The 72,089-nt window shown below is 37.6% G+C and overlaps 2 protein-coding genes, 1 long non-coding RNA gene and 2 other non-coding genes across 6 annotated transcripts; 3 read left to right on the forward strand and 2 right to left on the reverse strand.

Annotated features, from left to right (window-relative positions):
• The first annotated feature begins 1,410 nt into the window (after positions 1-1,410).
• LOC130967874 (uncharacterized) lies at positions 1,411-2,726 on the forward strand. 2 transcript variants are annotated; one of them, XR_009081443.1, is made up of 3 exons: positions 1,411-1,778; positions 1,891-2,003; positions 2,457-2,726. It is a non-coding gene; the product is annotated as an uncharacterized LOC130967874 (long non-coding RNA). The 2 variants fall into 2 exon arrangements; XR_009081442.1 differs by having other exon boundaries at positions 1,412-1,778; positions 1,909-2,003.
• Positions 2,727-20,112: 17,386 nt separating this feature from the next.
• Positions 20,113-20,216, forward strand: LOC130971720 (small nucleolar RNA R71). Its single transcript, XR_009082933.1, has one exon. It is a non-coding gene; the product is annotated as a small nucleolar RNA R71 (small nucleolar RNA).
• A 22,920-nt stretch (positions 20,217-43,136) lies between these two features.
• On the forward strand, positions 43,137-43,244 carry LOC130972702 (small nucleolar RNA R71). The gene has a single exon (XR_009083865.1). It is a non-coding gene; the product is annotated as a small nucleolar RNA R71 (small nucleolar RNA).
• Positions 43,245-47,033: 3,789 nt separating this feature from the next.
• Positions 47,034-48,017, reverse strand: LOC130966920 (uncharacterized). The gene has a single exon (XM_057891739.1). The coding sequence runs from the start codon at positions 48,015-48,017 to the stop codon at positions 47,034-47,036; it is 984 nt and encodes a 327-aa protein (XP_057747722.1).
• A 7,866-nt stretch (positions 48,018-55,883) lies between these two features.
• On the reverse strand, positions 55,884-58,009 carry LOC130969819 (blue copper protein-like). The gene is made up of 2 exons (XM_057895715.1): positions 57,761-58,009; positions 55,884-56,576 (listed from the first exon to the last, which is right to left on the reverse strand). The coding sequence occupies exons 1-2, from the start codon at positions 57,930-57,932 to the stop codon at positions 56,116-56,118; spliced, it is 633 nt and encodes a 210-aa protein (XP_057751698.1). The 5' UTR covers positions 57,933-58,009; the 3' UTR covers positions 55,884-56,115.
• Positions 58,010-72,089: the final 14,080 nt, after the last annotated feature.

Genomic DNA, 72,089 nt, shown 5'->3' on the forward strand with positions numbered 1-72,089 from the left:
AACTTTAATGTTGATAATATTGGTATTAGTGATGATGACGATAGAGGAGATAATGATGTTGATAAATCAATAAAAATAATAGAAGTAGGAGCGATAATAATGAGAGTAAAGAAGGTAGTGGTAGTAGTGAAAGTAATTAGCTATATTATTGAAAATAATTTTGTGAAGATTTAAAACCCCCACAAAATACAAATAAAACCCCCACAAAACTAATTTTTATTATTATTTAAATAAGTTTTTTAACAGAGGAATCGTATTGTCCCAAAATAAAAAAGTTGAGGGTCGAAGTGTCCATTTTTTTGAACAAAAATCACTTTATCCTTCATGAAAATAGACAATGACTAAATTGAGTGTTTACTCTTTAAAATTTTTTATCAAACCAAATTTTACTAGTACCATAACTCAACCAACAAGCAAGAAAAATCATTGAGAGAGGTCCAACAAGCAACTTTATGTTTGAAATTTAAAATTTGTTTGACGTCAATTTTTTTAAAACAGACTTCCACTTTATTTGGAAATAAATCCTATTAAATGTACTTTACCCATCGAAAAATTAAGCTTACATGGCAAGTTTTTTTAGTGACATTTCAAGAGTTATTTGAGCCGGCACTGTTAAAATAGTTAATTATAATATTATAGTGTATCTAAGTTGAGTCAAATTATGTTAGTCTAAATGTATTTTTGCAGAATTAATTTTACTTAAAATTAGATTGATATTAATGTAATTTATATTCGAATATTTTTTATCAAACATAATTTAAAAAAAAATAATTAAATGATATTAACCAAAATCATATTAAAAAGTATGTTACTAAAAACACATAATTTATATTGTTTGTATATCACTTTTGTAATCTATTTTTTATAAAAAAAAATATATTTCAAAAAGTATAAAAAACATAAATATTTTTTATACTTAACAGACTTACGCTTAAAAAAACATAATTTCTATTTTGTGATTTAAAAAATAACAAATTATATATGTGAAAGTTTAAGAAGGAATAAAATTAGGTGAGTTATATGGTACAGATTAATGAATACAAATTGAATGATTTGTTGACAAGTGGCAAGAAGCTTGCTTGGAGGGAACAGGCTTGGCAGAATTTTGTAAACCTGTCTCCCTTAATTGTGGAAATTGTAGCCAGCTAATGAAAACAGGGTAGAAGAAAAAAAGTTAACAGAATCCCAACTGGATTTACGGAACTGGGCTGGACCATTATTGTTTTGTTTTTTGTTTTGGGCATCATTGGTGGCAGCAGGAATGGAAAGAAGTGGCTTTGTGGTACGTCTACAATGTCCGCAAACGATGAGGTGGGATTTGGGTTGGGTTGGAAGGGAATTTGGTTCGGTTTATTTTGTTTGGGCTTAGCCCAAGACTGGTAAAACGTAATAGGTTTAAAGAGAATGTAGCAGCTGCCGTTCTATAACAAGGAGAACCCTAACCCCAGTTCATCACACCTAGAATCAGAAACGTCGACCCCTTCTAACGTATGTAACAGTCCGGGCTTTAAGGTAACTCCTCGCCCTTGTCGTTTGGTATTTCAGAAGTGTGAATTTGTGCGTTATTTATATTATAACGCCGCTGTGTGTTGCTGTGATTCATTGTTTGATTAATTGTGAGGCGGGGCTTGAGTGGAGGAGAGATCTGGATTACCTCAGAACAAAGACACCGTGGGATAATGAGGAAGAGATCCGGAGCTTTGATGAGGGCGATTACCCTTGGGATACGCACTGAAGAAGGATTTGCGTAGGTGGCGTACAGTAGAACTGAAAAAAAGGTACGTTGAACCACCAATATTTCTTCAGATATGTTAATTTTGGTAATGAAGGAGGTGAAAGTTTGGTCCAATTCATGTATTTTTTTATTTTATATACTTATTTTTATTATAGGCTGTTGTTGTTCTGTAGGCGATGAGTGATGCAGACCCTAACCGATATTGTGTTGTTGGTGCTTTGTTACTTTAATTAGATACGAACTGAGAGTTTATTGTTGAAAAATCCAGGTAAACTGACAAGTTCTATATTGTTCTGGGGACTATATTATTTATAAGTTAGAGAATCAATTCTAAACCTAAATTTATGTAAATACCTTGCTTTTAAAATACTTATAATATATTTTCGCATGTATGAATTGCAATGAGTCACCTTGATGCTTGCATGTTGTGTAATTGAGAAGGCAATAGATTAGTTTGGAAAAAAAGTAAAGTTGAATATCTACAATTAATTAATGTAAGGGTAGTCTTGGGTGATGGAATGGAACATAAAAAGAAGGTTCTGTGCCAGGGGAATTGCATTATAGAAGCAGTTTTTACGAATCATAATTTTTATTGGTTTTGGATTTTCTGTCCATGTTCATCAGCTGATTGATTATTGATAGTCCTATCTAATTGGATTTTCTATTTTTGATTGCTTTTCCGGTCCCCCTGCTTTGTAATGCTTCGCCTCTGCCCTGACAGTATCATGGAATGAGCAATTTAACACAGAAGAGCAGCTCCAAAATTGATTAGGCGGCTCGTGGTTCCCTCGTTCTATACCTCTTCACGAATCGGTTATTAATATAGTAACTTTTGTTGGGTATAAAGCTATCCTGGATTACAATAAATTTTTTCATTTCGAACTCCAATTAATAGTTTCTTGACAAAAAAAAAAATCACTCAGAACTTGGTTAAATTGCATTCATTCCAGTTCAACTTAGTACATGAATAAAAAGTCGTTAGAACAGAGAATACTGGTGTATTGTATAGTTTTCTGTGCCTGTTGTTAGTAATTAGTTGAGTACGTGCTGCCGTAAAGTCGGATAATTTTAAAGGATTGTTGGAGAGGGCTGTCTGGTCCGATATCGATGATGGTATCAGCTGGGAAAGGAATAAAAGTAAAATGGAGTAAGAAAGAAGATGTTAGTGTTTGGTTTAATGAATGTTGGTACGGAATTGTAAAGTCATTGGGTTTAAGGCGTGGGTATTTTGTGATTTTTAAGTGTAACGGATGATCTAAATTTAAGTTCCCGGTGATCCATTCGAGTGGCTCGGAGCTTGATTATTCGAGTTTCATAAGTTTCCATGATGATCACCACCTTGTGGGAAATAATTTTCCGAGTCATATGGAAAATAATTTGCATTATGGAAACGTCTTAAACTTGAGTATTCAATCTCTGAAGCACTCGAACAGATCACCACGAGATTAAATTTAGATCCACCGTTATACTTAAAAATTACAAAATATTCATGCTTTAATCTGTATAGCTCGACAACTCCGTGCCAAGCTGCATTCAACCAAACACTCTCATCTTCTTTCTTGATCCATTTTGCTTTTATTCCATCCGCGGCTGAAAAATCCAACGATATTGGATTTGATAGTCCTTTCCAGTAATTTTTTTTTGAAAAAATGACGGGGAAGATTGTAGCCGGCAACAGAAGATTAAATATTAACCGGATGGATGATGATGTTTGTTTTTTCTTTGTTGAGGGAATATTAAATTGAATTTTACTCGGAAAAAAAATTGTTACATAGAATTTTTGAAGGAAATATTTAATACGAGTGATGTTAATTTCTTACCCCGATTGTTGACGAGGGCATGGAGGAGGATGGGGGAAACAATAGGCTGTGTGCGCAAAGTTGGTGTTACAGGAAGCAGCAGAAGAACAACAAGATTTGCCGTAGACGTTGCAAACAATACGTCCATGTCCGCCTAAAAATGGTTATCATTCAATTGCTTACTTGGAGGGGAATTCCGAATCTAGCTGTATCATTAAAGTTTTATTCAAAGCAGCCTCTGAGCATGGTTTCATTTTTTTATGTGATATGTGCGGAGACTGTGTTGCGGTCATACCGGTATCTGCAACAACAACTGAAAGGCAAGATGAGTTTTGGAGTAAAGCCTGTTCTGTTCAAATAGATAAATATCCCAGGCCTCTGTGCTGAGGACAGTTACCCCCTCAGTTTGTAATTTTTGGTGGTGCTGTTTGTTTGTAATTTACATCCTCGCACATTCTTCAGCAGCTCATCATTGTTGCCTTTGAGGTGGAATGACATTCATACCTGCGACGAGGACCAAACCAGAACAACAGCAACTTCTGAATGCGCCTGCAGCGGAAGCGTCAACTGCCAGACGAAGTCAACGCGGGCTACGAGATGAATCCGTTCAACAATTTCACCGGCTTATATTTCAATCAATAGGGACGGGGAGGAGGGACCAAGAAAGAAGTCGCCAATAGCTTCAATGCATGTGGGGAGGCAAGATGGGAGGTGAGGTTCAAAATCACCACGAAGCAGGAGAAGGAGCTTCTTCAAGGCATTGGCAAGCGCAGTCCAAGGAGAATGAAATGACATGCGTGTTAGAGAGAGGTCGCAGTCATTGCGAAGAGGCACAAACGGTCACCACTGAACACGAGCAACAGACTGATCGACTCAGGGTAGGCGCGGCATGGGCGACCTCAAGAAGGCAGTACCTGAGGATTCCGATTGTGGCCACGGTTGACGATCCAAGTGCCTGATTTTGCCATGCAGCAAACGATGTAAAGCTTCAGAAGACCGAGGAAGGGAGGTTTGGGGCTGTTAGGGAAGGGCAGGTCTCTGCGCGGGTACTGGGTAGTGCTTCGGGTCGGGCTGGGTTCTATTTGTGTGGGCTGGGTCAATTCTTTGGTCTAAGGCCATGTCCAAAAACACAAACAAACAAAAAAACCTTGGTTTACTGGCTCAGCCACCCGTAACATAAAGCAGGAAACAAGCCCTGCAACAAATCAGCCAGGTGTCCATCTCATACTCATTAAAAGAAAATATCTGTAAATTTGTATCAAATAGTATCTGTACTATAGATTGACCCATAAAATTAATAATATTATTTATTTACATTAAAATTATAGCATTTATGTGGCTTATTCAAAACAATATAAATATTATTTAAAAATAAGTTAAATTTTGTGAGTTATAGCTAATTGACATCTACTTTAGCGTTCATTTTAAAAAAGAATTACAATAAAAGATAGAATATACTTGATTGAAGAGTATTTAAATATAAATTTAAATTATAAGATTTTTAAATATGTTTTAATAATAATTTTATTTAATATTAATTATAATTTATTTTATAATTTATTTGAGAAATAATTTTGTATTATAAAATTTTAAAATTATTACGAAAACATTTGAAATCATTTCTTTAATAATCATTATGTAGGGTGTTTTTTTTCTTTTTTATTCACTTCTTGTTAAACATTTTGTTAAAATCCTTTTTTATTACGACATAGTTTGGGTCGGACTAATCAGAATCCATTACACAATCCGAATCCATAACTTGCACATAAGCGCAGATAAAAGCATCATCTTCTTCGTGTGTGTTTGGATTGTGGTTGGTTAAACTGAAGTTTGAATAAAAGTGATTTTATAAAATTGATTTTAGATAAAAATAAATTTGTGTCAATATGATTTATGTTTGGCAATTCTATACTAAAATTGATTTTGATAAAATAAATATTGTTTGAATAATATTACTCAAAATCACTTTTAGATAAATAATTACTAAAAAGAGCATGACATTAAATTATAATATTATTTTATATATATATTTAATTTTTTTATATTTTTTTCTTATATATTTTTATATAATATATTTTTAGTATTTTTATTACTTTTTTTTAGTACGCTATGATTTTTTTACTATGATTATTATTTATGGTTAATTTTTTGTTTAATTTTTTTACTTAATGGAAATAATAAATTATATTATAAAAAAATAATAATAAATATAATGCACAAAAATTACCATTATAAAAATATATAATGTCAAATAAAAATTAGTAAAAAATATAAATAATAAATAATAAAAAAACTCATGTAAAGAAAAATAATAAGAATTTTATAAATAATATAATAATATATATATAGAGGATAAAGTTGGTAATAAAAAATAAAGGTTAAATGTTAATGGCTAAAAGCCAGTTAGTACAACGTAAAAACTAGAAATTTTTGCTTCTTGTAAACGTGGTTTTGTAACCAGAATCACTTATACGTTTATAGATAGAAAAATTAGTCAAACAAAAAATAAAAGCGTTCAAGAAGTTGTAACGTATTTTTCCTCGTTCATCGACGATTCATGGTATCCATTGCTGTCTTCGATGTCTGCTGCGTAGACCGCCTTTAATAACCGCCACGAAGACAGATGGAATACCCTAGCAAGATGTCATGCCTCCCGAGTCATCGCTCCTGATCCTTGAACTGTAGATCTTCAACGCTGAAACACTGTCACACTCTAACTCTTCGCAATTCCTTGAAAGCTCATTTTGAGAATCTGCCCTAAGTTGCCGCTTGGACTATATTCTCCACTGCGAGTGCCGCTTCCCTGCAGAATTTCGATGACTGCAAAGCTTGGACTATATTCACGTTAAAACCCTTTTTTTTCTGGTTTCTCTCATTTGTTGGGGCTAGTAATATTTCATTTTTCATGTTTTTGTTGTCCTACTCAACAGCCCTCACTACAAGACTCAATTTTTAGCATTTACTTTTCAATCTCGCCCTTACAGTAACAATGGATGAGTTACCGTACCAATGTGATTCTCCCTGCTAATTAAACAAACTTCCTTTCAAAATTCATTTTTCACATGTCACACATTTACTAGTGGGTCAAGAGCATTGTATTTTTATGAAGAAAATTCTTTTTTTATTATTATAGGCATGGCTATAATTCTATAAATATTTTTTCGGTTTCTTTTATTACTGTATGCATTATTCTTATTATTTCTCATAATTTTTCATTAATAATTTCAGTACGTTTTTCAACTTTTTTTTGTTAGTTCTTTTATTTTGGAATCCTGGTCATTTTTTATTTTTGGTTTAGATAAATTGAAAGGACTATTAATTTTAGATTCTTTAATTCAAAATTTTGTTGAAAAAGAATTTTTTTGAATCTCTTATCAAAAGAAGGTATATTTTGGTATTTTTATTTTGATAATTTTTTAAAATAATTCATCAACATAAATTTTTTTATCAAAGTTAGAGAGATTCGAATCCACAACCTCTTATATGAGTATAAAAAAAATTATGTCATTTGAGTTAAAATTCATTGACAATACAAATTTTTTTTATTATGTGGTCTATTGGATTTATAATTCTTTTATCACAAATTGCTGTGCTTATAGATAAATTAATACCTTTTATATATGTTGATTTTTGTATCGTACTAATATGAATCCATCCAATTTTAGATTTTTCTAAAACTCTTTAATTTTTCAATTTATTTATTAATAAGTGTAATATCAACTTTGGATAGAATTTTTCATAACCTTATCATTCTTGCCTTTATTTTTTAAACTTTTTCATCACATAACCTTATATTAGATATGAAAAATAAAAAATAGAATTAAAATATATCTGAATTATGAATTTTCTAAATGATAAACATGAAAAAATTTATTATTATTCATTATATATATATATATATATATATATGCTAAGTATATACTTTACTATTTTTTTATAGAGATACTTGTCATAATTACGTCAAAATTATGTCATTATATTTTATTATTAATTTTTATGATTAATTTAATGTTGATACTTGCTCAATATATATATTATATACATTAATTATATGATTATTATTCATTATTTGCTTCTCTTATTTTGCCAACTTCTCCCATTTAGCTCTTTTGAAATAATATATTATTATTAATTATAGTTACTTGCTACAATTATAATAAATTTAATTAGAACTGTAAATAAATAAAGAATAATAATGATTGAAAAAGATATTTTTAATAAATTAAATGTGAGAAATAGAAAATAAAAAATTTGATAAAGAATAATAATTATAGGTAAAAATAATGTTTTCATTTTAGAAGAAAAAAAACATATGAGGAATTGTTTAATAACGTGTACCATACACGTGATAATAAATTGTTCAATAACTCGTACTATGTACGTGATAAGGTTGTGATTATAATTTTAAATTATTTTATTGAAATTAATTTGAATTATAATAATTTGATTAATAAAAAAAAGTAACATATTATGCGTTCGTTTTTTCTTAATCTGGTGTTAAGTGTATCAATTTTAATGTAGTTATTAATCATTTTTGTTAATTTACTTTCTTTTTCTAAATTTATTATTGAAATAACAATTATAAATATTCATAATTAAACAAATCACTATATTATAATAATTTACGTTTTATTGCACAATACATGATATTAAGTTTGGCTGGCTTAATACTAGCGAATTATGTATATGAGAGCACTAATGGGTTATCATAGATGATATACGAGTTTTGAGTGAAGCGAATTGTGGGTTTTGGGAACGTTAGAAACTATTTCTCGAGGCTATTCAGTGGTGTGTCTTGAATTCTATACGAGTCGACCTGTTCTTTCATATCCTAACTTGAAGTTCTTGTTTGCTAATCCTTTTGAAAAGTAGTTTGATTTTTTCAACTCTATTCCTTGATTCATATGCATTCTTGCTTGATCTTAATTGCATATGCTTGTTTGAAATCCTTGTGCATCTATCTTTCTCTGTTTGAGTTTTTCTTGATTCACGTATTCTTTGATATAGCTTTGAACTTGTCTTAATGTGTTGTACCTTTTAACTCCAGATTCCGAGTCCATTCTTAGAGAAAGTGTTGATTCAGTTTTTCTCTTATTTAATAGTGATTATAGCTAATTTTGAGATTTTTATAAAAATTGCTGTTGATTAGATATATTTTTATCTATATATGAAACTTTGAAGATTACTTATACGGTTTAACAACTATTTATTCCTAATACCTCGCCTATACTTTTATTGGTTTATGGAACTGCACTTACTTTATATGTAAATTGACTTTCTAATAATTTTACTATAGTTCTAATACACATCTTTATTTGATTATGTATTTTGGTATTCTTCGAAATTCTGGAAAGAAGCCGACTTCTGATACTGCCGGGCCGAGGAAGATCATCCCAACACCACAAGTTTGGGCGATTCCATCTGATCCTGTTCAGCCGACCTCTGGTGCTACCTCCTCTCCTACCATTGTTGGTCCTCTCCCAAAGAGGCAAAAAACTATTGGTACTTATGACTTGAATAGCAAAGATTTTGATGGCGTGGGTTTTGCTACCGAGATGATAGCTCCTCTCGGCAGAATTCCGTTGGACGACGTGTCAATCCTTCATCATCTGGATTTTATTATTAGGAATAGTGTTCGGATGGCCAACATGGGTGCGGCTTTTTCTCGAGTTGTTAGGGAATCCCCTGTCCGTGCTACGAAGGCTTTTCTGGAGGATGCTCGAGATGATTTTGATAGGGTAAGGGAGCTAAAGAATGAATTGGATGCCAAGGTCACAAAGTTGGAAATTGATGTTGAGAAGGAGAAGAGCTGTGCTACAAGGGCGGAGGCGGCTGCTAACTTGGCTGAGGAGGCCGCTAAGAAGTATAAGGAGAGCTATACCCGGACTTACGGTGAGTTGATAGAAACTAAGGAGAGGCTTCAATCTGCCCAAGATGATTATGCCAAGCTTCAGGTACACATGGTGAATAGTATGACTGATATGTTTGAGATCCTGAAGGCTCGGGTCCGAGTTATAGCTCCCGAGGCCGATCTCTCCTTGTTCAGCATGGATAATGTGGTGGAGGATGACAAGATTGTGCCTGGCCCTGATGCTGATGAGGGTCATCCTCTTGTGTCTCCAGGGAAAGCCTCGGCAACTTTAGCTTTTTTCATTCCTTCAGAGGTCGACCCCTCTGAACTTGAGCCCGAGGTGGTGATTCTTAACCGGCCGGATGGAACTGTTGATGTTGTCCTGATCTCGACCATTCCTCCTCCTTCAGCCAAGGATGCTTCTATTGGGGAGAATTTGAATCCTTTATAACTTTTCTGTGTTTGTATTATAGTCCAACTTGTGGAATTTTGAACTTGTTTTTTGTAAATCTTTCTGTGGTTAACTTCTTTGACATTTGGTTGCTTCCTAGCAACTTTATTTTGCAAAAACAAAACACTTTAAACTCTGAGGCTGCCTTTTAGGTGGCCTTTTGAGTCTTTAATGTTTTATTATGATAGCTACATTTTGCTAAATGTTTGGGGTTTTGCTTTTTTGCAACCCTTCGATTTTTGTTTAAGTATTTCCCAGTCTGACCTCCTTTGAGTGAGTTTTCTACCCTTGCCTTTGGGGGTCTTGCCCTGCTTTGACTTGGTGCTGATTAACCTTGTATCAAGTCGGGCAATCTTTGCGGCTTGGTGGATGGGCTTTTAGTGATTTATCTGACAACTTTTTAGTGTTCCTTAAATAGAACTTTTTTAGTTTCGGATGACTTTTCTGTAGCCCTGTTCTGAAGTCGTGCTTTCTTTTGAGCGGAGTTGCATCCCTTTTAAACACTTTTTGAGCCATAAGTTGTTTCTCAACCTTTTTGGCTTTCTCTTTTCTTGAGGTCGTACCTGCGCTCCTCTGACGTCAACCCGTGCGACCCCCTTACCTGAGCTTTTTAGTCATATTCCAACAACTTTTTAGGTAGTGTTCCAAGGGGAACCTTTTCTTTAGTTTGTTTGGATGACTTTTTAGCTCTTGTTTGTGCTCTTGCTTTTTAAGTAGTGTCTTTTTTTTGCAAGACTTGTACTATTATAGCTAGGCACTTTTGTTTCGACTTTTTAGCCTTTCTTTGGCCTTAGCGAGGTGTCTTCATCCCTTTTCAGTGGTCCTTTTCGTTGGTCCGACTTCTCTGTCAGACCTTGTTAAGTTATTTTTAGTAATCTATTTTTAGTCAAACCTCATCAGGTCATTTTCTATGGGTTACTTTTTATAACTTCTTGCATTAATCTGCTTCTATCGCTTTCACCTTGCCGACCTCTTTGTAATCGGGCAATGAATTTGGTGTTCACCTTACAGACCTCTTTGTAATCAGGCGATGAATTTTTGTGTTTTATGAGCTTAGATTAATGCGTCTTGGTAGAAAACTTTTTAGAGAATTGATAACTTTTATTTGAATAATAAATGAAATAAAAACATAAATAAAAATATGAACATACAAGTGCTTACTCTTCTAGGTCGGGTAATTTGGTAGATCTTGCCCTGGCACCTCGTTAAAAAACCTTTGCAGGAAAAAGAGTGCATGTTGACCTAAGATCTTTATTACTTTCTAACTATAGTACCTTCTTAGGTTACAGGCATGCCATGGCCTTGGCAGCTCTCGCCCCTCGAGGTCGGACACCTTGTAGTAACCTTTTCTTAGTACTTCTACTACTCGGTAAGGTCCTTTCCAGTTAGCTGCTAACTTTCCTTCTTCTGATCGACCTGCTCCGATCTCGTTTCGGATTAAGATGAGTTCATTGATGGCGAAGCTTCGTTGGACTACCTTCTGATTATATCTTAAGGCCATTCGTCGCTTTAGTGCTTCCTCTCTAATCCGAGCTTTTTCTCGGACTTCTGGAAGTAGGTCGAGTTCCTCCCTTTGAATTTGGGAGTTGGCCTCTTCATTATAAAGGATCATTCTGGGAGATCCTTCTTTTATTTTCACTGGAATCATTTTCTCCATTCCATAAGCTAGCCGGAAGGGTGATTCTCCTGTGGTTGAATGTGGGGTTGTCCGATATGCCCATAGGACTTGTGGGAGCTCTTCAGCCCAAGCTCCCTTTACGACCTATAGCCTTTGTTTTAACCCGGCCAATATGACTTTATTGGCAGCTTCTGCCTGTCCGTTGGCTTGTGGGTGTTCCATATATGTGAATTGGTGCTTTATTTTCAAGTCAGCTACCAAGTTCCTAAAACCTGTATCGGTAAATTGAGTGCCATTATCAGTGGTAATGGAGTAAGAAATTCCAAACCTTGTGATAATATTTCTATATAGGAATTTCCGACTTCTTTGGGCGGTAGCAGTAGCTAGTGGCTCTGCTTCAATCCACTTTGTGAAGTAGTCTATGGCTATAATGAGAAACTTGACTTGCCCTGAACCTTGGGGAAAGGGTTCGAGGAGGTCAAGTCCCCATTTTGCGAATGACCAAGGTGATGTAACACAGATGAGTTCTTCAGGTGGAGCTATGTGGAAGTTGGCATGCTTCTGGCATGGTGGGCATTTCTTGACGAACTCTGTTGCTTCCTTTTGTAAGGTCGGCCAGTAGAAATCAGCTTGAAGTACCTTTTTTGAAAGCGCTCGTGCTCCCAAGTGGTTGCCGCACATGCCACTATGTACTTCTTCCAAGACTTTCCTTGTATCGAAGGCAGGCACGCATTTTAGGAGGGGTGTTGAAATTCCTCTCCTGTATAGGATGTTTCCCACTATGGTGTAGTACTGTGCTTCTCGTACTAGCCTTTTCACCTCCTTTTTATCTGTGGGAAGTATCTCAGACTTGAGGTAGTTGATTATGGGGGTCATCCATCCTTGATCCTGACCTGATATAGTTAGGACCTTTTCTTCCTCCGAGATTGATGGACTTTGCAATGTTTCTTGGATGAGACTTCTATTATTGTCCCCTGGTTTGGTGTTGGCTAGTTTTGAAAGTGCATCAACTTGGGCATTCTGTTTTTAAGGTATATGTCAGACCTCATATCCTCTGAATTATCTGAGCTGTTCTCTGGGTTTGTCTAGGTATTTTCATGGTGGGATCCTTAACTTGGTAGTTTCCTTCTATTTGTGAAGTGACTACTTGTGAATCATTGAAGATGGTAAGCTTCTGGACTCCTACCTCCCTGGCTAGCCTTAAACCAGCCAGTAGTGCCTCATATTCAGCCTGATTATTTGAGGCAAGGAATTCAAACTTTAGTGATAGCTCGATTTGGGTTCTCTGATCACTTTCGATAATTACACATGCGCCACTCTTGGGTTTGTTCGAGGAGCCGTCTACGTAGAAATTCCATTTTGTAGGAGTTCCTGGGGTGTCAGTGTACTCGGCAATAAAGTCGGCCAGATATTGTGATTTGATAGCTGTCCGAGCTTCATATTTGAGGTCGAATTCAGATAACTCGACTGCCCATTGTAGTATTCTTCCAGCCAGGTCAGTTTTCTATAGGATGCCTTTTATGGGCTGGTTGGTCCGAACTCTGATAGTGTGAGCTTGAATGTATGGTCGGAGACGTCAGGAAGTGAGTATGAGGGCGTAAGCGAACTTTTCTATCTTTTGATAGTTTAATTCAGCCCCTTTTAAAGCGTTGCTAATGAAGTAGATGCATTGTTTCCCACTTTTGTCTTCTCTGACTAGTACTGAGGCTATTGCCCGACTTTTCACTGCGAGGTATAATAGGAGTTCTTCACTTTCCCGTAGTCGGGTGAGAATGGGTGGTTGCCCCAAGAATTTTTTGAAATCTTGGAAAGCTTGTTCGCACTCCTTTGTCCATTGGTGGACGAAATTGTGATTCATATGTTATTGTATTTTGTAAAATTCATTGCTCTTTCTTTCCCTGGCAATGGCGCCAAAAACTTGGTGCCAAAACCATGGTTCACAACTATGTGTGGGCACAACTCCGTTCAACTAACCAGCAAGTGTACTGGGTCATCCAAGTAATACCTTACGTGAGTAAGGGTCGATCCCACAGAGATTGTTGGTATGAAGCAAGCTATGGTCACCTTGTAAATCTCAGTCAGGCGGATTATAATTTATTATTGGGTTTTCAAAAATAATAAATAATAAGCAGGAAATAAAGATAAAGTTACTCATGTAATTCCATGGTGGGAATTTCAGATAGGTGTATGGAGATGCTGTGCTCCTCCTGAATCTCTGCTTTCCTACTTCTTCCTTCTTCCTTCTCATCACTCCTTTCTATGGCAAGCTGTATGTAGGGCATCACTGTTGTCAATGGCTACTTCCCATCCTCTCAGTGAAAATGGTCCAAATGCTCTGTCACAGCACGGCTAATCATCTGTCGGTTCTCAATCAGGTTGGAATAGAATCCCTTGGTTCTTTTGCGTCTGTCACTAACGCCCAGCCTTCAGGAGTTTGAAGCTCGTCACAGTCATTCAATCCCGGAATCCTACTGGTGCACGAAATTGTGATCACTACAACTTCGCACAACTAACCAGCAAGTGCACTGGGTCGTCCAAGTAATACCTTACGCGAGTAAGGGTCGATCCCACGGAGATTGTTAGTATTGAAGCAAGCTATGGTCATCTTGTAAATCTTAGTCAGGCAAACTCAGATGTATATGATGATGATGAACGAAAATAACATAAAAGATAAAGATAGTGATACTTATGTATATCATTGGTGTAAGAGCTTCAGACAAGTGTATGAAGATGCCTTCCCTTCCGTCTCTCTGCTTTCCTACAGCCTTCATCCAATCCTTCTTACTCCTTTCCATGGCAAGCTCGTGTAGGGTCTCACTGTTGTCAGCAGCTACCTCCCATCCTCTCAGTGAAAGCGATTGCATATGTCCTGTCACGGCATAGCGGAATTCATCTGTCGGTTCTCAATCAGGCGCGGAATAGAATCCAGTGATTCTTTTGCGTTATCACTAACGCCCCCGCCCTCAGGGTTTGAAGCACGTCACAGTCATTCAGTCATTGAATCCTACTCAGAACACCACAGACAAGGTTAGACCTTCCGGATTCTCTTGAATGCTGCCATCAGGTCCTGCCTATACCACGAAGACTCCGAAGAATCCAAGAGATATTCACTAAGCCTCGAATGCTTGTAGAACAAGAATGGTTGTCAGTCACCTTGTTCATAGGTGAGAGTGGTGATGGGCGTCAATCATCACCATCATCATGTTGAAGAACAAGTGATATCTTGGTAAAAGAACAAGCGGAATTGAATGGAAGAACAATAGTAATTGCATTAATACTCGAGGTACAGCAGAGCTCCACACCCTTAATCTATGGTGTGTAGAAACTCCACCGTTGAAAATACATAAGAACAGGGTCTAGGCATGGCCGAATGGCCAGCCTCCCAAAGATCTAAGATAGCATAAAAGTGAAGATAGCTACCAAAGTCTACTAATACAATAGTAAAAGGTCCTATTAATAGTAAACTAGTAACCTAAGGTGTACAGAAATGAGTAAATGACATAAAAATCCACTTCCGGGCCCACTTGGTGTGTGCTTGGGCTGAGCAATCAAGGAAATTCGTGTAGAGACCTTTTCTGGAGTTAAACGCCAGCTCCCATGCCAGTTTGGGCGTTTAACTCCAACTTTTATTCCTGTTCCGGCGTTTAACGCTGGAATTCCTGAGGCCGGATTGCTTCGCGGGTTTGGGCCATCAAATCTTGGACAAAGTATGGACTATTATATATTGCTGGAAAGCCCTGGATGTCTACTTTCCAACGCCGTTGAGAGCGCGCCAATTGGGCTTCTGTAGCTCCAGAGAATCCACTTTGAGTGCAGGGAGGTCAGAATCCAACAGCATCTGCAGTCCTTTTTGGTCTCTGAATCAGATTTTTGCTCAGGTCCCTCAATTTCAGCCAGAAAATACCTGAAATCACAGAAAAACACACAAACTCATAGTAAAGTCCAGAAAAGTGAATTTTAAATAAAAACTAATAAAAATGTACTAAAATCTAACTAAAAGATATCAAAAACATACTAAAAACAATGCCAAAAAGTATACAAATTATCCGCTCATCACAACACCAAACTTAAATTGTTGCTTGTCCTCAAGCAACTGAAAATCAAATAAGATCAAAAGAAGAGAATATGCAATGAATTCCAAAAACATCTGTGAAGATCAGTATTAATTAGATGAGCGGGGCTTTTAACCTTCTGTCTCTGAACAGTTTTGGCATCTCAATCTATCCCTTGAAATTCAGAATGGTTGGCTTCTTTAGGAACTCAGAGTCCAGATAGTGTTAATGATTCTCCTAGTAAAGTATGATGATTCTTGAACATAGCTATTTATTGAGTCTTGGCTGTGGCCCAAAGCACTCTGTCTTCCAGTATTACCACCGGATACATACATGCCACAGACACATAATTGGGTGAACCTTTTCAGATTGTGACTCAGCTTTGCTAAAGTCCCCAATTAGAGGTGTCCAGGGTTCTTAAGCACACTCTTATTTGCCTTGGATCACAACTTTATTTCTTTTCTTTTTCTTTCTTTTCTTTCTTTTTTTTTTCGATTTTTTTTCTCTTTTTCTTTTTTTTTTTTTTTTTTTTGAATAGCTTTTTCTTGCTTCAAGAATCATTTTATTGATTTTTCAGATCCTCAGTAACATGTCTCCTTTTTCATCATTCTTTCAAGAGCCAACATTCATGAACCACAAATTCAAGATACATATGCACTGTTTACACATACATTCAGAGAACAAAAATATGCCACCACATCAAAATAATTAAACTATTATAAAATTCAAATTCATGCAATTCTTCCTTTTTCAATTAAGCACATTTTTATTCAAGAAAGGTGATGGATTCATAGGACATTCATAACTTTAAGGCATAGACACTAAGACACTAATGATCATAAGACACAAACATGGATAACATAAAGCATAAAATTCGAAAAACAAAGGAATAAAGAACAAGGAAATCAAGGAATGGGTCCACCTTAGTGATGGCGGCTCTTCCTTGCTTTTGAAGGTCCTATGGAGTGCTTGAGCTCCTCAATGTCTCTTCCTTGTCTTTGTTGCTCCTCTCTCATGATTCTTTGATCTTCTCTAATTTCATGGAGGAGAATGGAGTGTTCTTGATGCTCCACCCTTAGTTGTCCCATGTTGGAACTTAATTTTCCTAGGGAGGTGTTTAGTTGCTCCCAATAGTTTTGTGGAGGAAAGTTCATCCCTTGAGGAATCTCAGGGATTTCTTGATGAGAGGGGTCTCTTGTGTATTCCATCCTTTTCTTGGTGATGGGCTTGTCCTCATCAATGGAGATGTCACCCTCTATGTCAACTCCAACTGAATAACAGAGGTGACAAATGAGGTGAGGAAAGGCTAACCTTGCCACAGTGGAGGTCTTGTCTGCCACTTTATAGAGTTCTTGAGCTATAACCTCATGAACCTCTATTTCCTCTCCAATCATGATACTATGGATCATGATGGCCCGGTCTATGGTAACTTCGGACCGGTTGCTAGTGGGAATGATTGAGCGTTGTATGAACTCTAACCATCCTCTAGCCACGGGCTTGAGGTCATGCCTTCTCAATTGAACCGGCTTTCCTCTTGAGTCTTGCCTCCATTGTGCGCCCTCTTCACATATGACTGTGAGGACTTGGTCCAACCTTTGATCAAAGTTGACCCTTCTAGTGAAAGGATGCTCATCTCCTTGCATCATAGGCAAGTTGAACGCCACCCTCACACTCTCCGGACTAAAATCCAAGTATTTCCCCCGAACCATAGTAAGATAATTCTTTGGATTCGGGTTCACACTTTGGTCATGGTTCTTTGTGATCCATGCATTGGCATAGAACTCTTGAACCATCAAGATTCCAACTTGTTGAATGGGGTTGGTGAGAACTTCCCAACCTCTTCTTTGGATCTCATGGCGGATCTCCGGATATTCACCCTTTTTGAGTAAAAAGGGGACTTCGGGGATCACCTTCTTCAAGGCCACAACTTCATAGAAGTGGTCTTGATGCACCTTTGAGAGGAATCTATCCATCTCCCATGACTCGGAGGTGGAAGCTTTTTGCTTTCCCTTTCCTCTTTTTAGAGGTTTCTCCGGCCTTTGGTGCCATAATGGTTATGGAAAACGAAAAAGCAACGCTTTTACCACACCAAACTTAAAATGTTTGCTCGTCCTCGAGCAAAAGAAGAAAGAAAGGAGTAGAAGAAGAAGAAATGAGGAAGAGGGGGAGGGTAGTGTGTTCGGCCAAAGGGGGAAGAAGTGGTCTTTAGGTTGTGTGAAAATGAAGGGTTGAAGAAGGGTATTTATAGGAGAGAGGGGGGTAAAGGTTCGGCCATTTGAGGGTGGGTTTGGGAGGTAAAGTGGTTTGAATTTGAAGGGTGAGGTTGGTGGGGTTTTATGAAGGATGGATGTGAGTGGTGAAGAGAAAGATGGGATTTGATAGGTGAGGGGTTTTTGGGGAAGAGGTGTTGAGGTGATTGGTGAATGGGGGAAGAAGAGAGAGAGTGATGGTAGGGTCCTGTGGGGTCCACAGATCCTGTAGTGTCAAGGAAAAGTCATCCTTGCACCAAATGGCATCAAAATCCACGTTTTGACCCATTTCTGGCGTTAAACGCCGGGCTGGTGCCCATTCCTGGCGTTTAACGCCAGGTTGTTGCCCTTTACTGGCGTTTAACGCCAGTCTGGTGCCCTTTTCTGGCGTTAAACGCCCAGAAAGGTGCCAGACTGGGCGTTAAACGCCCAACTGCTAGGCTGACTGGCGTTTGAACGCCAGCAGCATCTTCCTCCAGGGTGTGCTGTTTTTCTTCCTGTTTTTCATTTGTTTTTGCTTTTTTCATTGTTTTGTGACTTCTTATGATCATCAACCTACAAAAAAGATAAAATAACAAAAGAAAATAATTAATTATAAAACATTGGGTTGCCTCCCAACAAGCGCTTCTTTAGTGTCATTAGCTTGACAGAGGACTCCCATGGAGCCTCAGAAACACTCAGAACCTTGTTGAAACCTCCCAACACCAAACTTAGAGTTTGAATGTGGGGTTTCAACACCAAACTTAGATTTTGGTTGTGGCCTCCCAACACCAAACTTAGAGTTTGACTGTGGGGGCTCTGCTTGGCTCTGTTTTGAGAGAAGCTCTTCATGCTTCTTCTCCATGATGATAGAGGGATATCCTTGGGCCTTAAACACCATGGATTCTTCATTCACTTGAATGATCAACTCTCCTCTATCAACATCAATCACAGCCTTTGCTGTGGCTAGGAAGGGTCTGCCAAGGATGATGGATTCATCCATGCACTTCCCAGTCTCTAGGACTATGAAATCAGTAGGAATGTAATGGCCTTCAATCTTAACCAGAACATCCTCTACAAGTCCATGGGCTTGTTTTCTTGAGTTGTCTGCCATTTCTAGTGAGATTTTTGCAGCTTGCACCTCAAAGATCCCTAATTTCTCCATTACAGAGAGGGGCATGAGGTTTACACTTGACCCTAAGTCACACAAGGCCTTCTTGAAGGTCATGGTGCCTATGGTACAAGGTATAGAAAACTTCCCAGGATCCTGCCTCTTTTGAGGCAGTTTCTGCCTAGACAGGTCATCCAGTTCTTTGGTGAGCAAGGGAGGTTCATCTTCCCAAGTCTCATTTCCAAATAACTTGTCATTTAGCTTCATGATTGCTCCAAGGTATTTAGCAACTTGCTCTTCAGTGACATACTCATCCTCTTCAGAGGAAGAATACTCATCAGAGCTCATGAAAGGCAGTAGCAAGTCCAAGGGAATCTCTATGGTCTCAGTCTGAGCCTCAGATTCCCAAGGTTCCTCATTGGGGAACTCATTAGAGGCCAGTGGACGTCCAGTGAGGCCTTCCTCAGTGGCGTTCACTGCCTCTTCTTCCTCCCAGAAATCGGCCATGTTTATGGCTTTGCACTCTCCTTTTGGATTTTCTTCAGTGTTACTTGGGAGAGTGCTTGGAGGAAGTTCAGTAATTTTCTTGCTCAGCTGACCCACTTGTCCTTCCAAATTCCTAATGGAAGATCTAGTTTCAGTCATGAAACTTTGAGTGGTTTTGATCAGATCAGAGACCATGGTTGCTAAGTCAGAATTATTCTGCTTAGAGCTCTCTGTCTGTTGCTGAGAAGATGATGGAAAAGGCTTGCCATTGTTAAACCTGTTTCTTCCACCATTGTTATTGAAACCTTGTTGAGGTCTCTCGTGATTCTTCCATGAAAGATTTGGGTGATTTCTCCATGAAGAATTATAGGTGTTACCATAGGGTTCTCCTAGGTAATTTACCTCTTCCATGGAAGGGTTCTCAGGATCATAAGCTTCTTCCTCAGATGAAGCTTCCTTAGTACTGTTTGGTGCATTCTGCATTCCAGACAGACTTTGAGAAATCAAATTGACTTGTTGAGTCAATATTTTATTCTGAGCCAATATGGCATTCAGAGTGTCAATCTCAAGAACTCCTTTCTTCTGACTAGTCCCATTGTTCACAGGATTTCTTTCAGAAGTATACATGAATTGGTTATTTGCAACCATTTCAATCAGTTCTTGAGCTTCAGTAGGCGTCTTCTTCAGATGAAGAGATCCTCCTGCAGAGCTATCCAAGGACATCTTAGATAGTTCAGAGAGACCATCATAGAAAATACCTATGATGCTCCATTCAGAAAGCATGTCAGATGGACATCTTCTGATTAATTGTTTGTATCTTTCCCAAGCTTCATAGAGGGATTCTCCATCCTTCTGTCTGAAGGTTTGGACTTCCACTCTAAGCTTACTCCATCTTTGTGGTGGAAAGAATTTTGCCAAGAAGGCATTGACTAGCTTTTCCCATGAGTCCAGGCTTTCTTTAGGTTGAGAGTCCAACCATATTCTAGCTCTGTCTCTTACAGCAAAAGGGAATAGCATCAGTCTATAGACTTCAGGGTCAACCCCATTAGTCTTGACTGTGTCACAGATTTGCAAGAATTCAGCTAAAAACTGATGAGGATCTTCCATTGGAAGTCCATGGAACTTGCAATTCTGTTGCATTAGAGAAACTAATTGAGGCTTAAGCTCAAAGTTGTTTGCTCCAATGGCAGGGATAGAGATGCTTCTCCCATAAAAATCAGGAGTAGGTGCAGTAAAGTCACCCAGCACCTTCCTTGCATTGTTTGCATTGTTGTTGTTTTCTGCTGCCATGTTTTCTTCCTTGAAGAATTCGGTCAGGTCCTCTAAAGAGAGTTGTGCTTTGGCTTCTCTTAGCTTTCTCTTCAAAGTCCTTTCAGGTTCAGGATCAGCTTCAACAAGAATGCCTTTGTCCTTGCTCCTGCTCATATGAAAGAGAAGGGAACAAGAAAATGTGGAATCCTCTATGTCACAGTATAGAGATTCCTTTAAGTGTCAGAGGAAAAGAGAAATAGAAAGAAGAAGGAGAAGATAAATTCGAACTTTAGTTAGATAAGGTTTGAATTGTGCATTTAGAAGGAGTAGTACTCCATAATTAGAAGGATGTGGGAAGGAGGGAAGAGAATTTTCGAAAATTCATTTAAAAGATTTTGAAAACATTTTGAAAATTTGATTGATAATTTTCGAAAATTAAAAGTGAAAAAGAAATCAAGTGATTTTTGAAAAAGATTTTGAAATTAGAAATTAAAAAGATTTGATTGAAAACTATTTTGAAAAAGATGTGGTTAAAAAGATTTAATTGAAAAGTTATGGTTTTAAAAAGATGTGATTGAGAAGATATGATTTGAAAACAATTTTAAAAGATATAATTTGAAAACCATTTGAAAAGATATGATTTTAAAAAAAGAATGACTTGCCTAACAAGGAAAGATATGATTTGAAACATTCAAACCTTTCTCAACAGAAAAGGTAACAATCTTGTGATGTTCAATCAAATCATTAATTGTTAGTAAGTATCTTTTAAAAAGGAAAGAAATTGATTTTGAAAACATTTGATTGAAAAGATTTGATTTGAAAAAGATTTGATTTTGAAAAACTAAAAAAAATTTGATTTTGAAAACAAAATCTTCCCCCTGCACCATCCTGGCGTTAAACGCCCAGAATGGTATACATTCTGGCGTTTAACGCCCAAAATGCACCCTTTTTGGGCGTTAAACGCCCAACCAGGTACCCTGGCTGGCGTTTAAACGCCAGTCTGCCTTCTTCACTGGGCATTTTTGAATGCTCAGCTTTTTCTGTATAATTCCTCTGCAGCATGTTTTGAATCTTCAATTCTTTGTATCATTGACTTGAAAGGACACAAATTAAAAATATTTTTGGATTTTTAATAATCAAAATGCAAAAGGAATCAATTAACAATGCATGCAAGACACCAAACTTAGCAGTTTGTGTACTACTGACACTAACAACATGAAAATGCATATGAGACACACAAAATACTTCAAGTCAATAGAATTCAAAGATCAAAACAAAGAAATATATGCATGGATTCGAAAAATATAACAAAAACATGCATTTGACACTAAACTTAAGATGAGACTCTAGACTCAAACAAGAAATATTTTTGGGATTTTATGGTTTTGCAAATTTTTTTGTATTTTTCGAAAATTAAGTGAAAAAAAGTATCAAAATTCTTAATGAGAATTCCAGGAATCAGTGCAGTGCTAGTCTAAGACTCCGGTCCAGGAATTAGACATGGCTTCACAGCCAGCCAAGCTTTCAAAGAAAGCTTCGGTCCAAAACACTAGACATGACCAAAGGTCAGCCAAATCTTAGCAGATCACTGCTCCAAGAGCAAAATTGATGAGAGTCAACAAGCTCTTGTGGTGATAAGTTGAAACCTCGGTCCAATCAGATTAGACATGGCTTCTCAGCCAGCCAGATTTCAACAAATCATCATGAAACTCTAGAATTCACCTTCAAGAATTTCGAAAAAAAATAAACACCTAATCTAAGCAACAAGATGAACCGTCAGTTGTCCAGCCTAAACAATCCCGGGCAATAACACCAAAAATTTGATGTTGTTGCCGGATCTTGGCACTGATGTTACCAAAAGCTTGCTCAAAACTTGAACAATCCCCGGCAACGGCGCCAAAAACTTGGTCGGGCGAAATTGTGAACAATACTTTTTCACAACTCAAATAATCCCCGGTAATGGCTCCAAGAACTTGGTGGCTCAATACCATGGCATTACACAACTTCGCACAACTAACCAGCAAGTGCACTGGGTCGTCCAAGTAATACCTTACGCGAGTAAGGGTCGATCCCACGGAGATTGTTAGTATTGAAGCAAGCTATGGTCATCTTGTAAATCTTAGTCAGGCAAACTCAGATGTATATGATGATGATGAACGAAAATAACATAAAAGATAAAGATAGTGATACTTATGTATATCATTGGTGTAAGAGCTTCAGACAAGTGTATGAAGATGCCTTCCCTTCCGTCTCTCTGCTTTCCTACAGCCTTCATCCAATCCTTCTTACTCCTTTCCATGGCAAGCTCGTGTAGGGTCTCACTGTTGTCAGCAGCTACCTCCCATCCTCTCAGTGAAAGCGATTGCATATGTCCTGTCACGGCATAGCGGAATTCATCTGTCGGTTCTCAATCAGGCGCGGAATAGAATCCAGTGATTCTTTTGCGTTATCACTAACGCCCCCGCCCTCAGGGTTTGAAGCACGTCACAGTCATTCAGTCATTGAATCCTACTCAGAACACCACAGACAAGGTTAGACCTTCCGGATTCTCTTGAATGCTGCCATCAGGTCCTGCCTATACCACGAAGACTCCGAAGAATCCAAGAGATATTCACTAAGCCTCGAATGCTTGTAGAACAAGAATGGTTGTCAGTCACCTTGTTCATAGGTGAGAGTGGTGATGGGCGTCAATCATCACCATCATCATGTTGAAGAACAAGTGATATCTTGGTAAAAGAACAAGCGGAATTGAATGGAAGAACAATAGTAATTGCATTAATACTCGAGGTACAGCAGAGCTCCACACCCTTAATCTATGGTGTGTAGAAACTCCACCGTTGAAAATACATAAGAACAGGGTCTAGGCATGGCCGAATGGCCAGCCTCCCAAAGATCTAAGATAGCATAAAAGTGAAGATAGCTACCAAAGTCTACTAATACAATAGTAAAAGGTCCTATTAATAGTAAACTAGTAACCTAAGGTGTACAGAAATGAGTAAATGACATAAAAATCCACTTCCGGGCCCACTTGGTGTGTGCTTGGGCTGAGCAATCAAGGAAATTCGTGTAGAGACCTTTTCTGGAGTTAAACGCCAGCTCCCATGCCAGTTTGGGCGTTTAACTCCAACTTTTATTCCTGTTCCGGTGTTTAACGCTGGAATTCCTGAGGCCGGATTGCTTCGCGGGTTTGGGCCATCAAATCTTGGACAAAGTATGGACTATTATATATTGCTGGAAAGCCCTGAATGTCTACTTTCCAACGCCGTTGAGAGCGCGCCAATTGGGCTTCTGTAGCTCCAGAGAATCCACTTCGAGTGCAGGGAGGTCAGAATCCAACAGCATCTGCAGTCCTTTTTGGTCTCTGAATCAGATTTTTGCTCAGGTCCCTCAATTTCAGCCAGAAAATACCTGAAATCACAGAAAAACACACAAACTCATAGTAAAGTCCAGAAAAGTGAATTTTAAATAAAAACTAATAAAAATGTACTAAAATCTAACTAAAAGATATCAAAAACATACTAAAAACAATGCCAAAAAGTATACAAATTATCCGCTCATCACCTACTCAGAATACCACAGACAAGGTTAGACTTTCCGGATTCCCATGAATGCTGCCATCAATTCTAACTTATACCACGAAGATTCTGATTAAGGAATCCAAGAGATACGCGTCCGGTCTAAGGTAGAATGGAAGTGGTTGTCAGTCACGCGCGTTCATAGGTGAGAATGATGATGAGTGTCACGGATCATCACATTCATCAAGTTGAAGTGCAACGAATATCTTAGAATAGGAATAAAGAGAATTGAATAGGAAATAATAGTAATTGCATTAAAACTTGAGGTGCAGCAGAGCTCCACACCCTTAATCTATGGTGTGTAAAAACTCCACAGTTGAAAATATATAAGTGATGAAGGTTCAGGCATGGCCGAATGGCCAGCCCACATGAAGGTCTAAGGACTAGGCGTCCAGAGATGTCTAATACACTAGTAAAAAGTCCTATTTATACTAAACTAGCTACTAGGGTTTACAGGAGTAAGTAATTGATGCATAAATCCACTTCCGGGGCCCACTTGGTGTATGTTTGGGCTGAGCTTGATCTATCCACGAGCTGAGGCTTCTTTTGGAGTTGAACGCCAAGTTGTAACGTGTTTTGGGCGTTCAACTCCGGGTCGTAACGTGTTTCTGGCGTTTTACTCCAGACAGCAGCATGGAACTGGTGTTGAGCGCCAGTTTACGTCGTCAATTACCGAATAAAGTATAGACTATTATATATTTCTGGAAAGCTCTGGATGTCTACTTTCTAACAGCATTGAGAGCGCGCCATTTGGAGTTATGTAGCTCAAGAAAATCTATTTTGAGTGCATGGAGGTCAGATTCCAACAGCATCAGCAGTCCTTTGTTAGCCTCCTTTTCAGAGTTTTGCTCAGGTCCCTCAATTTCAGCCAGAAATTACCTGAAATCATAGAAAAACACACAAACTCATAGTAAAGTCCAGAAATGTGAATTTAGCATAAAAACTAATGAAAATATCCCTAAAAGTAACTAGATCATACTAAAAACTACCTAAAAACAATGCCAAAAAGCGTATAAATTATCCGCTCATCATCCATTCAAACCTCTTTCCCTTCCTTAATGTTGCGTAAAAGGGGAGAGATCTTATGGCTGATCCGGTTAGAAATCTGGACAGGGCTCCTAGTCTTCCGTTGAGCTGTTGAACCTCTTTGACGCAGGTCGGACTTTTCATGTGGAGTATAGCCTGCCATTTATCTGGGTTTGCCTCGATTCCTCTTTGGGTGAGCATGAAGCCCAAGAATTTGCCAGCTTCTACCGCGAAGGTGCACTTTGCGGGGTTAAGTTGCATACCATGCTTTCTTATGGTGTCGAACACTTTGGTGAGGTCGGATAACAACGATTCCTCACTTTGTGTTTTTACCAGCATGTCATCTATATAGACCTCCATTAGCTTTCCGATGTGGTCGGCGAAGACTTTGTTCATCAGTCTTTGGTAGGTAGCCCCTGCGTTCTTGAGTCCGAAGGGCATAACTATATAGCAATAGTTAGCCTTTGGGGTTAGGAACGAGGTCTTCCCTTGGTCGGGTGGGTGATAAACTGCTATTTTACGGTTTATCTTGTGCTCAATTGAGTGGATTTTATCAATCTTTCATACACTTGTTCATACAAAAATGCATGGCTTTACATTTTCCCTTCCTAACTTTGTGCTATGATTGAGAACATGCTTCTTTCGCCTTAAATTTGCTTTGTTTAAATCCCCTCTTATTACCATTCGATGCCGTAATATGTGTGTTAAGTGATTTCAGAGTTTACAAGGCAGGAATGGCTTAGAGAATGGAAAGGAAGTATGCAAAAGTGGAAGGAATACAAGAAACTGAAGGAACTGCTAAATTTGTCTAGCCTGACCTCTTGATACTAAATCGATCATAACTTGAGCTACAAAGGTCCAAATGACGCGGTTCCAGTTGCATTGGAAAGCTAACATTCGGGGCTTCACAACAATATATAATTTTCTATAGCTTCCCTGAAGATAGGTGACGCGCACGCATGGATCACGTGCACGCGTGACTTGGAGAAAACTCAATCCACGCGTACGCGTGAACGACGCGTACGCGTGACTTTGCCGCGTGCTGAACGTATCAGAAATCATTTGGAGCAATTTTTGGGATATTTTTGACCTAGTTTTCATCCTAGAAAATACAGATTAGAGGCTATAAAGTGGAGGAATGCATCCATTCATAGAGACAACATTCATATTCATAATTTTAGGTTTTAGATGTAGTTTTTAGAGAGAGAGGCTCTCTCCTCTCTCTTAGGTTTTAGGATTAGGATTTCTCTTAGGTTAGGTTTATCTCTTCTTCATTCCAGGTTCAATGTTCCTTTACTTTAATTTCTCTTCTACTTTTATTTATTCTATTATTTTAGTTTGTTAATATTAGTTAATGAACTCCATGTTAGGATTGATTTTCTTATTTAATACACATTGATGTATTTCAAATTTAAGATTGCTTTCTTTAAATTCATGTTATTGATGCTTCCAATTTAATTTTGATTTTTCCCCCTTTGCTTTGGTTGAGTAATTGGTGACACTTGAGTTATCAAACTCAGTTGTTGATTGAAAATTGGAATTTGCTTATTGATTTAGATCCCTCTAAAGCTAGTCTTTCCATAGGAGTTGACTAAGACTTGAGGAATCAAATTGATTAGTCCACTTGACTTTCCTTTATTTAGTAAGGGTTAACTAAGTGGGAGCAATAAACAATTCTCATCACACCTGATAAGGATAACTAGGATGGGATTTCCAGTTCTTATACCGTGCAAAGGTGTTCATGATAATTAATTTACTTTATTGCTAATTTATTTCCTTGTTCCCTATTTCAAAAACCCAAAAAGATACTTTTCCATAACCAATAATAAATCATACTTCCCTGCAATTCTTTGAGAGATGACCCGAGGTTTAAATACTTCGGTTATTACTTTTTGAGGGTTTTGTTACTTGTGACAACTAAACTTTTGTACGAAAGGATTTTTTGCTGGTTTAGAAGCTATACTTTCAACGAGAGCTTATTTTTATGAAATTCTTTACTAGCAAAAGTTAGTTCGTCAGTGGGTACATTGGGATTTGGTTGTATCCCGAATAGGCATCCATGAAGGAGAGGTACTTGTATCCGGAAGAGGCGTCCACTAGAGTGTCTATATTCGGGAGTGGGTAGGGATCTTTTGGACAGGCCTTATTGAGGTCAGTGTAGTCGGTACACATTTTCCACTTGCCATTTGACTTCTTCACCAAGACAATGTTGGCTAGCCATAATGGGTACTTGACCTCCCTTATGAACCCTGCCTCCAGTAAGGCTTGTACCTGCTCTTCCACAACTTGGGACCTTTCTGGGCCAAGCTTCCTGCGCTTCTGTTGCACTGGCTGAGATCTGGGATATACTGCCAGCTTATGGCACATTAACTTGGGATCTATGCCGGGCATGTCCGCGGCCTTCCACGTAAAGAGGTCAGCATTATTCTTTAGAAACTGTATCAGTGTCTCCTTTAAGTCTCCCTTTAAGGTTGCCCTTATATTTGTTGTTTTATCTTGAGCATTCGCAATCTAGACTTCTTCGGTCTCACCTTCAGGTTGTGGACGAAGTTCTTCGCGAACCCAAACTCCCCCGAGTTCAATGGTGTTGATTTCCTCTCCTCTGGGGTTGCCTTTAAGGTTTAGACTTTCGTTGTAACAGCGTCGCATAAGCTTTTGGTCTCTGGTGTGCGAAATTGTGATCACTACTTTTCACAAATCAAATAATCCCTAGTAATGGCCCCAAAAACTTGGTGCTCAATACCATGGCATAAACACAACTTTGCACAACTAACCAGCAAGTGCACTGGGTCGTCCAAGTAATAAACCTTACGCGAGTAAGGGTCGATCCCACGGAGATTGTTGGTATGAAGCAAGCTATGGTCACCTTGTAAATCTTAGTCAGGCAGACTCAAATGGGTGTAGATGATATATGAATAAAACATAAAGATAAAGATAGAGATACTTATGTATATCATTGATGAGAGCTTCAGATAAGCGTATGAAGATGCTTTCCCTTCCGTCTCTCTGCTTTCCTACTGTCTTCATCCAATCCTTCTTACTCCTTTCCATGGCAAGCTTATGCAAGGGTTTCACCGTTGTCAATGGCTACCTCCCATCCTCTCAGTGGAAATGTTCAACGCACCCTGTCACGGCACGGCTATCCATCTGTCAGTTCTCGATCAGGCCGGAATAGAATCCATTGATTCTTTTGCGTCTGTCACTAACGCCCCGCCCTCAGGAGTTTGAAGCACGTCACAGTCATTCAATCATTGAATCCTACTCAGAATACCACAGACAAGGTTAGACCTTCCGGATTCTCTTGAATGCCGCCATCAGTTCTTGCCTATACCACGAAGACTCTGATCTCACGGAATGGCTGGCTCGTTTGTCAGGCGAGCACTCGGTTGTCAGGCGATCAACCATGCATCGTGTGTCAGGAATCCAAGAGATATTCACCCAATCTAAGGTAGAACGGAGGTGGTTGTCAGTCACACGTTCATAGGTGAGAATGATGATGAGTGTCACGGATCATCACATTCATCAAGTTGAAGAACAAGTGATATCTTGGAACAAGAACAAGCGGAATTGAATAGAAGAACAATAGTAATTGCATTAATACTCGAGGTACAGCAGAGCTCCACACCTTAATCTATGGTGTGTAGAAACTCCACCGTTGAAAATACATAAGAACAAGGTCTAGGCATGGCCGAATGGCCAGCCTCCCAAAGTGAGTTCAATCATAAAAACATGATCAAAAGCTCCCTAATACAATAGTAAAAGGTCCTATATATAGAGAACTAGTAGCCTAGGGTGTACAGAGATGAGTAAATGACATAAAAATCCACTTCTGGGCCCACTTGGTGTGTGCTTGGGCTGAGCATTGAAGCATTTTCGTGTAGAGACTCTTGTTGGAGTTAAACGCCAGCTTTTATGCCAGTTTGGGTGTTTAACTCCCATTTTGGTGCCAGTTCCGGCGTTTAACGCTGGGATTTCTGAGGGTGACTTTGAACGCCAGTTTGGGCCATCAAATCTTGGGCAAAGTATGGACTATCATATATTGCTGGAAAGCCCAGGATGTCTACTTTCTAACCCCGTTAAGAGCGCGCCAATTAGGCTTGGGTAGCTCCAGAAAATCCACTTCGAGTGCAGGGAGGTCAGAATCCAACAGCATCTGCAGTCCTTTTCAGTCTCTGAATCAGATTTTTGCTCAGGTCCCTTAATTTCAGCCAGAAAATACCTGAAATCACAGAAAAACACACAAACTCATAGTAAAGTCCAGAAAAGTGAATTTTAACTAAAAAATAATAAAAATATACTAAAAACTCAACTAAAACTACTAAAAACATACTAAAAACAATGCCAAAAAGCGTACAAATTATCCGCTCATCACAACACCAAACTTAAATTGTTGCTTGTCCTCAAGCAACTGAAAATCAAATAAGATAAAAAGAAGACAAATATACTATAGATTCCAAATTATCAATGAAACTTAGCTCCAAATTAGATGAGCGGGACTAGTAGCTTTTTGCCTCCGAACAGTTTTGGCATCTCACTTTATCCTTTGAAATTCAGAATGATTGGCTTCTTTAGGAACTCAGAATCCAGATAGTGTTATTGATTCTCCTAGATAAGTATGATGATTCTTGAACACAGCTACTTATTGAGTCTTGGCCGTGGCCCAAAGCACTCTGTCTTCCAGTATTACCACCGGATACATACATGCCACAGACACATAATTGGGTGAACCTTTTCAGATTGTGACTCAGCTTTGCTAGAGTCCCCAATTAGAGGTGTCCAGGGTTCTTAAGCACACTCTTTTTGCCTTGGATCACAACTTTATTTCTTTTTCTTTCTTTTTTTTTTCGCTTCTCTTTTCTTTTTTTTTTGTATTCACTGCTTTTTCTTGCTTCAAGAATCATTTTTATGATTTTTCAGATCCTCAGTAACATGTCTCCTTTTTCATCATTCTTTCAAGAGCCAATATTCATGAACCACAAATTCAAAAGATATATGCACTGTTTAAGCATACATTCAGAAAACAAAAGTGTTGCCACCACATCAAAATAATTAAACTGTTATAAAATTCAAAATTCATGCAATTCTTTTCTTTTTCAATTAAGAACATTGTTTATTTAAGAAAGGTGATGGATTCATAGGACATTCATAACTTTAAGGCATAGACACTAATGATCATAAGACACAAACATAGATAACATAAGCACTAAAATTCGAAAAACAAGAAAATAAAGAACAAGGAGATTAAAGAACGGGTCCACCTTAGTGATGGCGGCTTGTTCTCCTCTTGAAGGTCTTATGGAGTGCTTGAGCTCCTCAATATCTCTTCCTTGTCTTTGTTGCTCCTCTCTCATGATTCTTTGATCTTCTCTAATTTCATGGAGGAGGATGGAATGTTCTTGGTGCTCCACCCTTAGTTGTCCCATGTTGGAACTCAATTCTCCTAGGGAGGTGTTCAGTTGCTCCCAATAGTCTTGTGGAGGGAAGTGCATCCCTTGAGGCATCTCAGGGATTTAATAAGGAGGAATTTCCTCATGCTTGCTGGTGGACGAAATTGTGATCCATGTTCTAACTATTTTGTATGAAATCATTATTATGGCACTGGTTGAATTCACAACTCCGTTCAACTAACCAGCAAGTGTACTGGGTCGTCCAAGTAATAAACCTTACGTGAGTAAGGGTCGATCCCACAGAGATTGTTGGTATGAAGCAAGCTATGGTCACCTTGTAAATCTCAGTTAGGCAGATTAAATTGGTTTATGGGTTCGAAAATAGAAATAAGAAAATAGATGAAATAATAAAAGGGATAGAATACTTATGCAGATTCATTGGTGGGAATTTCAGATAAGCATATGGAGATACTGCATGGCTCAAGGACGCCTGCTTTCCTACTGCTTCAACTCAATCCTTCTTACTCCTTTCCATGGCAAGCTGTGTATAGGGGTTCACCGTTCGACGATGGCTACTTTCAATCCTCTCGGGAAAATGGTCCTCTGCGGCTGTCACTCGCATGGCTAATCGTCTGGAGGCATCACCTGGCCGAAGGCTACATCCCATCCTCGCAGTGAAAACTACGCTCACGCGCTCTGTCACAGCACGGCTAATCACTGGTTGGTTCCCGCGCCTACTGGAATAGAATCCCTTGATTCTTTTGCGTCTGTCACTAACGCCCAGCACTTGCGAGTCTGAAGCACGTCACAGTCATTCATTACCGGAATCCTACTCTGAATACCACAGACAAGGTTAGACTTTCCGGATTCCCAGGATCCTACTCGGAATACCACAGACAAGGTGAGACTTTCCGGATCCTCATAAATGCCGCCATCTATCTGGCTTATACCACGAAGATTCTGTTGGGGAATCTAAGAGATACACATTCAAGCTCTGTTGCATGTAGAACGGAAGTGGTTGTCAATCACGTGCGTTCATAAGTGAGAATGATAATGAGGGTCATCTAATCATCACATTCATCATGTTCTTGGGTGTGAATGAATATCTTGGAATAAGAATAAGAGAGATTTGAATAAAAGAAAATAGAATTGCATTAATACTTGAGGTACAGCAGAGCTCCACACCCTTAATCTATGGTGTGCAGAAACTCCACCGTTGAAAATACATAAGTAGAAGGTTCAGGCATGGCCGAATGGCCAGCCCCCATGTGGTCACAAGACCGAATGATCAAAAGACCTCCAATACAATAGTTAAATGTTCTATTTATAATAAACTAGCTCCTAGGATTTACATGAGTAAGTAATTGATGCATAAATCCACTTCCGGGGCCCACTTGGTGTATGTTTGGGCTGAGCTTGATCAATCCACGAGTTGAGGCTTCTCTTGGAGTTGAACTCCGAGTTATGACGTGTTTTGGGCGTTCAATTCCGGATCATGACGTTTTTCTGGCGTTTAACTCCAGACAGCAGCATGTACTTGGCGTTCAACGCCAAGTTACGTCGTCAATTTCCGAATAAAGTATGGACTATTATATATTGCTGGAAAGCCCTGGATGTCTACTTTCCAACGCCGTTGAGAGCGCGCCAATTGGAGTTTTGTAGCTCCAGAAAATCCATTTCGAGTTCAGGGAGGTCAGATTCCAACAGCATCAGCAGTCCTTTTGTCAGCCTTTTTCAGAGTTTTGCTCAAATCCCTCAATTTCAGTCAGAATTTACCTGAAATCACAGAAAAAATACAAAACTCATAGTAAAGTCCAGAAATGTGAATTAACATAAAAACTAATGAAAAAATCCTAAAAGTAACTTGAACTTACTAAAAACTACCTAAAAAACAATGCCAAAAAGCGTATAAATTATCCGCTCATCACAACACCAAACTTAAATTGTTGCTTGTCCCCAGAAACTGAAAATCAATTAGGATAAAAAGAAGAGAATATACTATAAATTCCAAAATATCTATGAATATTAATTATAATTAGATGAGCGGGACTTGTAGCTTTTGCTTCTGAACAGTTTTGGCATCTCATTTTCTTTGTAGTCTGAATGATTGGCTTCTTTAGGAAACTTAGAATTTGGATAGTGTTATTGACTTTCCTAGTTAGCATGTTGATTCTTTGAACAAGCTTTTATGAGTCTTGGCGTGGCCTAAGCACTTTGTTTTCCAGTATTACCATCGGATACATAAATGCCACAGACACATAACTGGGTGAACCTTTTCAGATTGTGACTTAGCTTTGCTAAAGTCCCAGTTAGTGGTGTCCAGAGCTTAAGCACACTCTTTGCCTTGGATCACGACTTTAACCACTTAGTCTCAAGCTTTTTACTTGGACCTTCATGACACAAGCACATGGTTAGGGACAGCTTGATTTAGCCGCTTAGGCCTGGATTTAATTTTCTTGGGCCCTCCTATCCATTGATGCTCAAAGCCTTGGATCCTTTTTACCTTGCCTTTTGGTTTAAGGGCTATGGCTTTTCTACTGCTCCTTCTTTTTCTATATTCTCTTTTTTTTGCTTTTCTTGCTTCAAGAATCAATTTCCTGATTTTTCAGATCATCAATAAATTTCTCTTTGTTCATCTTTCAAGAGCCAACAATTTTAACATTCATAAACAACAAGATCAAAAGACATATGCACTGTTCAAGCATCATTCAGAAAACAAAAAGTATTGTCACCACATCAATATAATAAATTAAATTCAAAAGCTATTTCGAAATTTATGTACTTCTTGTTCTTTGAATTAAAACATTTTTCTTTTAAGAGAAGTGAAGGATTAATGGAATTTATTCATAGCTTTAAGGCATGGTTACATACTAATGATCATGAAATAAAAGACACAAAACATAGATAAACACAATACTAAAAACCGAAAACAGAAAGAATAAAGGGCAAGGAATGAATCCACCTAGTGGCGTCTTCTTGAAGGACCAATTATGTTCTTTAGCTTTCTATGTCCCTTCCTTGCCTTGTGCTCCTCCCTCATTGCTCTTTGATCTTCTCTTATTTCTTGGAGAATGATGGAGTGCTCATGATGTTCCACCCTTAATTGTTCCACATTGTGACTCAATCCTTCTAAAGAAGTGTTGAGTTGTTCCCAATAGTTGTTTGGAGGAAAGTGCATCCCTGAGGTATCTCAGGGATTTCTTGATGATGAGCTCCTCATGCACCTCTGAGGACCGTGAGGGGCTTCTCTAGCTTGCTCCATCCTTTTCTTGGTGATGGGCTTGTCTTCTTCAATGGAGACATCTCCTTCTATGATAACTCCAGCTGAGTAACATAGATGGCAAATAAGGTGAGGAAAAGCTAGCCGTGCCATAGGTGAGGGCTTGTCGGCTATTTTGTAGATTTCATGGAGAGACCTCATGAACTTCTACTTCCTCCCAATCATAATGCCATGAATCATGATGGCCCGATCCACAGTAACTTCAGATCGGTTGCTAGTAGGAATGATGGAGCGTTGAATGAACTCCAACCATCCTCTAGCTATAGGCTTGAGGTCCAGTCTTCTTAGTTAGACTGGCTTGCCTTTGGAGTCTCTCTTCCATTGAGCTCCTTCCACACAAATGTCCATAAGGACTTGGTCCAACCTTGATCAAAGTGACCTTCTAGTGTAGGGGCGTTCATCACCTGCATCATAGGCAAGTGGAATGCCAACCTTACATTTTCCGGACTGAAATCCAAGTATTTCCCCCTAACCATTGTGAGGTAATTCTTTGGACTTGGGTTCATACCTTGGTCATGGTCCTAGTGATCCATGCATTGGCATAGAACTCTTGAACCATTAAGATTCCGACTTGTTGCATGGGGTTGGTTAAGACTTCCCAACCTCTTCTTTGGACTTCATGTCGGATCTCCGGATACTCATTTTTCTTGAGCTTGAAAGGGACCTCAGGGATCACCTTCTTCTTGCCACAACATCATAGAAGTGGTCTTGATGGCTCTTGGAGATGAATCTTTCCATCTCCCATGACTCGGAGGTGGAAGCTTTTGTCTTCCCTTTTCCTTTTCTTGAGGATTACTCGGCCTTAGGTGCCATTGGTAATGGAAAAACAAAAAAAGCTTATGCTTTTACCACACCAAACTTTAAAATATTGCTTGCCCTCGAGCAATAAAAGAAAGAAGAGAAGAAGAAGAAGAAAAATGGTAGAGAGGAGAGAAGTAGGTTCGGTTTAGGTGAGGAAGGAGAGGTTGTGTTGTGTGAAAATGAAGTAGAAGGAAGGGTATTATAGGGAAAGGGGGGAGGTATGTTCGGCCATTTGGGTGGGAATGGGAGGGAATTGGTTTGAATTTTTGAAGGTAGGTGGGGTTATGGGGAAGAGTGGGTGGATGTGAGTGGTGAATGGGGTAATTGGGAGGAGGTATTGAGGTGATTGGTGAAAGGTGTTGGGAAGTGTGACATGGGGAAGAGTGGATTGGATTAGGAGGAGTGTTAATTAGGATTAAAAGGTAAGGTGGGAATATGTTAGGTGGGGATCCTGTGGGGTCCAGATCTGAGGTGTCAAGGAATTCTATCCCTGCACCAAATAGGCATGTAAATGCCTTCGTGCATCATTCTGGCGTTTAAACGCCCATTGGTGCACATTCTGGGCGTTCAACGCCATGTAAAGCATGTTTCTGGCGTTGAACGCCAGTTTCATGTTTGTTGCTGGCGTTCAGCGCCAGTTTTTCCTTTCTGGGCACATTCCTGGCGTTCAGCGCCAGAATGTTGCTTGTTTCTGGCGTTCAGCGCCAGAATGGTGCTCTGTTCTGGCGTTGAACGCCAGCCAGATGCACCTTACTGGCGTTGAACGCCAGCCTGTGCGTCCTCCAGGGTGAAAATTTTTTTCTTCTGTTTTTGACTCTGTTTTTAATTTTTTTTTTGATTTTTTCCGTGACTCCTCATGATCATGTACCTAATAAAACACAAAATAACAATAAAATAGAATAAAATAAAATTAGATAAATAAAATTAGGTTGCCTCCCAACAAGCGCTTCTTTAGAGTCAATAGATTGACAGTGGCTCTCATGGAGCCACAAGGTGATCAGGTCAATATTGTATGGTTGTCCACACCAAACTTAGAGTTTGGATATGGGATCTTAACACCAAACTTAGAGTTTGATTGTGGCCTCACAACACCAAACTTAGAGTTTGACTGTGTGGGCTCTTCTTGACTCTGAACTGAGAGAAGCTCTTCATGCTTACTCTCTTCTGTCACAGAGGGATGGCCATGTGCCTTAAACACAAGGTAGTCCCTATTCAATTGAAGGACTAATTCACCTCTATTGACATCTATCACAGCTCCTGCTGTGGCTAGGAAAGGTCTTCCAAGGATGATGCAATCATCCTCTTCCTTCCTAGTGTCTAAGATTATGAAATCAGCAGGGATGTAAAGGCCTTCAACCTTTACTAACACGTCCTCTACTATTCCATAAGCTTGTCTCAATGACTTGTCTGCCAGTTGTAATGAGAACAAGGCAGGTTGTACCTCAATGATCCCCAACTTCTCCATTACAGAGAGTGGCATTAGATTTACCCCTGACCCCAGATCACACAGAGCTTTTTCAAAGATCATGGTGCCTATGGTACAGGGTATTAAGAACTTGCCAGGATCTTGTTTCTTTTGAGGTAGAATTTTTTGAATCCAAGTATCCAGTTCATTAATGAGCAAGGGAGGTTCACTTTCCCAAGTCTTATTACCAAACAACTTGGCATTCAGCTTCATGATAGCTCCTAAATATTGAGCAACTTGCTCTCCAGTTACATCTTCATCCTCTTCAGAGGATGAATAGTCTTCAGAGCTCATGAATGGCAGAAGGAGATTCAATGGAATCTCTATGGTCTCTGTATGAGCCTCAGATTCCTTTGGATCCTTAATAGGAAACTCCTTCTTGCTTGAGGGACGTCCCAGGAGGTCTTCCTCACTAGGATTTTCGTCCTCCTCCTCCCTTGTGCATTCGGCCATATTGACTATGTCAATGGCCTTGCACTCTCCTTTTGGATTTTCTTCTGTATTGCTTGGGAGAATACTGGGAGGAGTTTCAATGACTTTCTTACTCAGCTGGCCCACTTGTGCCTCCATATTTCTAATGGAGGATCTTGTTTCACTCATGAAACTGAAAGTGGCCTTTGACAGATCAGAGACTACATTGGCTAGATTAGAAGTATTTTGTTCAGAATTCTCTGTCTGTTGCTGAGAAGATGATGGATATGGCTTACTATTGTTCAGCCTGTTGCGTCCACCATTGTTAAAACCTTGTTGAGGTTTTTGTTGATCCTTCCATGAGAAATTTGGATGATTTCTCCATGATGAGTTATAGGTGTTTCCATAAGGTTCACCCATGTAATTAACCTCTGCCATGGTAGGGTTCTCAGGATCATAAGCTTCTTCAGAAGCTGCCTCTCTAGTACTGTTGGATGCATGTTGCCATCCATTCAGATTTTGAGAGATCATGTTGACCTGTTGAGTCAACACTTTGTTCTGAGCCAATATGGCATTCAGAGCATCAATTTCAAGAACTCCTTTCTTCTGAGGTATCCAATTATTCACGGAATTCCTCTCAGAAGTGTACATGAACTGGTTATTTGCAACCATGTCAATGAGTTCTTGAGCCTCTTCAGGCGTTTTCTTCAGGTGAATAGATCCACCTGCAGAATGGTCCAATGATATTTTCGAAAATTCAGAGAGACCATAATAGAATATATCTAATATGGTCCATTCTGAAAACATGTCAGATGGACATCTTTTGGTCAGCTGCTTGTATCTTTCCCAAGCTTCATAGAGGAATTCACCATCTTTTTGTTTGAAGGTTTGAACATCCACTCTCAGCTTGCTCAGCTTTTGAGGAGGAAAGAATTTATCCAAGAAAGCAGTGACCAGCTTATCCCATGAGTCCAGGCTATCCTTAGGTTATGAATCCAACCATATTCTAGCTCTGTCTCTTACAGCAAAAGGGAAAAACATGAGTCTGTAGACTTCAGGATCAACTCCATTCGTCTTTACAGTCTCACAGATCTGCAAGAACTCAGTTAAAAACTGATAAGGATCTTCAGATGGAAGTCCATAAAACTTGCAGTTTTGTTGCATTAAGGCAACTAGCTGAGGTTTCAGCTCAAAGTTGTTGGCTCCAATGGCAGGAATGGAGATGCTTCTTCCATCAAACTTGGACGTTGGCTTTGTGAAGTCACCAAGCATTCTCCTTGCATTATTATTATTTTCGGCTGCCATCTCCTTCTCTTGTTCTAATGTTTCTGAAAGGTTACCTTTAGAATAATTTAATTTAGCTTCTCTTAATTTTCTCTTCAGAGTCCTTTCAGGTTCTGGATCAATTTCAACAAGAGTGCCTTTTTCCTTGTTCCTGCTCATATGAAAGAGAAGAAAACAAGAAAAGAAAGAGGAATCCTCTATGTCACAGTATAGAGATTCCTTTATGTTAGTAGAAAAAGAAGGGGTAGAAGAATGAAGAGGGAGATTCGGTTTTATGGATGAAGAAAGGTGAAGAGAAGTGTTAGTAATTAAATAATTAAATAGAAGAAGAAAAGAGGAGGGAGATTTCGAAAATAATTTTGAAAAAGGGTTAGTGATTTCGAAAATTAGAGATAAATTGTAATTAAAATTAAAATTTAAAACATGAAACAATTAATTAATTAAAAAGAATTTTTGAAAGAGAGAGAGATATTTTCGAAAATAGAAGAGGGAGAAGTAGTTAGGTGGTTTTGAAAAAGATAAGAAACAAACAAAAAGTTAGTTAGTTGATTGAAAAAGATTTGAAATCAAAATTTTAAAAAGATAAGAAGATCAGATATTTTGAAATCAAATTTTGAAAAATATAAAATTTTTAAAAGGATAAGATAAGATAAAAGTTTTAAAAAAAATATTTTGAAAAAGATTTAATTTTTAAAATGACTTAACTAACAAGAAACTGCAAGATAAGATTCTAGAATTTAAAGATTGAACCTTTCTTAACAAGAAAGTAACAAACTTCAAATTTTTGAACCAATCACATTAATTGTTAGCTAATTTTCGAAAATATGATATAAAGATAAGAAAAGATTTTGAAAATAATTTGAAAAAAATATTTTTGAAATTTTCGAAAAATTAAAAAAAAATGGAAAAGATATGATTTTTGAAAAAGATTTTGAAAAGATAAGATTTTTGAAATTGAAATTTTGACTTGACTTGTAAGAAACAACTAATTTTGAAAATTTTTGACCAAGTCAATCCCAAAATTTCGAAAATTTGGAGGGAAATAAGGAAAGATATTTTTTTTATTTTTGAATTTTTAATTATGTGAGAGAAAAACAACAAAAATACTCAATGCATGAAATTTTTAGATCAAAACAATGAATGCATGCAAGAATGCTATGAATGTCAAGATGAACACCAAGAACACTTTGAAGATCATGATGAACATCAAGAACATAATTTTGAAAAATTTTTGATGCAAAGAAAACATGCAGGACACCAAACTTAGAAATTTTTTAATGCTTGGACAATATGAATGCAAGGATGCACATGAAAAACAAGAAAAGACACAAAACAAGAAAACATCAAGATCAAACAAGAAGACTTATCAAGAACAACTTGAAGATCATGAAGAACACTATGAATGCATGGGATTTTCGAAAAATGCAAGAAAGTAAAAAAAATTTTTTAAAGCATGCAATTGACACCAAACTTAAAAATTGACTCAAGACTCAAACAAGAAACACAAAATATTTTTTATTTTTATGATTTTCTAATTTTTTTTGGATTTTTATTAAATTTTTCGAAAATAATGTTAGGAAAATCGAAAAATAAAAGAAGAATTTTGAAAAAGATTTTTGAAAAGAAAATTACCTAATCTGAGCAACAAGTTGAAAAGAAAATTACCTTAATCTATGGTGTGCAGAAACTCCACCGTTGAAAATACATAAGTAGAAGGTTCAGGCATGGCCGAATGGCCAGCCCCCATGTGGTCACAAGACCGAATGATCAAAAGACCTCCAATACAATAGTTAAATGTTCTATTTATAATAAACTAGCTCCTAGGGTTTACATGAGTAAGTAATTGATGCATAAATCCACTTCCGGGGCCCACTTGGTGTATGTTTGGGCTGAGCTTGATCAATCCACGAGCTGAGGCTTCTCTTGGAGTTGAACTCCGAGTTATGACGTGTTTTGGGCGTTCAACTCCGGATCATGACGTTTTTCTAGCGTTTAACTCCAGACAGCAGCATGTACTTGGCGTTCAACGCCAAGTTATGTCGTTAATTTCCGAATAAAGTATGGACTATTATATATTGCTGGAAAGCCCTGGATGTCTACTTTCCAATGCCGTTGAGAGCGCGCCAATTGGAGTTCTGTAGCTCCAGAAAATCCATTTCGAGTGCAGGGAGGTCAGATTCCAACAGCATCAGCAGTCCTTTTGTCAGCCTTTTTCAGAGTTTTGCTCAAATCCCTCAATTTCAATCAGAATTTACCTGAAATCAAATATAAACATACAAACTCATAGTAAAGTCCAGAAATGTGAATTTAACATAAAAACTAATGAAAACATCCCTAAAAGTAACTTGAACTTACTAAAAACTACCTAAAAATAATGCCAAAAAGCGTATAAATTATCCGCTCATCACTTGCTCCGTCCTTTTCTTAGTGATGGGCTTGTCCTCATCAATGGGGATGTCTCCCTCTATGTCAAATCCAACTGAATAACAGAGGTGACAAATGAGGACTTGAGGTCATGCCTTCTCAGTTGAACTAGCTTCCCTTTTGAATCTCTCTTCCATTGAGCGCCCTCTTCACAAATGTCTATGAGGACTTGGTCCAACTTTTGATCAAAGTTGACCCTTCTTCATGGCCACAACTTCATAGAAGTGGTCTTGATGCACCCTTGAGATGAATCTCTCCATCTCCCATGACTCGGAGGTGAAAGCTTTTGCCTTCCCTTTCCTCTTTCTAGAGGTTTCTCCGGCCTTGGATGCCATAAATGGTTATGGAAAAACAAAAAGCGATGCTTTTACCACACCGAACTTAAAAGGTTTGCTCGTCCTCGAGCAAAAGAAGAAAGAAGAGAGTAGAAGAAGAAGAAATGAGGAAGAAGGGAATGGCTTTGTGTTCGGCCAAAGAGGGGGAGAAGTGGTGTTTAGGTTGTGTGAAAATGAAGGAGTGAAGAGGGGTTTATATAGGAGAGGGGGGCTTATGGTTCGGTCATGTAAGGGTGGGTTTGGGTGGGAAAGTGGTTTGAATTTGAAGGGTGAGGTAGGTGGGGTTTTATGAAGGATGGATGTGAGTGGTGAAGAGAAAGATGGGATTTGATAGGTGAAGGGTTTTTGGGGAAGAGGTATTGAGGTGATTGGTGAATGGGTGAAGAAGAGAGAGGGTAGTGGGGTTGGTGGGGATCCTGTGGGGTCCACAGATCCTGAGGTGTCAAGGAAAAGTCATCCCTGCACCAAATAGCATGCAAAATCACGTTTTGAGCCAATTCTGGCGTTAAACGCCGGGCTGGTGCCCATTTCTGGTGTTTAACGCCAGGTTCTTGCCCTTTCCTGGCGTTTAACGCCAGTCTGGTGCCCCTTTCTGGCGTTAAACGCCCAGAATGGTGCCAGAATGGGCGTTAAACGCCCACCTGCTAGCCTTACTGGCGTTTAAACGCCAGTAGGTTCTTCCTCCAGGGTGTGCTGTTTTTCTTCCTATTTTTCATTCTGTTTTTGCTTTTTCAATTGATTTTATGACTTCTTATGATCATCAACCTACAAAAAACATAAAATAACAAAGGAAAATAGATAAAATATAATCATTGGGTTGCCTCCCAACAAGCGCTTCTTTAATGTCAGTAGCTTGACAGAGGGCTCTCATGGAGCCTCACAGATACTCAGAGCAATGTTGGAACCTCCCAACACCAAACTTAGAGTTTGAACGTGGGGGTTCAACACCAAACTTAGAGTTTGGTTGTGGCCTCCCAACACCAAACTTAGAGTTTGACTGTGGGGGCTCTGTTTGACTCTGATTTGAGAGAAGCTCTTCATGCTTCCTCTCCATGATGATAGAGGGATATCCTTGAGCCTTAAACACATAGGATTTTTCATTCACTTGAATGATCAGTTCACCTCCATCAACATCAATCACAGCCTTTGCTGTGGCTAGGAAGGGTCTGCCAAGGATGATAGATTCATCCATGCACTTCCCAGTCTCTAGGACTATGAAATCAGCAGGGATGCAATGGTCTTCAATCTTCACCAGAACATCCTCTACAAGTCCATAAGCTTGTTTCTTTGTATTGTCTGCCATCTCTAGTGAGATTCTTGCAGCTTGTACCTCAAAAATCCCTAGCTTCTCTATTACAGAGAGAGGCATGAGGTTTACACTTGACCCTAAGTCACACAGAGCCTTCTTGAAGGTCATGGTGCCTATGGTACAAGGTATTAAAAACTTCCCAGGATCTTGTCTCTTTTGAGGTAATTTCTGCCTAGACAAGTCATCCAGTTCTTTGGTGAGCAAAGGGGGTTCATCCTCCCAAGTCTCATTTCCAAATAACTTGTCATTTAGCTTCATGATTGCTCCAAGGTATTTAGCAACTTGCTCTTCAGTGACATACTCATCCTCTTCAGAGGAAGAATACTCATCAGAGCTCATGAAAGGCAGAAGTAAGTCCAATGGAATCTCTATGGTCTCATTTTGAGCCTCAGATTCCCATGTTTCCTCATTGGGGAACTCAGTGGAGGCCAGTGGACGTCCATTGAGGTCTCCCTCAGTGGCGTTCACTGCCTCTCCTTCCTCTCCAAATTCGGCCATGTTGATGGCATTGCACTCTCCTTTTGGATTTTCTTCTGTATTACTTGGAAGAGTACTAGGAGGGAGTTCAGTAATTTTCTTGCTCAGCTGTCCCACTTGTGCCTCCAAATTCCTAATGGAGGACCTTGTTTCAGTCATGAAACTTTGAGTGGTTTTGATTAGATCAGAGACTATGGTTGCTAAGTCAGAGGGGTTCTGCTTAGAATTCTCTGTCTGTTGCTGAGAAGATGATGGAAAAGGCTTGCCATTGCTAAACCTGTTTCTTCCACCATTATTGTTGTTGAAACCTTGTTGAGGTCTCTGTTGATCCTTCCATGAGAAATTTGGGTGATTTCTCCATGAATAATTATAGGTGTTTCCATAGGGTTCTCCTAGGTAATTCACCTCTTCCATTGAAGGGTTCTCAGGATCATAAGCTTCTTCTTCAGATGAAGCATCCTTAGTACTGCTTGGTGCATTTTACATTCCAGACAGACTTTGAGAAATCAAATTGACTTGTTGAGTCAATATCTTGTTCTGAGCCAGAATGGCATTCAGAGCATCAATCTCAAGAACTCCTTTCTTCTGATTTGTCCCATTGTTCACAGGATTCCTTTCAGAAGTGTACAAGAATTGGTTATTTGCAACCATTTTAATTAGTTCTTGAGCTTCTGTAGGCGTCTTCTTCAGATGAAGAGATCCTCCAGCAGAGCTATCCAAAGACATCTTGGATAGTTCAGAGAGACCATCATAGAAAATACCTATGATGCTCCATTCAGAAAGCATGTCAGAAGGACATTTTCTGATCAATTGTTTGTATCTTTCCCAAGCTTCATAGAGGGATTCTCCATCCTTCTGTCTGAAGGTTTGGACTTCCACTCTAAGCTTACTCAATTTTTGAGGTGGAAAGAACTTTGCCAAGAAGGCATTGACTAGCTTTTCCCATGAGTCCAGGCTTTCTTTAGGTTGTGAGTCCAACCATGTCCTAGCTCTGTCTCTTACAGCAAAAGGGAATAGCATAAGTCTGTAGACCTCAGGGTCAACCCCGTTAGTCTTGACAGTGTCACAGATTTGCAAGAACTCAGCTAAAAACTGATGAGGATCTTCCAATGGAAGTCCATGGAACTTGCAATTCTGTTGCATTAGAGAAACTAATTGAGGCTTAAGCTCAAAGTTGTTTGCTCCAATGGCAGGGATAGAGATGCTTCTCCCATAGAAGTCGGGAGTAGGTGCAGTAAAGTCACCCAGCACCTTCCTTGCATTGTTGGCATTGTTGTTGTTTTCGGCTGCCATGGGTTCTTCTTCTTTGAAGAATTCGGTTAGGTTCTCTACAGAGAGTTGTGCCTTAGCTTCTCTTAGCTTTCGCTTCAAGGTCTTTTCAGGTTCAGGGTCAGCTTCAACAAGAATGCCTTTGTCTTTGTTCCTGCTCATATGAAAGAGAAGAGAACAAGAAGATGTGGAATCCTCTATATCACAGTATAGAGATTCCTTGAGGTGTCAGAGAAAAAGAAAAATAGAAGGCAGAAGTAGAAAATTCGAACTTATCAAAGAAGATGGAGTTCGAATTTTGCATTAAGGAATAGTGTTAGTCCATAAATAGAAGGATGTGAGAAGAAGGGAAGTAATTTTCGAAAATTTGAGTAAGAGATTTTGAAAACATTTTGAAAAACACTTAATTGATTTTCGAAAATAAAAGTGGGAAAGAAATCAAGTGATTTTTGAAAAAGATTTTGAAATTAGAAATAAAAAAGATATGATTGAAAACTATTTTAAAAAAAGATGTGATTAAAAAGATTTGATTGAAAAGTTATGCTTTTAAAAAGATATGATTGAAATGATATGATTTGAAAACAATTTTAAAAAGATTTGATTTTAAAAATTAATGACTTACCTAACAAGAAAAGATATGATTCAAACATTAAACCTTTCTCAACAGAAAAGGCAACATACTTGAAATGTTCAATCAAATCATTAATTGTTAACAAGTATCTTTGAAAAAGGAAAGAAATTGATTTTGAAAACATTTGATTGAAAAGATTTGATTTGAAAAAGATTTGATTTTGAAAAACTTTGAAAACTTGAAAAAATATCTGAATTAAAAACAGAATCTTCCCTCTTGTGCCATCCTGGCGTTAAACGCCGAGAATGGTGCACATTCTGGCGTTTAACGCCCAAAACTCTACCCTTTTGGGCATTAAACGCCCAACCAGGCACCCTGGCTGGCGTTTAAACGCCAGTCTGTCCTTCTTCACTGGGCGTTTTGAACGCCCAGCTTTTTCTGTATAATTCCTCTGCTGTATGTTCTGAATCTTTAATTCTCTGTATTATTGACTTGAAAAGACACAAATTAAAAATATTTTTGAATTTTTAATAATGAGGAATAATCAAAATGCAACTAAAATCAAATAACAATGCATGCAAGACACCAAACTAAGCAGTTTGTATACTATTGACACTAACAATATGAGAATGCATATGAGAAATAACAAAACACTCAAGTCAATAGAATTCAAAGATCAAAACAAGGAAATCATCAAGAACAACTTGAAGATTAAATGAAGACAAATGCATGAATGCAAAAAAAAACATGCAATTGACACCAAACTTAAAATGAGACACTAGACTCAACAAGAAACATGCAATATTTTTGGTTTTTTATGATTTTGTAATTTTTTTTGTATTTTTCGAAAATTAAGTGGAAAAGGAAATAAAGGTATCAAAATTCTTAATGAGAATTCCAGGAATCATGCAATGTTAGTCTAAAGCTTTAGTCTAAAGGAATTAGACATAGCTAGCCAAGCTTCAGCAGGACATTGCATTCAAGAGCTAAATTGATGAGGATCAATCAGCTTTGGTGATGATAAGAACATCACCTTGAAACACTAGAATTCATTCTTAAGAACTCTGAAAAAAATAAATACCTAATCTAAGCAACAAGATGAACCGTCAGTTGTCCATACACGAAACAATCCCCGGCAACGGCGCCAAAAACTTGGTGTGCGAAATTGTGATCACTACTTTTCACAAATCAAATAATCCCTAGTAATGGCCCCAAAAACTTGGTGCTCAATACCATGGCATAAACACAACTTTGCACAACTAACCAGCAAGTGCACTGGGTCGTCCAAGTAATAAACCTTACGCGAGTAAGGGTCGATCCCACGGAGATTGTTGGTATGAAGCAAGCTATGGTCACCTTGTAAATCTTAGTCAGGCAGACTCAAATGGGTGTAGATGATATATGAATAAAACATAAAGATAAAGATAGAGATACTTATGTATATCATTGATGAGAGCTTCAGATAAGCGTATGAAGATGCTTTCCCTTCCGTCTCTCTGCTTTCCTACTGTCTTCATCCAATCCTTCTTACTCCTTTCCATGGCAAGCTTATGCAAGGGTTTCACCGTTGTCAGTGGCTACCTCCCATCCTCTCAGTGGAAATGTTCAACGCACCCTGTCACGGCACGGCTATCCATCTGTCGGTTCTCGATCAGGCCGGAATAGAATATTGATTCTTTTGCGTCTGTCACTAACGCCCCGCCCTCAGGAGTTTGAAGCACGTCACAGTCATTCAATCATTGAATCCTACTCAGAATACCACAGACAAGGTTAGACCTTCCGGATTCTCTTGAATGCCGCCATCAGTTCTTGCCTATACCACGAAGACTCTGATCTCACGGAATGGCTGGCTCGTTTGTCAGGCGATCAACCATGCATCGTGTGTCAGGAATCCAAGAGATATTCACCCAATCTAAGGTAGAACGGAGGTGGTTGTCAGTCACACGTTCATAGGTGAGAATGATGATGAGTGTCACAGATCATCACATTCATCAAGTTGAAGAACAAGTGATATCTTGGAACAAGAACAAGCGGAATTGAATAAAAGAACAATAGTAATTGCATTAATACTCGAGGTACAGCAGAGCTCCACACCTTAATCTATGGTGTGTAGAAACTCCACCGTTGAAAATACATAAGAACAAGGTCTAGGCATGGCCGAATGGCCAGCCTCCCAAAGTGAGTTCAATCATAAAAACATGATCAAAAGCTCCCTAATACAATAGTAAAAGGTCCTATATATAGAGAACTAGTAGCCTAGGGTGTACAGAGATGAGTAAATGACATAAAAATCCACTTCTGGGCCCACTTGGTGTGTGCTTGGGCTGAGCATTGAAGCATTTTCGTGTAGAGACTCTTGTTGGAGTTAAACGCCAGCTTTTATGCCAGTTTGGGCGTTTAACTCCCATTTTGGTGCCAGTTCCGGCGTTTAACGCTGGGATTTCTGAGGGTAACTTTGAACGCCGGTTTGGGCCATCAAATCTTGGGCAAAGTATGGACTATCATATATTGCTGGAAAGCCCAGGATGTCTACTTTCTAACGCCGTTAAGAGCGCGCCAATTGGGCTTCGGTAGCTCCAGAAAATCCACTTCGAGTGCAGGGAGGTCAGAATCCAACAGCATCTGCAGTCCTTTTCAGTCTCTGAATCAGATTTTTGCTCAGGTCCCTTAATTTCAGCCACAAAATACCTGAAATCACAGAAAAACACACAAACTCATAGTAAAGTCCAGAAAAGTGAATTTTAACTAAACACTAATAAAAATATACTAAAAACTCAACTAAAACTACTAAAAACATACTAAAAACAATGCCAAAAAGCGTACAAATTATCCGCTCATCAGTCTCCTTTTATCGTGGCGATCCCTTCTGGAGTTGGAAACTTCATGCACAGATGTAGAGTGGAGACTACTACGGCGAGATGGTTCAGCGTTGTCCGACCTATAAGGGCGTTATAAGCTGAGCTCACGTTGACTACGATGTAGTCTATGTTTAGTATCCTTGACCGAGTTCCTTTTCCAAAGGTTGTATGCAGTGAGATGTATCCTAATGGTTGAATTGGGGTGTTTCTGAGTCCGAACAAGCTATTCGGATACGCTCTGAGCTCTTTATCCTGCAGACCGAGTTTGTCAAAGGCAGATTTAAACAAGATATCTGCAGAGCTCCCTTGGTCTACCAACGTTCGGTGGAGATTAGCGTTGGCGAGTATGACGGTAATGACCACGGGATCATCATGCCCCGGGATGATGCCTATTGCGTCTTCTTGTGTAAAGGTAATAGTGGGGAGGTCGGGTGACCTGTCCCCCTCTCCGACATGATATACCTCTTTAAGGGGTCTTTTGCGAGATAATTTAGAGATCCCTCCCCCTGCGAATCTTCCATTTATCATATGAATATGTCTCTCAGAGGTGTGAGGTGGATGTTCAACTCGTCCGACCTTTTCATCCCTTCTTCTCTTTCTCGGTTCTTCCACTTTATTAGCTAAGAACCGATCTAGTAGCCCTTCTCTCGCCAATTTCTCTATGACATTTTCTAGGTCAAAGCACTCATTGGTAGAATGTCCGTAGATTCGGTGGTATTCGCAGTGCTCTATTCGACTTCCTCCCCATTTGTGTTTTATCGGGCGAGGCGGTGGGATCTTCTCAGTGTTACATATTTCTCGGTAGACATGCACAAGAGACACCCGAAGAGGGGTGTAGTTGTGGTATTTTCTAGGTTTCTCAGTGGTTTGGTCTTCTTTCTTCCTGGATTCTTTATCCTTGTCCCGAGGTGGGTAAGAGAATCCGACTTTTGAGCTGTCTCCCAATTGGGAGTTCTCCTCCATGTTAATGTATTTTTCTGCCCTTTCTTGGACCTTGTTTAGAGATTTTGGGTGTTTTTTGGATATTGAGTGGCTAAAAGGTTCTTCTCGCAGGCCATTGATGAAACCTATGATGGCTGCTTCTATTGGCAGACTTTGTATATCCAGACATGCCTTGTTGAATCTTTCCATGTAGTTGTAGAGGCTTTTCCGATCTCCTTGCTTAATCCCTAACAAGGTAGGGGGTGCTTGGCTTTGTCTTTCTGGATGGAGAATCTAGCTAGGAACTTCTTGGCGAGGTCATCGAAGCTTGCTACGGACCTTGGCAGCAAACTGTCGAACCATTTTATTGCCGTCTTGGTCAGAGTAGTTGGGAAAGCTTTGCATCGAATGGTGTCCGATGCGTCAGTGAGATACATCCTGCTTCTGAAATTACTAAGATGGTGGCTTGGATTAGATGTACCGTTGTACGGGATCATGTCAGGAGTTTGAAGTCCTTTGGGACTTTAGCTTTCATTATTTCTTTGGTGAATGGATCTTGGTCCTTGTGGGGGCTATCTTCGTGACCAGATCGTGCGATTTTAGCTTTGAGATCGGCGTCAAGCTTGAGAAGCTTGTCCTCCAACTCTCGGCACTGCCTTGTTTCTCTTAGGAGGTCTCTCTCGGCATCCTAATGATGCTCGGCCTCTTGTTCAAGTTGTTTGAGGCGATCCTGCTATGCTCGCAGAGCATCTAGAATTTATGCACTCGGAGACTGTTTGTCTCCCTTGGGTTGACGTGTATCCTTAGATGTGGTATCCGTGTTTTTAAGCGGCGTTCTATTTTCTAAGTCAGAGTTGTGATCGTTGTCAAGGTTGTCCACCATGATGATGGAATGACTTCCAGGTTCCCCGGCAACGGCGTCAATGTTCCGAGGGTTACCTGAAACTGAAGGTCGATCTCGGACGAGATCTTTTGTGTTGGTCGGTGCTGCTGTGTCTAACTTGATAGAGTTGGGGATGCTGCTGATCCTTTCGTCACTAGAGCGTGGTGGTACCTGTATGAGACTCTGATGCTTAAGTTAGCCCGTGCTTTAAGCAAGATTTTGTGTAGAATCAGAGTATGGGTTATACCTGGGTGCTCCAGTTTATTTATAGTAGTGTGGAGTGACCTTCCTTGGAGATAAGTTAGTTATCTTATCTTATCTTTTGTGGGTAGGTCCCCTTATCTTTGGCCAATCGCCTTTAGGTGCGCTGTGATCTTCTGCTTTGGGCCTTCCTGGGCCCTTATAGCGATTTGGCCGAGCCCTTTGGAGAGAGGTCGGTATCGACCAATCTTTATAAGAGGTCGGTCATTTTTGTCTTTATCCAAAATGGCTCACCTAGCTCGACCCACGGTATGAACACTAATTTTCTTGAATATCCTTCTGAGATGGTGGTTTCAAGTATACTTTTGGAGTCTTGTTCCGAACTTTTTGAAGTTTTGAATTCTCTTGAAGAAGTTCTAAACTAAATTTATTTTTCTGTTGCATGATTGTAATTGAAACCATTGTTCAATTTTGACAAAGTTAATTTAAAGTTGGCATGCGCTATTTTAAATGAAGTATTGAAAAGCTTTCTTGTTTAGTGGGAACCTGTTCATTTGTAACGCACGACTTATTTCCTTTACCAATTTATAAGTAAATTTCTACCTCGGATTTTCTTTTCTAAATAGAGTTTAACTTTCTCTTTCATCCTTGCTATAATTTTATACACGCTTGTTTGAATATAAACTTTGAGAATTTTTGAACAAGCATTTGATTTTCTTCCAAGTTTTATGAATTACTTTTGGTTAAGTTGTGCACCTAATTATCTTTCTAAAATATTTGAGGAAATATGTTAGCCCTTAGCTAAACTCGTGTGCACTTTCTTTTTAAAATTCTACATAATCTACTTCGACATGAAATTGTATTAAAGCAAGCCACATTTATGCTTTTGTTACTCTCTTGAAGAATGTTTATTGTTTAACTTTTCTTTTAGACTGCAAAGTAATTTTGCCGCAAGTTTTTGACTCTTTTGTGAACAATGTATTCAGAAGTATTTTAATCGTACTCTTAAATTCTGTGAGCTTTGTCTTGGGTTTGAGATATTCCTTTCTGTAAACCTCATACTTTGATTCAGCTTGAATTTGTTCAAACTAACGCGCTGATTTTCTTCTTATGGATCCTATTGAATTTCTTTGATCCAAGGGTTATCTTTGAAATTGTCAATTGAATTGTTTCTAGCAAACTTCATTGCTTGAGCATCCTTGTTTGTCTGAAATTGGATACATTCTCTTAAATCTACGAGTATTAGCCTTGACAATTGTCTCTCCGTTCTAAATCTTGTATCCTTCTGAGTAGACTCGAGAATTATTTTGATGTCACGTGCGATCTATAGACGTAGTAAGTCGATGCATTAGTTCTTTAAGAAGTGATAGGTGTGTATGGAAGGCGAAGCGATAAGTGTGTAATGTTATGAGGAGTTGTGGTAGCTTTGTTCCTTGTGAAAGAGTTGCAGGTGTTAGACTTGTGGCCGGTTGTGGGGTTGTTACGTGATTGATGGAGTTGAAAAGTTGAAGCTTTGAGGTTGGTACGAGATTAGGGCGCGGATAATAAGCACGTCGTTTTAACCCCATCCTGTTTTATAGCCTTCGATGCCTTGCTTTACTATCACATGTTTGAACCATGTCATGTTTTACATTGAGCTTATCTTGTAATGTTTGCTTTGCAATCACACTCCTACCTTTGTATCTTTATGCATACGACAATCTAAGTATTTGAAAACCGTATATATGTATATATGTTGAGATATTTTTGCTTCTTTCTTAAATGTGTTCAAGAGTGAACTGTTATGAAATTTCTTTTATTTTGTATCAATTTTCGAGGACAAAAATTTTTATAAAGTGGGTAGAATGTAAGACCCAAAACTTTTAAAAAAGGGCTTTCATGAGCTAATTTCAAATTCAATATTTTTGTAACTTTAAATTCAGAAATTTTTTTATTAAAGAAAAATTAAAGCTAGTTTTGATTAATTGAATTTGAAATAAAATTAAGATTATTTTCCAATTTTATAATTATTGGATTATTTTCTATATTTAAATTATAAAGTTTAGTAATGGTAAAATAATAAGGGTTCTATGATTTACTTTAAATAATTGAGATTTTAGAAATTAATGCTTTAATTCTTATGAATAAAGAAAATTAATTATATTATCTCTAATTATTGGATTTGAACATTTTATTGAAAATAATTTGTGAAATTGATGAACAAATAGTATTTTATAAATTATTATTGTTGGATTATAATTTATTTCTAATTAATATATTATCCTTATTTTCATTTGAAATTACAAAACTACCCTTAAACCTAATTTTATCACAACCCTAATTCCCAAATTGGGAAAACCCTAACCCAGTTTCCTGTTTCCCCCCAAGACGCAGTCGTAGCACGCACAATGTTTTCCTCACCCAGCCGCAGTAACACACATAGCTTTTCCTTCTTCTTGTACGAAGGAAAAACGAAGCAGAAAGGGGAAAGGAAAACTGAGTTACGGCAGGGAGGAAAAGAGAGGAGGGAGGGGCGCCGGCACAGGTGGGAGAGGGAGATCGTGCCTCATCACCGTCGCCCATGGAGCCACGAGCTGTGCCCATTCGCCACCGCGTTGCATCGAGGAGGAAAGCCGAGACTGAGCGACGCTGGGAGAGAAGAAGACGCAAGCTGGAGGAGCTACGTCCAGTCGCCGCTGTCGCGCCACTGACTGCCACCGTTCCGCCGTCGCCGTCAATGGGGTTCTGCCAGGAGAGAGGAGACGCACAAGGAGGAGCCCGGCGTGTGTGAAAGAGAAGGGGAGAGGTCTGAGGCTCGGATGGTTCCATCACTGCCGTCTGCCTCCGTCACTGCCGATCTGCTGCTCTACGGTGCTTAGCTGGAGCTTCTGCTACTATTGCCAGAAATCTGTGGTTGCCGGAAAACACCGCTATTATTACTGTCGAAGGAGGAGAAACCCTTGCCGCTATTCGGGCCGCCAAGAAAAGTACTGTGGCCACCGGAACCATCGCCGAAGCTTCTGGCTGCTTCTGCCACCGGCACCACTGCCGTTGCTGAAAAATTATGTCGGTAAGGGTTTTAAGTTGGTTCTCCTTTCCGTTGAGTTTCTGGGAACCTCATTGTCGTTACATGTTGTTCAGGTCACTGCTGCCGCTTGAGGTTGCTGCCGGGCTTCTGGCGAACTGGTTTGGAGATCGCCACTATTCAGTTCAGCCGTTTCTTCTTCGTTTCGGTAAGCATTTTTTATTTGAAAGCCCTTTAGTTACTACTTTGTTATCATACGCTGAGGTTTTCTGAAAACTATGTTTTATATATTGGAATTATTACATATGGATACTGATGTGAGACAATGTATATTTCGTGATTGTATCAGTCTTATGTATTGTTTGGTTGTCTTGAATGATTATGAATGTTTGTTTGACTGGATTGTTGTGCGACTTTGTGAAACGAAATATTTTTGAAGTTGATTCTTTTAAAGATTTGAGATCGAGTTTAATCCGTTGGGAATTGATTTGAGTTGAGTTGATTTTCTTGATAATGTGAAAAAAAGAATACTCTTTTGGATTCAGCCTGTTTTGCTTTAATTGATTTGGTTTTGATAAAGGAATTGTTGCTGAAATGTTTCTTTAAAGTTTTGGAAATGAGTTTAATCAGTTGATAATGATTTGATTTTGAAACGGTTTCCTTGAAATATGAAAATGAGATGACTGTTGGATTTAGCTTGCTCTTGAACTGATTTTGGATTTGGACCGTTGAAAAGGATTGTGGAACGGTTTAGTTGGGACCTGAACCGGGTGGCAAAGTCCAAGTTTTAGGGGAGGTGCTGTCGAAATTTCTATAAAAATTCTAGACTTTGTTTGAAAAGTTATTTAAAAAGGTTTAGATTTGAGAAATTATATTATTTGATTTATTAAGAGAATTTTTATGTTTTTGAGCTTAATTTATTTAAGTGAACTATATGTCTTGAGTTCAACTTATTTAGAAATGAATTATTTTACTATTTGAATAACTGAAGAGAAGTATTATGTTCTAATATTGATTTTAATATAAAAAGGACTTTTGCTCTTGGTTAGACTTAAAGATTTCGTTCAGAGGAACTTTTAGTGATTTTAAAGAAAATTGGACTTTTGATTGAATAATTACGTTTGAAACATTTTGGAAGAGGTTAGAGAATTGGTTTCAAGAAGAAATTCGAAAGTGGTTTGATTCAAATGGACTGGTTCCGTTTCAAGTGAAGTGATTTTGCATTGGATTGGAGCTTGTGATTTTATATGACTCGGGTTCATAATAAATTCAGTTTTTATTTACTTGAACCAAGAATCTATGGTTTTAAGAGTTTCAATGAATTTTAAGGAATTGATATAGGTTGTCCTTTCCTAAAGACTTGAGACTCTGCCGAGGGACTTTTGTTATAAAATTCCGTTGTTGGATGGATGATTTTGAATATTTCAAAATAAATCTTTAACTTTTCATGGTTTTGGAAGTTTTGGAAAGAGGATGCCGAGGGTGACTTTGTTTTTAAAAAGGGAACTTACTTTGAGTAAAAGTGGCTTATGAGCCTGGGATGCTTTGAGAAATGAGATCTTTAAAGCCAAGGCTAAAAAGAGCTAAAATTTGATTTCAAAGTGAAGTGAATTGAGAAAAACTGAGTTATGGCTTAAATGATGATTTTGTGGATTTGATGATGTTGGATGATGGAAGTGGTATTTTGTTATGAGCCGGAATGGCTGTGTATGTTAATGAATTATGGCTGATTGCGGAATATGTTATGAGCCGGATGGCAGACTATGAATCATGAATTTAAGCCGGATGGCTGAGATGAATATTGATTTATGGCTGAGAATAAATGCATATATGCAGAGTTATTGATATTGTGATTGTTGCACTTCCAATTATCTGAGATACGAGTTTTCCTGTGTAGAAGTAGTGGCTAGCCACCACGTGCTCCAAGTTGAGACCTGATACTCTACTGACCCTATGTCGTAAGTGTGGCCGGACACTGTGAAAGATGATTTATGATTTATGATTATGAATAACTCGAGTTGGGGATGCACGACAGAGGGACAGTCCAATGGTTAGCTACCAGGACTTGTCAGGTTGGCTATATAATCGACAGATGATAATCAGTCACTAGGACATGCATGCATCATATGCATCTATGTGACATTGTTTGGGTGTGCATATTGTATTTGGTTTGCCTTTGTGATTACTTGTGATTAACTGCTAATTGTTCTACTTGTTGTAACTATTTGTTTTTGCTTGAATTTTCCTAATTGTGTTTGCGACTGAGACTCTGTTGGACCGTGGTGATTGGTCGTTGTTTGGGTTGTTTGGGTTGTTTGAGTCTAGAGCCGTGGTTGGTCATGAGGTGGGCCGAAGGCCATGTATGGTTGATGTTTCTGGTTTGGAAATGTATGAAAGACTAATTTGGTTTAGCATAGATAAACCTTTTGAAAGGCTTTCGAATTTTTAATAAAATAAACAGTTTCCTCTTTTAGAAAAGGTTTCAGATTTTTCTTGATAGTAAACCTTTGCTTTTGAAAAGATGCATAAGGCAGTTATTAATCACTGAAATGATTTTATCTCGCGTATCCTATTATAGTAATTCCAAAAAAAAAGAACCTCTATTGAGAACCCTTTCGAGGATGATGTTCTCACCCCCTACAATTTTCCCCTTTCAGGATATGGACGCAGAAGTCACGAAGAGCTTATCTAGTTGTTGTCGTGATGTTTTGTATTGCTTTAGTTATTGTTTATTGTTCCCTCGCCTTTATCTTTATACATTCTGTAAGAGGAATAGGAATTGTATTGGTTGATGCTTGTAAAACTATTTAATATATATATAGGTATGTACTCTTTGAGAGTTTTTGTAAGTTGTATTGTATGTATGGATGTACGTTGCATAGCAAAAGTATTTTGGAGCGGTATTGCGGTTTAAAGTTTTAAACAGGCTCATATTTTAGTATTAAATAGTATAAGAGTCGTCGTAATGTCCGAGCTATCAGAGTAGCGCAGCCAGAAGCGTGAGCTTTGGTAGTTAGGGTGTTACAATTTCTTGATGCAACAAGAAAATGACTCATCAACCTATCTTGTCAATGCTATAATTTGAGAATTGAATCGAAGAGACTCCTTAAACTTCTACCCGGCCAATTTTCCGATGCAACAAAAGAGAGATTCTTCAACCTCAATTGTTCACATCATAGTTTCATCACAAAACCAAAAGAGTTTTCAAACCTCTAAATCATTCTGTACTACCACTATCCTAGTTTATGAAGTATTTATAACTTTTTATTAAATTAAAATATAGAAAATTCTAAGCCCACAAATATAAAGACCTAATTTAATAATTAAATAAATAAAATTAAAATATATTAAATTAAATTAAAATATTCTAAAAATATAAACTAATATTTTTTAAATAACATTTGAACTCTTTATATCACGAATATTTGAAGCACGTATCGTATAGATCCACTTTGCCAAAGTGTGTTTAAATTAATTACTTGATGGAATGAAATTTTGGGTACCGTTTTGGAAGACGTGACCACTATGAAAGAATAGGAAGGAATGGAAACTATTACAGGGAGGCTTAATTAGAGTACCTGATTTGAAAAAAGAAAATTTTTTTTGAAAAGAATGATTTAGAGAAAATAGAATTTAGTTATTAATATTTTAAAAATTATATAATTATTTATTTTAAATAATAATTTAATTATAAAATAGTTTTATTATAGTTGAGATATTAATTCTAATTTAATTTAAGTAATTTAAGTCACAAATATAATTAGATATAAAATTAAAATAACATTCAATTGAAAATTGATATATTATAAAAAATAAATTATATGTTATTTTAAAAAGAATTGGCCAGAATTTACTAACAAATATTTGTTTCTAACATTTCTCTACATTATAACTAATGCTATAAGACACATCTACAAGGGTACATATTGATCAGTAATCACATCAAAATCTGAGTTTGAACAAAAGTGGAAAACAAATTTAAAAGAACAAAGAAAACGAACAAGAAACCAATTGCCTCAATCCTGACCAATTGTCCAATCCTATAATCAAACTCATACCATAGGCAGCATAACATAGTAGGAGATCCAGGAAACAATCAACACTAGCGCAAAAGTCGGTGAGAATAAACTAGGAGCCATTGAACTATCCCCTTTTGAACTGCCGGATTTGGTTGGTGTGCTGGTTGTGCTTCTTGTTGGAGCAGTTGCAGGGGTGGTAGATGCCTTAGGTGTGCCTTTGGTATCAGAAGATGAATCCTTTGCCTTTGATGGCGCTGGGGCTGGAGCCGGTGTCGGAGAGGCAGCCTTTTTAGCTGCCTTCACCGTGACAGCAAGTTGCATGCCGCCCATGCAGTGCGCCGGCGCAGCGCATATGAAGTAATGTGTGCCGGCAGTCTTGAGAATAATTGTGGTGGCACCACTGCTGTCTGAAGTAAGTGAATTGCCTGTTGTGCAGCTTTTGTAGTCATTTTCTTTAACTTCGTCTACTGTGTGCCCAGCTCCATAGTTGAAAACTGTGGCACATCAAATAAAGAGAAATATTAAAAGACAAACACTTATTTTTAAAATTAGTCAATAATATTTTGAGTTAACATTTTATTTTAAAAAAGTTTAAAGGATAATATTTTTATTAAAATTTGATCAGTACTTAATTAGTAAAAGAAAAGTGAATAATCCTATATTATTAAATATAATTTTATATCATTAAAAATATTAATAATAATTAATTGATGGCTATAAATTATAAAATTTATTGACTTCCTAACACTTTTCTTTAATTTTTATACTACTAAAATCTAGCATCTCAAATTTAGAATTTAAAATTTAATATAAAAAATCTTTATTACTTAAATGCTGTAAGAAAAAAAAATAAATTTTGTTGATATACGAGATGTTTGTGTTTTGCAATGTGAACTTTAATTTGGAGAGGTTAACATTTACTGTCAAGAAAGTGATAGAGGAATAGACAGAAAATAAGTATACCAATGAACAGATCATTGTACACATTTTACAGATATTTTATTGGCTTCTTAACAGAATTTCTTTTGTAATCATGCATTTCGGCCTTGCCAACGTCCAAATTTTATCTTCCAATTGCAATTTCCCTTTCCTAAAACACGTGAAAAACACTTGTGCTTGTGCATTACCTAGATCTAGAAAAAGGATCCACCATCTTGGCTTTTATATCACTTATTAGATGGAGCGCTAATATTATATAAAGAATAATTATAATTATTAATTACGATGCAATTTTTTATTCAAATTCACTAGTGTATTATCAAAATCGATTTGACTTCTACCTCATTTGAGTCTTTTAGAACAAAATAAAGTGAATGCTGACATAGTAAAAAATAGCTAACTTTAATATCTAAACAAGTAAATGATCATGGAAAACTTTGAATGAATTATGAAAAAATTTCCTAAGTATGCACTATAGAACAAACATATTTTGGTTAAAGGTTTGACATAATGGTATTTTTCATAATTTAATATTAGAAAAAATTCAAAGAGCAGTATTTTTATACCAATTTTAGCCGTCATTTGGCTAATACAGAAAAGAAAGCGTGTATACACGCCAGTGCATTTGGACTTTTTTTTTTGACATATATATAAAAATATTTTTCTTAGTCGAAAATAATAAAATTTGTTGCGACCCTCTGACACTAATGTGCATGAAACCAAAAGGATCTCAACTCACCAAGTTTATCACCAACATGAAAGGTCTTGTCACTAGCCCAAGTACTATAATCAGCTCCGATTGCCCAACCTATGGACTCTCCAACGGTGTATACTTTTGCCAATGTAGGGAGAACCGTGTTCATAGCTAGAAATAGAGATAGATACAAAACAACCACAATTGAGGATTCCATTTTGAATGAAAAAAAAAAATATGTGGGAGAAAAGGGAAACAGTGTTATAAATAAAGGAAACTACAGAGGAGGCTCTGAGGAAGATGATGTGAAATGAATTTGGTTTATATAATAATATTCATCTTTTGCATATTTGCATGAAATGGGTTGGAGTTGGTGGGTCGGAATGTTAAACCCGGTTGGACTGAGTTTCCATGATGGTGACTTGAGTTAAACATCGAACCTAATGGTTAGAAAAAAGTGGGGTCATCTTTTCTTACCAATTTCTTATGATACCAAAGAGTGGTTGCATAGAATTATTCTTCTGTGTTGGTTAAGAAACTGACATCAACATTTCTTCCAAAATCTAAAGTTTTTAATCGGTTATGTACAAAATCATTTTAAGGAAAAGCTCTTTTTTTTTTTTTTCTTTTTTTGGGAGGGGAACGGGGTTTCTTTGGGAGAGGGGAGTAGGTGACTTGAAACATTGATAATATACGAGAAAATACTCAATTTGGTCTCTGACGTTACACTCAAGCTTTAATTTAGTCTTTAAAATTTTAATTGCCTCAATTTAGTTTTTAAATTTTTCAAATTTTAATCACGTTAGTTCTTGCGGTGATATCCGTAAGAGTAAATTTAAAAAGTGTAATTTTAAAAACCAAACTGATAAGTATTTTTTTATAATATACACATATTTATTTTATATTGTGTTGAAATTTAAATTCGATGAATTCTAGCCTATTCTCTCATACATAAGAGATTAGTTATTCTCTATGGCATGTTAAATGGTTATTGGAAGAATTCAATTGTGTCATCATTATTAACATTAACCATATTTTCTTAACTTGAATTTTAAAAATAAAATCACACCATTATAGTAAAACTATTTTTTATAAATTATAAAATTTTATAAATAAGTCCTAATTTATAATTTTTAACATTTTTTTAACTACTCTTTTTATTAACTAGTTCTAGAAAAAAAAAAATTCAAAAGATGAAAACAGATATAAACCAAATCACGCACTAACTATACCAGTTCTCTTTAATCTCGAGCTTCCGGTATAGCAGTCACGTGTTATTGTAGTATATGCATACTCATTAATCATTACAAATTTGAATTATTTGCATTGTTGTTTTATTTGGTGAAAGAAATCATATTAAATTAGTTTTAGCATGCACATATCCCAATTGTTGTGGCCACAGTGCTATTTACCTTCGTGGAAACTCATGTACAGTCGACTTTATGTGAAGTTGATTCTTAAGAGTCGTTAGATAATTTGACATTTGACTAAATTTTTATCTAACAATTCTTAGATATTAACTTCACGTAAAGTCGACTTCACCTGCACCCTTTACCTTTGGCATATGTTCTATCATAAGAAAGCAAGTAACAGATGTGAAGAATTCAAGCTCTTTGACAGGCACGTCTTTTTTATTTTTTATTTTTTATTTTTTTTAGTTAGAACTAAATAATTAATTGGATGGATTGAAAAAAGAAGTTAAAAATTATAAATTAAAATTTTTTAAAAACTTTTGTAATTTATAGAAAAAGTTTTATTATAGTTTTATAATTTGATTTTTAAAACTCAGGTTAAATAAATTATTGTTGTTAATTATAATGATACAATTAAATTTATCTAATAATTATTGAAGATATCATAAAAAATAACTAACCACTTATTTATAAGAGGATTGACAAGAAATCACCTTTAGTTTTTTCTTAAGAAACAAAAATGAAAAAAAAAAAAGAAAAACAAAGATCAACCTCTAAATCACGTAATAATAATATAATGTTTTCATGCCATGTAATTAATCATTTAAAAAATTAGTCATTAGAGAGACAATAATATATAGTTATTTTATTTAAATTAATATTTATAATTTTATATTTATTATATTTAAAGTTATCTAATTATTTCAGTAATAATTAAAAAATATAAAATAAAAATGTAATAAAAAAAAGATAATTTAGAGTTATTTTATACTGATATTATATTATTTCTCAAATATTTTTGTAAATAAATTGATTGAAATTATCAGGTTAAAGTTATATGTGTGATTATTTTATTTTATATTGAGTTTTTATAACAAGTATCCTATTTAAATATAATGTTTAGAACACTATTAAAAAAGTTTTAATAGAAAATATAAATTAAATGTAAATTTTAGAATTTTTTATACATTATTAAATATATTGAAAAATGAATTAATAAAACCTTTTATTTTTATTCTCTTAACTAATAATTTTAGATCACTCCATATTCCTTTACAGAATGGAAACTTTTGCTACTTCCAATGGATTCAATACATGCTAAAATGTGTCTGAGGAGACTTCTTAATTAGTTAGACCCAAAAGTTAAAAATTCCACATTGAATTTATGTTTTTTATCCAGACATTCTATTTTTGGTATTTTTAAATAATATTTTAAGGCACTTCTAGCAAGAGCCTTAGCTTACATATTTAACAAAAGCTTGCCAAAAGAACTTCAATAAAAATCTACTTGCCCCGATCATATTTTATTGAAAACTTCTGTTTGGAGGATGTGAAGTTCTCATTTGCAAAGTTACGAGAACCGGATCGGTTATTGAACTGATTAGGTGACAGGTTTAATAATTTAATGGTCCAACTAAAATTTAACTGAGATTGAACCAGTTTTATTAAATATATAATATAATTATTAAAAAAATTCTAACTCTGCAGTATTTGAATTTCTGTAAGTGACATCAAGTCACTCACCAAAACATCTAAAACATGTATCCAATCTAAGAACCATAAGCATAATTCAACCAATATGAAGCCATATAGTAAATTCAATGGAGAATTGTGACAATGTTTTTATTTTGAATCAATAACAGCAAAATAACAATTCACCAAAACAAATATAACAGATTAGATCTAAACATCAATCTCAGTCAAATTAATAAATTAAACAATTGAATTTATAACTCAATCTTCAGCAGAATTAATTCAATATGAACAGACTGAATTAAAATAAAAATTCAAAACATTAATATCTCAAAATTCAGCAGAATCATCAATAATACATCATATGCATGTTTAGAATAAATTTCAAATTTCAGAGGGATAGAGTCAGGAAAATAGAATCAGGGAGTGTTAGAGACTGAGACTTGAGACTTGAAAGGGTTGAAGGCTTGAAGCAGAGAAGAAGAGACTTGAGACCTGAGATCTAAGACCTGCGATGGTTGAAGCAGAGACTAGAGACTTGATACTCCACGCGAAAAAAGAGAAGCCAAGACGGAGAAGTAATGATAGTGAGACACGGTGCGAAGCATAGAAGCAGAAATGACGCCAGCAAGGAGGGAAGAAGGAGAAATGACGACGAGGAGAGAAGCGGCGAGAACCCACGGCGAGGATCCGAGAACCGGCGACGACCCACGACGAGGAGCAGCGAAGCGGCAATGACCCACGACGAGGAGCAGTGAAGCGGCGCGACCCACAGCGACAAAGCGAGCTCGAACAGAGAGGGTGACAGATAGAGAAGGGAGAGAAGAGTTCGGCGATGAGTTCGAGCTCTGAAGTGAGATGGTGGGTGGTGGCTACTCTTGGAATTTGAAGAGAGGAGAGGATTATGGATGGGATTAGGCATGAGAGAGAGAGAGAGAGAGATATGGGGTGGGATGTTATGAGCTTCAACCTTCAGCTTTCAAATTTGCTTCTTTTTTTTTTCCTCAGCGTCAAAACGACACCGTTTGATGGATTTTGGAAAATCGGTCGTTCTGAAAATTCGACCGGTTCATTCGATTCGACGCTTAATCACCGATTTGACCGATTTTCTCATCGGTTTTTTCAAAACAGTTTTAAAAGTGGCCCAGACCGATTAAATAACCAGTTTTCAGTAAACCCAGTTGAACCAGCCAGTCCAGTCCAATTTTCAGAACATTGTTCATTTATAATCTGTCCTTTTTTTATTTTATATGTTGTAAAGACAATCATTAAATTTTATTGAATATCTATAAATTTAAAAGAGAAGAAAAGAAACGTACTCATTATTAATTATAATATATTTTCTTTTTTGTAATATTTTATTTTTAATAAATATTTGAAGAATATAACAAGTATACATTAATTAGTGAATTATTGAAGTTTAAAAATGATAATTAATTTGATAAAAAATAAAAAATAAACTAAAAAAAATATCATTATGGAAAGGAGGAACAGCTTCTATTATATATATATGGTTGTGAATGTTACGTGTTGATGCCTTGAAGACATAAATGTCAATTAATTAATTGGATGAGTTTCTCAACTTAACGTCTAACGATAATTATATTTCATAAACAACATTATGGTTTGATAATGAGTGTTTGCTTAATGCCTACTCATTGTGGGGCACAACTAAAGAGTAATCAACTCCTAAAACATATCCCAGTCCCTTTACAGTGTGGTATGTACCAACTACCAAATCAAAATTCCCAAAAGGAGGTAATTGTTGTAAAGTTTTTTTCCATAAAAGTTCTCTTAAGAATTCAAAAATATATGAAATCAAAATACTAAATTGCAAGTGTATATAGAGTTCAAAACATCAGAAAGTATCGTCAGGATGGATATCATTGTTCTTTGTTAATTAACATCTTTATGTTAAAATATACATTACTTTAAATGTTATTTTGCTTTCTTCAACACAAAAGAATTACAAATTATAAGTTGAACCTAGAATGCAAGTGGTATACTGAAAACGAAAATGTTTGGTAATAAAAAATATTAGTAAAAAATTATCAAAATTTATTATTTTTGGTTTTATTTAATACATCATATCATATAATAAATCAAAAATATTTAATAACAAAAAATATTATTCAAAATTAAAAAGAATTTGTCGTATTTAATATTCATTAATTATTATTATTAAATATTAAATAACTATTTTTTTGTTTTTTTAGTATTATCATAATAAATAAATATTAAATAAGATAAATTTAAATTATTTAGACCGATTATTTTTTGTCTACCTAAGCTTACCAGCAAAAGAAAATATCATCTGTCGCATATAGATAATATAATTTAATAATTTAATTCTCATGTGATATGTAGTTATTATTAGTTAGTATATATCTATCTTTTAAAAAAGCTCAGTGTAACTTAGGTTATTCATGAATGAGAATAGGTTACTATAAATACATGCATGATGCATGATATAAAAAAAGGACTAAAAGTGTTTTAGCACTTTCAATTGTTGGCTTAGCTTGTTCCGGCTCTCTAATAAGAGGAATGAAAAAAGTGTATTCTTTTATGCTTAGACATTCGCACGTGTGCACCCTTTTTCTTTATAACAAACTAGCTGCCTTTTCAAAATTAAAAAATTAGACTATTTAATTAACTGTACATATTTATTAAATTTCTAAATTAGTGGATAAATATTTGTTCATGAATGAAACGATAACTGAGTTTGCTGGGATATATATTTACATTGAAGAGTAATGTTCTTCGTTGAAATGGAAACAGGAAATGAGGAAACACTAATGATACAATAATTCTTGACATCATAATAAAATGAGAACATAATTAAAAGATGAACAATAAAACATTAAAAATAGATAGTTGCAAAAATATATTTGCTGTATAATAGATAACATAAAATAGGGTAAAACACTTATATAAACTAAAGGCAACTCATTTTTACATGAATCACCCAAAACAGAAAATATTATTTGAATGTCTCTATGCATATTTCTACATAAATTGAATTAAACCAATTCGAATTATATAATATTGTAGTAAATCGAATTATCCTGTATCGAATTACTGGGATTTCATGTAAATCGAAGTAAGTAGGGTCGATTTACTAAGACATGCACATGGTTTGACATTACCCATAGTAAATCAATACACCATATTTCGATTTAGTTCATGGTTTTTCACATAGTAAATCGAGTTTCCTTACATAGGTGGACTTCACCAACGAACAAACTGGAAGGTTCCTTACACCCTTCAGTATCGAGTTTACAACTCGGAGAAGTTTATAGTCATATGTCCGAACCTCCGATCTTCATCTCAATGCTAAATCTAGTATGCATAGTCAATCCAATTAGCCCAGTCACACAATACAGGGTCTTCAGAGCGGAGAATGTCATACCAGTTGTCAAACTCAACCTCAATCTTCGCATGAGCAACATTCACAAGAAACCTCCTAGCATCCTTGCCTTTGATCCCGTTGTGCCTATCCGATATGATTAGAATACCTGGTTGAGGCGTTACGTGCTGCCAAGGGTGGGATAGGAAGAATGAGCACGGCTCTACATTCTCACCCTCCACAAGTGTGAATGCGACAAGAATGATATTGGAATTGCCGTCCTGATCAATCGTAACAAGTAGTGTACCCCCGTATTTGCCGTACAAGTGGATTCCGTTAACACTAACAAACGGCTTACAATGTCAGAAGGCATACACGGTGGGAGTGTCTAAAAGAGACGGTGGAAATAAGCATATGACTCATCGACTTGCCCACAAACTTGCATAGGACTCGTTCTCAACACTGTAACACTACCCAACATCGTCATCTGCACACCTAATACCCACCGCGGCAACTCATTATATATGACTCTTCTCAATCTCCATGAATTTGAGTCACGACCTTTTGCTTAGCCAACCAAACCCCCCTTAAGTCGGTCTAAAACCAAAATGTGCCTCTATCGCATTTAGTAGTACCTTGATCGACACGGCAGCATCAGTTCTAATAATAGGCAGTATAAAGACTGAGATCACATGGTAATCAAGCATCCTGTGATCACTCGATATCGACGTGGCCAGATGGTGCGCAAAATTAACCTTCGCAAATTCCGCACAGATGAACCGGCAAGTGCATCGGGTCGTCCAAATAATACGTCAGGTGAGTAAGGGTCGAATCCCACGAGGATTGTCGGATTGAGCAAGTAATGGCTATCTTGCAAATCTTAGTCAGGCGGATAGAAAAGATAGTGGTTGTGAAAAATGCATAAAAATAGAATAAGAAAAGAATTACTGAACTGGTGTGAAAACAGTGACAAGAAATTGGTTAAGGCTTTGGAGATGCTTCTTCTTTCTGAATAAACTTTTCTTACTTTTCGTACTCCAACAATGGATGAATCATTCTATGGCAAACTGTAAATGATTAATGTCGGAGCTAGTGGTCATTAATCTCCTCTGCTTCAGATCACACGCCGGTGCTAATGGTCATCCAATATGAACGAGGGTGAAGCTCTAGCAATTCAATCCCTGGTGATTCTACTCAAAACACCATAGACAAGGTCGGATCTTCTGGATCGGAGAATGAAGCTTTATGATTCTAGTCTATACCATAAAGGCCCTAATCGCCCTGTGTAATACCCGGTCTAACCGAAATTAATTAAATAATGAGTAAGTAGGAGCGAATATGGTTGGAAGATTTGGCAATTGGAATTTGATGATTTCAATATGATATTTGGATTCAGTGAATTTTTCCGAGTCGGAAGACATAGTCTTCTGCGTAAAAGCGCGCAGTGAAATTTTGACCGGCAGTACCGGCTGAGACCTGTCTGGTACTGCAGCTGAGAAAGTTGATTATGAGTAAATAAGATTAAGAAATGAGGAATTATAATTAGAGGAAGTAGAAATATTTGAAGTGCGGTTTAGAGCGCTAGTGTTAAAGGTTTTGGTCCAAAATTGGGCCAACGGACAAAAATAAGTGAACTGGGCCTAAGTGGGCCCAAGACCCAACATATATAAGCATTAGTTATGAGCATTTCAGCTCATTTTTACCCTAAAAGAGGGTTGGGGCGCTGAAATTGAGAAGAGGGAAGAGAAGAGAGAAAACCTAACTCTCTTTGATCTTCAAACCACCATAACTTGAGCTACGGAGCTCCGATTGACGAGCCGTTTGCGGCCACGCGTCGCTCTTCTCATCCTCTACATTTCTATCTAAGTTTTGTGGTGAGTATTCCATTCATCTCTGCCCAGTTTTCGAAATTCCCCACTGTTACACGTTTTTGGGAAGTTAGTGTTGAAATCTTGTGATTTTGGGTGTTTAGGGATACTCCAACATGGATTCTAATTGGGTTCTATCCCTACTTCATATGGGCTGAGGTAAGAAGTGCTCAAACCCTTGTGATTTGTGATTTTTATGAGCCCTAGGTTGATGTATGTATGTGACATTGGTTATGTTAGTGCATTTGATGGTTTTGGTGCACAATTGGGAGATTGGTGTTGCTTGAGGAGCTTTGGTGAGGCTTAGGGCTAAGGTTGGTGGAGACTTCCAAAGAAGAGGCTCAATTGATTTTGCTACAAGAGGTACGGTTTAAGTTTCATTTAAGTACCGTGTGTGTGATGAGAATTCCTAGGCTAGATGCCCCTAGGATTAAGTTTGGATTGTGTAACTGGTTGATGCTAATATGCATAGTTGGTATGTAATGTGAATTGATGATTGGGTTGAGAATTGTGTGGCCTTGTATGCTTGGTGTATTGAAAATTTGAAGTATTGGATAATGAGTATTGATTTGTGATTTATGCATTTAAATTGTGAAATTGGGCCGGAGGCCGTATATTTTGGGCCGGAGGCCGGAAAGAGGTAAGGAAGGTAAGTTGATGTGTGCATTGTATGATGACACAAGTGATTGGATGAATTTCATATAATGAATATATGAATGATTGGGTTGGTTATTGAATAATGAGGTTTGAGGAGTTGAAGTGTGGAAATTGGTAAATTTTGGGTGAAATAGTGTAGATGAGGTATGTTTGATTTTGGTTGAGATATATGTGATCATATATGTGAGTATGATTATTGATGCCTTGATGGTATGTTAATGCATGAGAGATATGTATGTTGTGATATATGCTTGAGAAATGGTTGAGGTTGATTTGGGGATGAAACCACGTGTTAGTGGGTATGATATTGATCATGTATAATGATGGTTGAATCGAAATATTATTGTTGGAAATTGGGATGAGGAAGGATGTATGACATGTTGATATGTTTGTAATTTAGCCATTTGTTTGAAATGGGTAAAGATGGTTATATGGCGGTTTGTGATTCGTGGTAAAGTGTTAATGTATGAGTTGAGGAGGCTTGATGTTGATTTTGGTGTATTTTGATTGGTTTCAAAAAGGGTTGAAATTGGCATGTTTTAGTTGATTTTGAAAAGAGTTGAAAATGGCTTGTTTTGAAAATGGCACTTTGTGGTTTTATATGAAACATGGTTTTTGGGCATACTTTGACGAGACATAACTTGGACTACGGATCTTTGTTTTGTGCCAAATCTGTTTAGAAATGAAATTGGATCCGGGATGTCCATGCCGTTCGAAGAACGGGTGAAAAACGATTTAAAATGAGGAAGTTATGTCCGTCGGAAGATTGGGGGTTGAATTTGTGAATTCTGCAGTTTTTAACTTAGAAAATTTTTAGCAGAATAACCCCTTGCGCGTGGGCGCACTTGGCGCGTACGCGCCGATCTTCCAGAAAACGCCATCCACGCGTGCGCGTGATGTGCGCGGGCGCGCCGATAGTGCTGCACCCAATGCCCAGCCATTTTCCAGAGAGTTGTGCCAGAACTGTGCCAGCTTTGTGCCTGGGGCACGAGAGTATCCACGCGTACGCGTGGTTGACGCGTGCGCGTCGATTTGGTAACTTTTTAATCCACGCGTTAGCGTGCATGACGCTTGCGCGTCGATGAGTTTTTAAGGACATCCACGCGTGCGCGTAGAGTGCGCGTACGCGTGGCATTGTTTTCATGCCAAAGTTGATATTTGAGTTTTAAAAGCCAAATCTCATACTTCTAAGCCTCCGATCTCACCACTTATATCCTAAATCGTTATGATATGCCTAGCTATTAGAAAAGGGCTAGTGAATGAGGTAACTTGCGAGTGAAGCAAGGGGAAAATGAATAATCAATGAGGATCATTGATGATTATGTGAGATGTGGAGGATGGTGGTGGAAGTGCTTGTTATGCCATTGGCCGAAGGGCCGTAATTGTTTATAAATTGGCTGGTTCTGGATTGAACCGTGAGCCGAAATAGCTGTGTATGCTATGAATATTGGCTGGTTATGGATTTAACCGCGAGCCGGATGGCTGATATGGATGTTGATCCATGGATGAGAATTCATGCATGTTTATGCTGAATTATTGATAATTGTGATTTGCACTTCTACTATCTGAGATGCGAGTTTCCCTGGGTAGTAGCAGTGGCTAGTCCACTTGCTCCGGGTGTGAGACGAAAAATGATGTTTATGATAAATGAGTTAATCATGGAGTTTTGAATGAATGTAACTCTGATACCTGGGTAGTAGTAAGGGTTGTGGTTCGTCCCGCTTGCTCCGGGTTAATGCTTGAGATACCTGGGCAGTAGCAAGGGTTGTGGTTCGTCCCGCTTGCTCCGGGTTAATGCTTGAGATACCTGGGCAGTAGCAAGGGTTGTGGTTTGTCCCACTTGCTCCAGGTCAGAGATTGTGACGCCTGGGTAGTAGCCGCAGTAGTGGTTGTTCCACTGGCTCCAGGTTGAGCTGTTAAACACCCGCCTGGGTAGTAGCCGCAGTAGTGGTTGTTCCACTGGCTCTGGGCTGAGCGGGTAGTAGCAAGGGGGTTGTAGCTCAAACCTACTTGCTCCGCGAGGGGTGTTTCTGTCCATGGTTAGCTACCAGGACGTGTCGGGTTGGCTATATAACCGACAGATGATATCATCAGCCATAGGGCAGGCATACATCATTTGCATATGTTTGAATTGTTTGGGTTTGCCTATTTGTTTTGAATTTCTACATTATATATGCTATGTTACCTGATTATGTGCTACTTGTTCTACTTGTACCTTATTTGTGTCTTACTTGTCTGTATTGCTTGTGTTTGTACAACTGAGAGATCCCTCATGATGGTGTTGGTGGATGTTGGGGCTGTTCTTGATGAGATGAATTGATAATGCGATTGCATAATGATGATGATTTTTGAATGAGATCATTTGGGCTCCCTGGGTAGACGCAGTGATGTGATTTCACTAGCTCCAGGCGAGGGTATGATGTACTGATATAGAGCTGCTGAGGCAGAGCAACTGGTAATGATTTTGCTTATGATTCCGAGTCTGATTCGCGAAAGAATCAGCGGATTGGGAAAACATGTGTAATATGAACTAGATTTAGTATCCCCTTACGTCAGATGCCTATTTATGGATTAGTGAGAATCTAGGCTGGATACTTGGTGAAAAGGAGTTTAGGATGCTTAGTGAGTTTTATTGCAGTGCATTGTATTTATTTGGCACTTTTACCGTACTGGGAACCCATGGGCCCGGGGTTCTCATTCCGTACATATCTCTTGTTTTTCAGATACAGGTCCAAGTGCTCAGAAGTGAGCTGTGGTACGTCTGAGAGACGGCGAAGATCTTTATTTTCTCCACTTTGTGTTTTGCTTAGAATCTCTCCATCTTCGTTTTGAAAAGATTATATTATGTATTGAACTCTTTTGGAACTTGCCTATAGAGGCTCTTATGTTTCCTTTGGGAGAGATTAGGATGTACTGTTGTCAACTACTTTCATATTGTACCCTAGCCGGCCTAAACTTCGCGGGTCGCGACTAGCGGCTATTTACTTATGTTATATATATCTATCTGTTATCTATCTCTTAATCTCCTTTATGCCTTATCCGTATATCGCTTTCGGCTTCACGTTTTATCTTTTCGTTGTCGAAACGTGAGTGATACGTCTTCGCGATTTTATTTCTACTCCTTTCAGGCTTCTCGATTAATACTCCTTTCGAAATTACCTATATTTATGTATTAAAAATCCACCCGAGAGTCGTACCACCGTAATATCATTGACTTATGACTCGAGCATAAGGATTTGAATATTAGGGTGTTACACCCTGTACCTCGGTTGAACAAATGTTTCCATGTCTCCAACGAAGTCGTGGATTAGCCGTCTAAGAGATGTATAATCAAGCTTGTGATTCAATGTTATCCCGCTAGAGACTCACAAGAACCTATGTAGAAAACGGGTCATACTCTCGTTCCACCCGGTTGCATTAGTTTGAAGAACGAAGATACATCATAGAATAGAATCAAACATAGATTGAAATAGAAACAGTAATATTACTAATCCATGAGAATCAGCAAAGCTCCTAACCTTAACCTAGGAGGTTTAGTTGCTCGTAGCTTACAGAAAATAATAGTAGTAATGTGTCTATGCTTCTCTCCTCCTGGGAGGCCTGATCCTCAAGAAGAAGGAAGTCTCTTATTTATAGTAAATACTATACCTAAAAGATGTTACTAATAATTAAAAATTACAAAAATGTGATAAACTATGCTAAAGGGTGCAAAAATCCCCTTCTGGGCCCACTTGGGGAGTGTTTGGGCTAAACTTGGGGGTGAATTCACATGCTTGGACTCCTCTTGGGGTGTTGAACACCGAATTTGGTTCATTTTGGGCATTCAACGCCGAGCTTACTCCTTTTGGGGCGTTCAATGCCGGGCAGGGGATGATTTGGGCATTCAACGCCCGTTTTGGGCCATCATTTCCAAAGTAAAGTATAGACTATTATATATTGCTGAAAAGCCCTGAAAATTAGCTTTCCAACGCCGTTGAGAGCATGTCAATTGGACTTCTGTTCCAGAAATTATTATTTGAATGCATGAAGGTCAGGAGTTGACAGCATCTGCAGTCCTTTCTTTGCCTTTGAATCAGTACTTTTTCAAAACTCATCAATTTCAGTCAGAAATTACCTAAAATCATAAGAAAACACACAAACACAAAGTATAATCCAAAAATGTGAATTTTGTACTAAAACCTACTAAAACATAGTAAACCTGAACAAAACATAACTTAAACACCATGAAAATAATTCTAAAAAGTGTATAAAATATCCGCTCATCAGAACACCAAACCTAAACTGCTGGTTGTCCCCAAGAAATCAAAAACATAGGATTAAAAAGAAGGGAAAGATACAATAAGTCTCAAAGTTTCCAATAAAGCTCAGTTCCAATTGATGAGCGGGGTTAGTAGCTATTCACTTCTGAACAGTTTTGGCATCTCACTTTCCTTTGAATCTCGGAAGTGTTGGCATCCCTTGGAACTTAGAATCCGGATGATATTATTGACTTTCTTAGTTTAGCTTTTCTTGATTCTTGAACACAACTTTTTTTTAGCCTAGCTGTGACCCAAAGCGTTTTGTTTTCCCGTATCACTTAACTAAGGGAACCCTTGGATTTGACTTTAGCTTTACTTAAAGTCCCAGACAGTGGTGTGCAGAGTTCTTAGGCACACTCTTTTGCTTTTGGGATCACGACTTTAACTGCTAAGTCTCAAACTTTTCACTTGACACCTTCACACCACAAGCATTTAGTTAGGGGAAGCAGCTTATTTGAACTTTTTAGGCCAAGATTTTGTTTTCGTAGACCCTGCTAACCATTGATGCTCAAAATCTTGGATCCTTGCTCTTCCCTTTTGGTTTTAAGATCCTTTGGCTTTTTCTTTTCTTTTGTTTTCTTTCTCTCTTTCTTTTTTTCTTTTTTATCACTCTTTCTTTTTCTTTTTCTTTCTTTTTCTTTTTACTGCTTTTTCTTGCTTCAAGAATCATTTTTTTTTGGATTTTTAATATCACTAAAAATACTTTTTCTTTTTCATCATTCTTTCAAGAACCAACACACTTAACTCCAACATCAAATATGCAATGTTAATTCATGCATTCAGAAAGTAAAAGCGAGCCCACCACATCAAAATAATTGAACTACTCTTATTATATAACTCGAGCTTATGTATCTCACTATTCTTTTTCAAATAAAATTTTATTTTAAGCATGGTGAGAGATACATAGGATATTTTATAGCTTAAGGCAAGACAAGTAAAGAACAAGATACTAAAGTTGATCATGCAACTAGAAATACAAAACAGACAATAAGATAAAATACAATGGAAAATAGAAATTAACATAAGCAAGGGAGTAATGGAATGTGACCATCTTAGTGTCAGCGACTACTGCTTATGAAGATGATCCACCTTCCTTTAGCATAATCCCAGAGCTTTCTCTGCAACACCAAACTTAAAAAGTTTGCTTGTCCCCAAGCAAAAAAAAACATGGTCCCTTGTTAGTCATATAGGAGGGAAGAATGGGTGGGAAAGGTTTGAATTTGAAGTGGGTGGGGTTGGTGGGATTTGTGTGGGACCCACTGGCAATAGCTGAAAAGCTCAAGCTGCCTGCCCCTCAATGGGCGTTGGACGCCCAGAGTA

The sequence above is a fragment of the Arachis stenosperma genome, chromosome 3 (assembly GCF_014773155.1).
Source record: "Arachis stenosperma cultivar V10309 chromosome 3, arast.V10309.gnm1.PFL2, whole genome shotgun sequence".
Classification (NCBI taxonomy): Eukaryota; Viridiplantae; Streptophyta; class Magnoliopsida; order Fabales; family Fabaceae; genus Arachis; species Arachis stenosperma.

What these genes read in the sequence shown, in the direction of transcription:
- LOC130969819 (XM_057895715.1), bottom strand. Translation starts at nt 57,932, where the DNA reads ATGGAATCCTCAATTGTGGTTGTTTTGTATCTATCTCTATTTCTAGCT. An exon ending in TCATGTTGGTGATAAACTTG is followed by an intron (nt 56,577 to 57,760) that starts GTGAGTTGAGAT and finishes GATGTGCCACAG; the next exon opens with TTTTCAACTATGGAGCTGGG.
- LOC130966920 (XM_057891739.1), bottom strand. Translation starts at nt 48,017, where the DNA reads ATGGAGGAGAACTCCCAATTGGGAGACAGCTCAAAAGTCGGATTCTCT.